Raw genomic sequence first — 72,089 nt, 5'->3', positions numbered from 1 at the left:
TCATGACCATAATTGAAGAAAATTAATCCCAAATAACCAATTTGTAAAACTAATACGGCTGTGAAAATTGAAGTAAGCGCCGTCAGAATTGGGAAAGACCTCTCAAATGAGGTTTACGACAGGGTGACTCGCAGAACTTAATCGCTCAGGCACAATTTACTATAAGAGAGAGAGAGGAAGATCCTGCGGAAGATTTTTGGAACTTTGCACGTTGGTGTCGGAGAGTGTTGCAGGCGATGGAACAATGAGTTGTATGAGCGTTACGACGGCATAGACAACAGACATAGCTCAGCGAATAAAGATCCAGCGCCTCGGTTGGATGGGTCATGTCGTTCAATTCAATACGAAAGTATTCGATGCGGTACCAGCTGTTGGTAGTAAAGGAAGAGAAAGGCCTCATATTTTTAAGGGAAACTAACTGGTCAGGTTTTCGCTGGACTTATAAAATAAATTTTGGATCGATCGCCGATGAAGTTTTCAAAATCATATTTGAAGAGGCTTCTGAGTTCTGAGCAAATGCCTCTAATGAAAGTACCATGCCGAGAGTAGTGGAAAAAAAAAACGAAAAAAGGGGAGCTGTTGCTTCTACAGCTGTAAGAGTATAATATTAACCAGCTTTACTTGGATTGCTTAAGGGGACAGATACCTGTAAACGGCCATATTTTCCCTCATTTTCATTAAAATTATTTAAAACGATGAAGAGAGATGAAAGATATACTTACTTTTTCAAAATTGGCATACAGTTTATTTATACATTAAAAAAATACATAATTTTTTTTTATTTCAATCATTTGAAATGGCGGATGTACATACACTCAATTCTTTCATGAAGGTCGCAGCGGGGCTTCTCAATCGACGGGCATTGTAGCATCGGCGTCAGTGACCTGAATACAAAAAACCAAATTTTTTTTGTTTATTAATGTCATAATTTCTATATGGATTAAACAAAAATGAAAAAAAAGGTTGCGGAATAAAATGCTTCAAAAAAAAAAAAATAATAATAATTTTAGGGCGAATTTTCCTACAATTTTTGCTTCGAAAAAACTATTTTTTCGAAAAATTTTCTCAAACTTTAAACACATAGAAAGTAATATCATAAACAAGATGTGTGTAAAATTTCAGGGATATCGGTCAATAACTTTTCGAGTTGTTGTGTACGCCAATTCGAAAAATATAGTTTTGAGAAAAATGCGTCTAAAGTTTGAATACAATGTAACTATACCTCTCCCAGCGCTCGAACGCAAAGATTAGAGTCCTCGCGGTTGACGATCTATAATATAAGAAATACTTAAATTTACGTTCTAAAATTTTTTTTGACATATTCTTAAAGGATTATATTAATATTTTATGAAAAAAAATCGAAATTGTACAGGTATCTGTCCTCTTAAACAAAAACAAGCAATCAAGTTACGAAAATGGTAATCTGGTTTTACTGAAAAGCAATTGCACCAGAGTGATGTTATGAAAATCAGCTGCTCATGTTAAATTCGCTGAGAGAAAAGTAACGGTACCACGATAGACGCCACCTCATTATTCTCTCCATTGAGGCTTTAACATACTCGTACTTATATTTGAAGTAGGCAAAAAAAAATTGTGTTGAGTTAAAATATCTTCTAACATTTGGTTGGCATGGAAATTCGGAGAACAGCGGATCGCTGGAGCTTCCTAATGAAAACTGGTGTGAAATAATTAAAAAAAAATTTACGCAACTAAAGTCAACTGTTTGTCAATAGATGGCACCAGCAGTGTGGGCTAGTCGATGTTAATATAACCTAAACGTCATAAACCAAGCTTAGACATATGGTAAACCAACTGCTTCGACACATTAGTGATTTTGGTTTGGTATCAGAGACTTTTGGTTTTGTGAAAATGTCTGATTTTTTGCCGAATAATCGTCATTTGCCAGAGGAGTTGATTTTCCTCTTTCATTCAAAAAAACGGCGGCTGAAGCGCATCGAGAGCTATAAAAAGTTTATGGAGATGCTGCTTTAAGTGAAGCAACGTGCCGAGATTGGTTCCGTTGCTTCAAATACGATGATTTTAATGTTGACGACCGTGCACTCAATGAGGATCCGTGTCAAATGCAAGAAGCGCTTGCTGCAGTATTAGGAGTTACCCACCAATCCATGCTTTGGCGATTGCATGCTTTGGGTATGATTCAGAAACAGGGGACTTGGGTTCCTTATGAGTATGTTGAGTGTCGTTTTTTCGCCTGTGAACAACTGCTCCAGCGGCAAAAAACGAAGGGTTTTCTTCATCGCATCGTGACGGGTGATGAAAAATGGATTCATTACAGCAATCCAAAGAAACGAAAGTCATGAGGACTGCCCGGTCATGCTTCTACGTCATCGCCTCGGCCGAATATTCACGCCGCGAAGGTTATGCTATGTATTTGGTGGCACCAAGTTGGTGTTATTTATTATGAACTGTTAAAACCAATCGAAACCATCACTGGGGATCGGTATCGACTTCAAGTGATGCGATTGAGGCGAGCACTGCCCAAGAAACGGCCGCAATACGCGGAGAGGCATGAAAAAGTGATTCTACAGCGTTACAACGCTCAGCCTCACGTTGCCAAACCCGTTAAAACTCACCTGGGAGCACTGAAATGGGAAATCCTACCCTACCCGCCGTATTCTCCAGATATTGCGCTGTCCGATTATCACCTGTTCCGATCGATGACACATGGTCTAGCTGATCAGCAGTTCCATTCATATGAAGACATCAAAAACTGGCTTGATTCGTGGATAGCCTCAAAAGATGAACAGTTTTACCGCGACGGTATACGAAATCTACCAGAAAGATGGGAAAAAGTAGTAGCCAGCGATGGGCAATACTTTCAATGATTCACTTGTAACCATTTTTTCAGAATAGGGTTGTATTTTCATCAAAAAACAGCGAGAACTTAGTTGCGCACCTAATAATAAAGTTTAAATCCCTTCTGACAGATGAAATCCTCCTCTACGTCATGCGTTCGCTAGAAAATTATATTGGGCCTTACCAAGACTGTTAGACCTACTGGCGGCCAATGAAGAATACTAATATATATATTTTTTAATTATCACACTTTTTTTTAATTTACTTAATTGGCGATTGCCCTCAACGTTGTAGGCATCTGTCAATTTGCGGCTGCACATATACATTAAAATCTGAAGTGCACTAAATTGGGAAATGCACTAATTTTGGATAACTTCCACCACACACAAAGATGCATAATAAACGAAACTGTTTGAAAATTCCTACCCTCAAATGGAGTTGAACAAATTTGTGGCACTAAACTAGTAAGTTGTAGAAAAACAATGCAACAAACTGATTAGAGGTGGCAAATTGCCTGCTCATAGCCACTTATACTGCGATATATGTATGTATGTGTGTATGCGCATGCACACATCCAGATGCATACTTTGAAGTCCGCAATGTGAAGTGACATTTGATTTTTGCTTCTATTAAATTGTTATTGCAATAATGCATTTGTTGGCTGCAGAAAGAAATGAGCGAGTTGCAAGTTTCTCTCAAATTGGACCACGAAATATTGCGGCCGAATCACTAAAGCCGCCACACAAATAACAAATACCAAAGCAATAAACTTACCAGCAAAGTACGAAAAAAGAAAAAAATAATAATTTGGAAGTCATGGAAATAGTGGAACAAATATGCATATCCATGTATGGGTGTGTGTGTGTATCAGTGAGCGCATGGCTGATGCAACGTCTGGCGGAAAAAATCTAAAATTCCAGACATTTTGCAAATTTTCGGACAAAAATCACTTGGCTGCCTAAAAGCAACGCAAACAAACACAAAACAGCAACAAAAATCGTGAACAAGAATGCAACATTGCCGCCAGCTGCCATTCAAATGTTCAACTGACATTTAACAACATCGCGTGGCGTGCACTTGTGTAGTAGTAGTTGTTGTTGTTGTTGCTACTGGACGGCATTCGAACTTGCAATTTTCGCACATAAAGTGTCAGTGGCGCGCAATCACGCGCACGCATACAAAGACAGACTCGCACACACACACACACATGCGGCGTTGCAAATGTGTGCTGCAATGTCTGACGACTATCCGCCGCAGTTGCCTGCCCACTCGCACGCCATGAACGCCGGAACCACCACCCTCGACGCCAGCCGCATGGCCGCAACTTAAGTTGTGTGTGACACCACCAACACCGCCATAAAGTGCCACATGTCGCTTCGTGTTCGTTGCGACATTTATACTTTGACTGTTGGTTGGTTGTTGTTAATTGTTGTTGATTGTTGTTGGCTGTCTGTTGTGCTCCATGCCGTTGCAGCGGAAAGTTCTGTCTTTCTTTTCGGCCGCCATCAATTTGTTGCATTTTTTCGGTTTGATTTTTACAGTCCGTTAGTTTTTGTTGTGGTAGTTGTAGTTGATATGCGCGTGTTGTTGTTGTTGCCACTATTGTTGGCCACTGCATTGATTGACAGTGAAGTTGGCCGCAGAAGTGCATTAGCTTTTTATGCAAACTTGCAACACAAGTGGCAGCAACAGCATTTCGAGGCATGCAACTAGCTTTGCGACATGTCCACTTGCCGTCATTTGTTCCCGCTGTCACTTAACAATGTTGCATGGTCGCCGCCAACTATTTAGTTGCACTTGATTTCTTCAACTCACTCCTCTACAAAATTCGCTACCCCCTTGCCCGCCGGGGCATGGTCACACATGTCATTCTAAATTTTGTAAACTTTTGTGTGTGCATGTTTTTTAGGTCTTTTGGATCAATTTCGGACACATACAATGGCCATGTGTCATGCCATCAGCATTTTAAGCACACACACACACACACACACACCATCATACGAGTATACAGTTTTACTGGAACCGCCATTTAGTTGTCGGTTGTTAGTGGTTGCCTTTCAGATGTTGTTATCAAAACTTTTATAGTTTCCGTTACTTCGTGGTTGCTATTGTTTTTTTTTTTTTGTTTTTTCTTTTGGCGTTCATTCGATATTTTAAAATACATCCAGCCTGCCACTAACGCCTCACCTTCATGTGAAACTTCAGTTGCCCATCATTCGAAATGCGTCAGTCACAAAAGAGGCAACACAAGCCAAACGTGCAACATTTGGTGGCAACAACATTGAGCTATCGACCATTTTAATAGCGTTTTTGTATAGATTTTATCCACCGATGCGCTAACGAAATGGACTCTTCTTTGTTTAAGGCGAGTATCACTAACAAATAGAAGCATACTTTTGAGGGCAACAAACAATTTTTTATGGAATAGGTTGAAGGTGTTTACATGATTTTTTAATTGGCTATAAGTTATTGAAATTATGGCAAAATCAGTATTTTCAGTTGATGGATAGACAGGAAGTTGATTCTGCGACAAAAAAAGGCACATAACAGGGTTAAGGGGTACTCTAGTGTAAAGGCATAAATTTCGCCCAGTTTTTGAAGCGCTGTACTTAGGAAAAAAATTGCCATTAATTTTTTTTATTTAGTTTATTGATTATCGTTTATTGGCTATTAATTATTACATTAAAAACTAACCTTACTCACTTAACAAAAAATTGTAAAGGATCAGGTCAAGATTTTCATCACTCAAAATCATTTATTTTTATTTAGTAAAAAAGTTATTCAACAACCAAATTGGGTGATTAACTTTGCATTGCTGGACTTACCTCTCTTAAAATAAATTTGATTATATTTTGATATGGATGATCAACTCTCGTAACCTCAAAATTTTGGTCTGAAGATAAAAGTTTTAAGATAAAAAAATTAGTGAGGTTTTCCTAAATAAATTTTCCTTAAAGATTATATATTAAATTTTCCTTAAAGATTATATTATCTTATTAAATTAAAAATATTGAAAATTTTTTTTTCCAAATTTTTTAAGAAAAATGTTGTTTTCATAAATAAATTTTTCTAAAAAATTATATTATTTTAATAACCTAAAAATGTTAAAAAGGACGGAAGCTTCAAATTTCACTTTTAACAAAGGAAAAAAAAAATTTACCAAAAACTTGAAAAAAAAAAAATTTTTTTCCAAATGTTTTAAGAAAAAAAAAAATTTGTTTTTCTAAACAAATTTTTCTAAAAACTAAAAAACAAATTCTAATTTCTAAAAATTTTAACGAATTTTTTTTACTTACAAATTTTAACGAAAAAAAATTTTTTTTCCAAAAGCTTTTTAGATAATAAAATTAATGCGGTTTTCCTAAATATATTTTTCTAAAAATTATATTATTTTATTAAATTAAAAATGTTAAAAAGAACGGAAGCTACAAATTTCATTTTAAAGATTTTTAACAAAGAAAAAAAAATTGTTTACCAAAAAATTTTATCGAAAAAGAAAAATTTTTTTTTCCAAAAAGTTTTAACAAAAAAATAATGATTTTTTCTAAACAAATTTTCCTAAAAAAAATTCTAATTTCTAAAAATTTTAATGAAGTTTTTTTACATAAAAGTTTAACGAATTTTTTTTTACCTCAAAATTTTAACAAAAAAAAAACTTTTTTCCAAAAGTTTTAAGAAAAAAAAATTAATGAGCTTTTCCTAAATAAATTTTTCTAAAAAATTATATTATTTTAATAAATTAAAAATGTTAAAAAGAACCAAAAAATTTTATCGAAAAAAAAAATTTTTTTTCCAAAAATTTTTAACAAAAAAATAATGATTTTTTGTTTCTAGTATGCAAATCGTTTGCTTGACTTTTATTACAACATAATTCATAATTAGATTGACTTAATGCGGATAAGAAGCCACTTAGCGTCCTTGAAAACGATTCTATCATGGAAAATAAAAATTACCAGAATATATATAAAGGGTTTTCCAATAAGAGGTGTTATTGCCGTAAAAGATTAATGGTTTCGTTGCTTGTGTGGCACGTAGCGCAGTCTTGTTGAAAATAAACGTTGTCCAGATAAATACCATCCAATTCCGGTCATAAAAAATCGTTAATCATCTCTAGACAGCGCAGTCCATTCACCGTAACTGTTGCTCCAGCTTCATTTTCGAAAAAGTGAGGTCCAATGACTCCGCCGGACTATAAACCGCACCAAACAGTCACACGTTGAGGATAGAGAGGCTTTCCAACAATAACTCTTGGATTTCTGAGCCCCAGATCCGACAATTTTGTTTGTTGACGAAGCCACTGAGGTGGAAATGGGCCTCTTCGCTTAAGATGATTTTTCGACGGAATTCCGGATCATTTGCGTGCATTTTAACGACCCAATCAGCAAAGACACGACGTTGTTGATGATCGGCCGGCTTGAGTTCTTGTGTTAACTGGACTTTATAAGCCTTAAGACCCAAATTTTTATGCAAAATACGGTGTAATGACGTTTGAGGAATGCCCAAATTCAAAGAACGTCGAGGAATGGACAAACCTGAGTTTTCTTCAACACTTTCGGCTACAACAGCAATATTTTCGGCTGTTCTTGAGCGACGTGCACATCACTAACTTGTCCCAACAGCTCCAACTTTTTCACCAATTTTTGTATTGCGGTCCGACAAGGTGCTTCACGATGACCCAAAATGTTCGAGTTTCATGAATCGTCTCTGCCAATTCTCACCCTTTCATAGTGAATATTAATAATTTCAATTATTAATGGTGTAGTTTCTACTTGTCAAATATCAAAAAATGTCAGCTTCAAAAGTAAATTATATGTTTCATGTAAAACGACAGTTAGTAGGACTTACACTTTCTCTGAATATGACATAAAAAAAATCAAAAAAAAAAGAAAACGGGAAGAAAAATGTGTTATTCTTTGAATTCCGAAGTCTACTTAATCAACAATGAAATCATTTGAAAGCTAATTTCGGTCTATCTCGCCCCCACCAGTTACATCAGAACTGATGGAAATGCTTTTAGCCAAACGCCTCCAACATACCTATTGAGCAAAGTACATATATCAATTTGGTTTTTGCACAGAAAACTCTACCTCTGATCAAGTGCAGAGAGTTACTCGCATCATTGAAAACGCCTTTAAAGAAAAAAAAGGTGTACGCTGTTGTCTTTCTGAACATGTCTAAAGCCTTTGTCAAAGTGACCTTCTCAACAAAATAAATGCGCACCTACCAATATAAAATTATGATATTCTAAAATCGTACCTATCGAATCGTTTTTTCGAATAAAACACGAAGACACATATTCCGAACTTAAAGATTTAGAAGGGCAGTGTGCTGGCGCTCACTCTCTATTATTTTCACATGTGACTCGCCGAATGACACAAATTGCTCCACAGCAACTTTTGCTGATGACACAGTTGTTTTGTCAGTTGGAAAAACTCAGATTGATTCAATCGAAAAACTTGGTCTGGGTGGACCACTAAATGGCACATAAAACTAAACGAAACAAAATCGGTTCATGTAGACTTCATACAGAAGAAGATCAAATATCTATCACTACACATAAACGGCGAGCAAATTCCATACAACAACACTGCCAAATATGATACTTAGGTAAGCTTTTTCTTTTTAACGCAGAGTTAGAAATGAGATTTAGAAATATCTACTGGCTTGTGGGCAACTAAGCAACTTTACCTGTGTATAATAAAATTATCTTCTATAAGCAGGTGCTTAAACCAATTTACACCCCTAGGATCCACCTATGGGGATTTTTTACCAAAAAATTTTATCGAAAAAGAAAAATTTTTTTTTCCAAAAAGTTTTAACAAAAAAATAATGATTTTTTCTAAACAAATTTTCCTAAAAAAAATTCTAATTTCTAAAAATTTTAATGAAGTTTTTTTACATAAAAGTTTAACGAATTTTTTTTTACCTCAAAATTTTAACAAAAAAAAAACTTTTTTCCAAAAGTTTTAAGAAAAAAAAATTAATGAGCTTTTCCTAAATAAATTTTTCTAAAAAATTATATTATTTTAATAAATTAAAAATGTTAAAAAGAACCAAAAAATTTTATCGAAAAAAAAAATTTTTTTTCCAAAAAGTTTTAACAAAAAAATAATGATTTTTTCTAAACAAATTTTCCTAAAAAAAATTCTAATGTCTAAAAATTTTAATGAAGTTTTTTTACATAAAAGTTTTAACGAATTTTTTTTACCTCAAAATTTTAACGAAAAAAAAAAACTTTTTTCCAAAAGTTTTAAGATAAAAGAATTAATAAGGTTTTCCTAAATAAATTTTTCTTAAAGATTATATAATCTCATTAATTTCAAATTTCACTTTCAAGATTTTTAACAAAGAAAAAAGTTTTTTTTTACCAAAATATTTTATTGGAAAAAAAAAAAATTTAACAAAAAAAAAAAATATGCTTTTTTCTAAACAAATTTTTCTAAAAAAATTTTCACTCTAAAGATTTTTAAGAAAATAAAATTTTTTTTTGAAAAAAGTTCAAGTTTATAAACTTGATTTCAAAAGTTTTTTCGGTTCACTTCATATGTATTAAGTAAACTTAATTGATTTTCAGAGAAACTTATAAAAAAGTCCAAAATTCTTTGATCGCTCGATAAGGACTCGCTCAGGTGAAAATTCCTAAAATTTTAAAGGGCCATAACTCACACTCCAGTGCGCGAAATAGTAAACAAAAAAGTTGAGTCTCTAGTCTCGAAGCTGACTCAAATGGAAAGTGTAGGCGAAAACTCAAAGCACTAACTTGAACTGATAGTTCATTCGTGTTCATAACATGCGAAAACCGGTCGTAAAAAAAAAGTTAGAAATTTGATAGGTGATGCACCTATAAATACTCAAACTTACTGTTGTAATGCAGATTAAGTAAAATCGCGCTAGAGTTGGACAGTAGATGACTGGAGCAAGGCCTGCTTTCATAAAAGCCACTCAATAACTTATGTTTTTTACATGGAAATTGTGCTGCAACCAGGTTTGTTGCACGAATGAGTCATTCACACAAATTCATATAGCGATTGAGTTTATGCACTGAGACCGTTTGAAGAATTTAACAATGATTGTGCCATACAACGGGTACTAAATAAATGATATGGCTGGTACAGGTACTGGAGGGACGCATGCCGTTAAAGGTACTAAGCCTCGGCAGGCAATAGCAAACCTGCGAGTGTATTTCTGCCATGAGAAAGTTCCTCATAAAAACCATTTGCCTCTCTCTATCTCTCTCTTAGCTTCACAGTCTGTGGTGGACCATAGCTTCATCAACAATCCTCCTCCAATTCAGTTTCTCTCTTGCCTCATTTCTCCAATTACGAACGTTCATCGCGTTTAAGTCTGCTTCTACGTCATCAAGCCATCTCTTTCTTGGTCGGCCTCTTTTTCTTCCTCCAATTGGACGCAAAGTAAACATCCTTTTTTGGATTCTTTCGATGCACATTCTTATGATGTGGCCAAACCATTTGACATTCGGCTTAAAATTGTAGGTCCCTCTATGTGTGGGACAACATTAAGAACACCAAAAATGGGAGGAGGAGCTCGGCCAAACATCTAACTGAAGCGTACGCACCAAGTATTTATTTATTTATTTATAAAACAAAATTTCACAAAATACCCTTTGAAAATACTAATCCTAGTATTTCAGCTTGAGTTTAAAAATTTTGCTATACATAGCCAAATCACATTTAATAAAAAAAAAATTTGTTTAACTTTCAATGAACCGAAATTGCTGCAAAAAACCAGATAATTAATATTAAAAAAAAAAAAAATCGCATAAATCTGTGTCAGATATTTACTTAAACGTATAAGGGAGCTTCATTTGGGGCTCCATCTCCGCCGTAAGTGTGTCGTTGACTTCAGTGGCTGCCACGCCAACCCAACCTAAACTCTGTTTTGCGTTTTTTTTTATGTAATTGTTGTTTTTTCATCATGGCCACATTTGTGCAACATATTTGATGGTTGACATTTAACAGTTAAACTTTTGACATCTCTCAAGTGTCCACTGAACCGGCGCATTGCCGAAACGTTGGCTACGCACACAAATGCATCCACACACCCAAAAAAAAAAAACTGACAGCCGTCTATCGGCTGAGCGCTTTGCGAACTATCTGCGGCTTCCGTACAATTTCGGATGATGCTTCCTTCGTTATAGCAGGGCTAGTCCCCGTGGACATCTTGGCGAAAGAAATGCAGAGAGTGTACATAAGGCTATCTGAACACGACAGTAGAGCAAGTCGTAAAACTATTGCAGAGGAAGAAAGACGTCGTTCGATCGCCCACTGGCAAGACCGGTGGAACAGATCACCGAAAGGTAGATGGACGCATGGGCTAATACCCATCCTTACGACGTGGTTAGAAAGGAAGCATGGGGAAACAAACTTCCACCTAACCCAATTTCTCTCAGGGCACGGAGTATTTCGAAAATACCTCCATAGATTCGGCCATGACAGTTCCCCAAACTGCCCAATCTGCACGGATAGGGAAGAAGACGCTGATCACGTCTTGTTCCAATGCCCACGCTATGCTCCCGAAACTTGTGGTATTTTAAACGGAGAAAATATTATAGATTTTATGCTAAAATCGAGCGATAACTGGAAGCGAATCTGCGCGCATGCAAAATATATCCACAATGATCTAAGACGCGCGGAGGTTCGTAGACGAAGTAACTAGCAGCCTATGAGCTAACCAGCCCCGTGAGGTAATTCCTTCCTGGTCAGTTCCGCGGGGAGAGTGGTAGAGTGGAGAGGTGTTTAGTACGTAGGTGTAGCTGTGAGGCTACAAGTCGTGCATACTGCTATGCCGGTATAGCAGTACTCATGAGAGTTTCCTCTTCATGGGCGTCATCCCGAAAAAAAAAAAAAAAACCCACACAGCCACACCCCCACATTCACACTAAGTAAACAGCAGAATAATATTTTTCTTTTTTAATCATCATTTGTTGCAGCGACGCTCTCGCCTAGCAATTGTTGTCGCATAGCAATTGTGCCATCAACTTCCACCAACCGTCACGTTCTAGTAGCACACCGCTCTGCCCGCTCGCACATCCAACTGGCTCGTCGCAATCGGTTGTCGTTGTGATGCGCGTAAAGCTCCTCAATTTGGGGTATTAAAAATATTTGCTCACTGAAATATTTCGGTGGTCTGACATGGCTGTCGTCATCGCTTCACTTGTGGTTGTTGCTATATTTATTATTGTGCATATAGTTGTTGTCTGTCCTATTATTGTTGTTGTTCGGTTTTTGCATTGGTGATGCTGAGTTGGTTTTAGCACTCAATTGCAGTGCTTTTTATTGCAACAGCCGCTTTTTCGGCCATCCATTGTTGGTCTATGTAAAATTGTCTTCTTGCGCTGGCAGCGGTTGGAGGGGCTGGATGGTAGTCTGTCGCTTCATTACTGCAACCATGCAACCAGTCAACCGCCTGGACATTATTACAGTGCAGCGCCATTGTTTGTGAGCTTAAGCGTGTGCGTGTGCGTGTGTGTGTGTGAATGTGATTGTCGGCGCGTCTGGCGGGTATTTGTCGCGCGAACGCATTGCGGTCGCCATATTGCATGGCATTTTGTGTTTGCACAGCGTTTCGCTCTGTTGTCAGATTTCGTGGTGCATTTTGCATTGGTTTTGGATTTTTCTCACTTTTTTCACGTCTGCAGTTTTTTGTGAGTATGCAAAGGTGTGTGCGGTTTTTATTTCTTTTTTATATAGAATTGGTTGGTAGGAAAAGGCTGTTAGGACTTGTATGTGACAGAAAGTTCGTTTTATTTCTAGTATGGAAAGCGCTTGCTTGAATTTTATTATAACATAATTCATAATTAGATTGACTGAATGCGGGTTGGAAGCCACTTAATGTATTTGAAAAATGGAAAATAAAAATTATAGTTTCATATATAGTTTACATTATTTTTATATATTTTTTTGTTCTGTGAGTTCTTCTTTGAAATCCAAAGTCTACCTTACCAATTGAGAAATCAATTTTAAAATCATTAAGACTAATTGAAAGTTTTAGATACGTTTCGAGGAGGCGAAACACGAACTAGCATTTTGTGGGTGATGTGTGAGAGCAAAAAGTATAATAAAAGTTTAAAGTAATTTAGTTCTGCAGCCAATTATGATGTACCTTTCGTGAGTAGATAAGCCAGTTTCGCTAAAATGAGCTTCTGACATACTGCATCTATTTCGTCATATAGATTAAGCAGCGATTTATTTCTTCTTCTTCATAGGTGATATAACCGTTTAAGCTATTTTGCCGGGTTTACAAAGCACGACAATTTAACTAATGATAAATTAATAAATTCTTAACAATTTTTTTTTATTTTCATGTCCAGAAATATTAATAGTTTCCTTTCTTAATTATAAAAAAGTTTAGAATAAAATTAAATTGTATAGGAAATAATAAACAAAATTATAAAAAATCTCTTTCAAGGGGTTAGGAGTAGTCAGAGCCCAAAAAAAAATGATGATTTTCAATTTTTTTCTTTTGCTAGTCAGTTGCTTTATTTTACAAAAATAAAACCATAGCATTAATACATCATGTTTCGACTTAACTTTAAAAAACTAAAAAAAAAAAATTAAAAAAAAACTTAAAAAAAAATTTTTTCTTGTAAAAGTTATCGCTGTGTGGGTGAAGCCCGTTTCTCCCGAAGTCCCTTGCGGTGATTATCACAAGTCCTTGGAGATTCATCGAAAATCAATCGGACAAGAGAAATTAGTTTTATAAATAGATAATCTTATGCCTGACCGAAGCTTTTTTCAAAATTAACAATATGGCGGCCTCAGGAAATATTTTTCAGACTTTGAGAAAAAAACCGACAATTAATTGTTAAAAAAAAATCGAAATTTTGAAAAAAAAAAAATCCTTCGATCAAGCACGAGTTTTCCGTGTTTTTCAAAAGCAGTCTAAATTTTATTGAAACCTACCAAGCGGTTTTTAAGTTACAGTTATCACCAGTTCAAAAAAGTTTTGAGAAAAACGCATTTAAAATTTTGCTATCGGCTCCGAACCGCCCGAGCGCCCTTTGTTAATTATTGAATAACTCGAAACATATTTGTCGGATTCTCTTCAAAATTTTATTTTAAAGATATTATACTTTAGGAAAAGTGGAGAAAAATCCAATTGTTTGAAAATTCTGACTACCGCTAACCCTTTAATAAATCTGAGGTTTCCTGCCTTTACAGATGCCGTTGTTATACTTGGTACACTAGTCTATTATGTGAATAATGGACATCCTATTGGAAGATATATAATTTTTGCAAATAGCGTCGTGCGTTAATCATATTTGGCATTTCTGAACTAGACAGCTTCAATATATAAGTATAAAGAGGCAAGCAACGGAACGGTTAAGGCCAAAATAAAGATTTCCATCACTCAAAATAATTTTATTTTATTTCAAAAATAAATCGAATAAGCGAGCATTATTTGAAAGCAGGTCTAGAATTTTTCTAGCATTTGTTTTATTTGTGCTCTTAATTACGAAAGTGGTCTAAGTCAAAAATTAAAGAAAAGAATTATATAAGAGTACCTTAAAAAAAAAATTTAAAAATCAGAGTATGCATTAGGCCGGGTCGATTTGTGGGGAGGCAAAAAAACTGCCCATTGCTCTGTGAAAATCATATTCTAGGGATCAAAATAAGAAACTTTGCTGAAGGAACCATACCTCTAAAACGAACTCTGATGTCCCCCAATTTGGGTCGAACTTTTTAGTTTCTTTTCTCATGTAAAGGCCAAAAATGGTGATATTTTGAAATGATTGTATGGGGAACCACCCACGGGAATTCTAGGGGGTGTACCACTGGCATGGGTGGATCGGCCGTCTAAAGTTAGTGGCGGTCGGTCATACATTTGGACTCGATTGGAGCACTCTAAATGGCTCAAAGTGGGATTTTTCGTTCGATCCAAATTGGGGGACATCAGAATTCATTTTAGAGGAATGGTTCCTTCAGCAAAGTTTCTTATTTTGATCCCTAGAGTACGATTTTTACAGAGCAATAAGCGAGTTTAAATCTACCCGCCCTAGTATGCATGTATAATGAGGAAGAGAAATGAAATGTTAGAGAAAGTCATGATGCATAAGTATAATATAAGATGTCCCGAAAAAGCAAAAGAAAATTTCAGGAAATATTACAGATTCTCATTTGATTTGCAAGGAAAACCTGAGTATCCAAAACTTTCCGGTTTGTTAGTTCCGAACTTCATAACGCCCACACAATGGCTCCCAAATTCACCAGACGCGAGTCCGATGAATTTTTCTCTTTGGGCAATTTGGAAAGCAAAGTCTGAACTAAAAGATTCACCAGTCTCGAGGTGCTGAAAAAAGCCATTGTCCTTGAGTGGGCCAAAATACCTACAATTCACAATCGCACAGCTTGCGATTCGTTTCTCGACCGTCTCAAGGCCCTAGTCAAGGCAAAAGGTGGTCATATCGAGCAAAGGTAAATTGATCCTTAAATTTGTATTATTTTCACAAACTTTTTACTTTGAATTGAATAAAAGTATTTTTTTAAGCTAAATTTATGGCATTTTTAATTGGTTACACTTCGCGTACGTGACAACTTGGGTTTCCACAATTTCTTTGATGACAATATCAAGATGTCAGTATGGGATGAAAAGACAGCTTCAAGAAGGGCACAGGGAGTAGCATCTTGCATTTTTGTGCAAAGGGAGAATATAACTACTCAAAAACATGAAATACCTTACAGTGATGCTTATTCAGGCCAAAATCGTAGCATTCAAGTAGCATTGGCATGGTCCAAAAATTACGCTTTCATCAAATAATAATATTGCAACAATAGATAGAATGACAGAATGGTGATTTTGGATTGATAGAAATGAAAATAAAAAATCAAATTACTTATACAGACCTGAGCATTATTATGAATTCATAGAAAAGTATAGAAAGATTTTATTTCAACGAAATCACTAGAAGAGTCAACCGCAATACCGCGGGCGAATCTGTCTTGTCTGAAATTATTGAAGAATTAAGCTTATCAAATGACAAACAATGGAAGAAAAACATAAACATATTATATGCGGTATCTTCTACCATAAATTTCTCCAGTTTCTCGGAAACATTTAAAGAATCTTAAAAATCGAAAGGAGACAAATATATAACTTTTTTAAAATAATAAATAAATATATTTGGCAAAATCAGTTTGTCATGTCTACCGTCCCATTCCGGCCGCCTTTCTTTGAGAGCTCGATTCAAACGCATTACCTGCAGTCGGTAACGATCGCCAGTGATGGTTTGAGGAGTTCATAATAGATTACACCCTTCTGATCCCACCATATGCCTAACATAACCTTTGAAGCATGAATTTTTTTTTTTCGCTGTCGATGGACCTGGTTCACTTGGCAGGCTCCAACATTTTCGACGCTTAAGGTGATCCTAATATATCCAGTTTTCATCGCCAGTGACGATGCGATGCAAAAAACTTTTTCTTTTCTGCCATTCACGAAACATTCACGTCTCTCGATATCCTTCACCTTCAATTGATGTGGCACCCAGTTACCTGATTTCTGCTTTCTGGACCATTCCCATCGCGTGCAAGCGTTTACCGATGGTTAATCTGTCAACATCCAACTCTTTAGGCATATCATCAAAGGTTCGACATGCGTCTTCAGTTGAGTATCTTTGAATTTTTTCCGTGCCCCTTAGCGATCTTTATCCCTCACGTCGAAATTGCCACTTTGGAAGCGTCGACACCACTATTTACAAGTTGTATTTGATGGACCGTGATTACCGTAAATATTGATCAATGTACGACGTCTCAGTTGCACTTTTCTTTAAAAGGTAATAATGAGCATGACTTCCCGCAAATTCTGTTTTTTCGGGACGAACGTAGACATTTTTGACATCAGCTAAAAAAGGATCTTTACGCTTCAAATGAATGTCAACTACTGCGATTGAGATCTCTCATATACGCCTTCAAATCACCAATATATTACTAGAGTGAACGCAAAAATAGTATCAGCAGCGACATCTTTTTTATGGGGGCGGAAACTTATTCTCATAGGTAGGTAGGTAACACAATGTCACACTTAGACCTTTCATAGGTCCATTGTGATACCACTTGAACTTATCTTTACCCTATGGGTTCCTTTTGAAACCATCCGGTAGCTTTAATAAATGAGCAAAGCTTCGTTAGTTTTAGATGCGCTTAGCCCGCTACATCAGTTAAAAATGCTGTATCAAGAGTGCGCAGCCTCCTCATAGCTAAGCTTGCACACTCACATAAAAGAAGTCTTACTGTTTCCTCTTCTTCTGTATTAAGACAGCTTCTATAGAAATCGAAGTACGGGAGTCCTAAAATTCTAGCGTGGCTGCCTATCAGGCAATGACCAGTTAATACCCCTCTCATTTTTCTTATAGCTTCTCTGTTAAATCTTAACAAGATTTTCGATCGACCACTGTTCCATTTCGGCCATGTCTGTCTGCTAAGCTTACAAGTGGCTATAGGCATGGGTATCAGTGTCTTATCCACTTGGAGGTCGAGCCTTGTACCGGTTCTTGCAAATTCATCTGCCTTGCAGTTCCCTGCTATATTTCTGAACTTATTCCCATACCCAATACATGAATTATTTCGTTAAAGTTATTGTTTCAAATAAAACTCGTTGTACTTTATTGCTTATTTATAGGACAATCAGCTAATTTTAAAATTTTAACATTTTCGTATGAAATTTACACAAAATTTCATATTCATACTAAATTTGGGTTAATCAAGACTTATTTAATTCTAAATAGAAAGGTCGTAGTGTAAAAATATTTTTTAATTTTTTCAAATGCAATTCCTGGTCACTGGGTGATCGGTACTCATGCTGAGAAGATTTGACTTCCGTACAACCCACATTGCAGAAGCTGTGGGGGTCCTGCAGAGAAAGAGACGGTTGAACACTTTCTCTGCAAATGTCCTGGCTCTGGCGGCTAGGCGCTTGAGATTCCTTAGCGTGTCCTTTGGGGGCAGAAATTCTCCAGCCTAGATCCCTTTTCTCTCCTCCACTACATCAACACCACTGGATGGCTGTAGACAGTTTTCTCTTCCCTAAATTTTTCTTTTCACAGGTAGTTGTCCACATTTTGGTATCAAAACGGCGCGTAAGTGCTACTTGTAGTGTGCCAGGGGTACTATCGCCATCTAACCTACCCACCTAAATGCAATTCATTAAATGTCTCGAAACAAGAAATATACTCGTATGACTTAGACCACTTTCATAACTATGAGCTCCTATCATATTTTGTCATTGTCCGAAGCGTAAAGTTGCAAAATTCTTCGCCATTTTTCCGGCATGGTCTTGGAGTAATTTTTTTCCAACTCACCACAGCATTTGAGGTTCATTGCGTGGGCTTTATTTTTTTACTGCATGCAATTTTTTCTTCCTTAATTCGTAGCCATGTTTTGCTTCAAGTATTGCTGTTGTTGTAATACATATTTCGCGGTTGTTATTTTTTAATGCCATCGTGTTTTTTTCTTTTTTCTTTTTTCTTTTTTGTGTGTTTTATTATCATCAACGACAACTCACACTTTGCTCAACGCGACTGTGAGTTTGTATGCTTTTTTGTGGCACAAACAAGCGCTTCCGACCACTCACAGCCACAAAGAAGCGATGACAAACGAAGGCGTGGCGGCCACAGCTTCCCAATTGCCTGACGGCTGTTGCAAAGTAGAAAAAGTATTTATAAAAATAAAGGAGAAAATTAAAATCACGATTTAAGCAAAGTAAAAATCACAATAATATGTCAGCTGGCAATAAAGCGATTAATGGTGGAATTATAAAATGATTAATGCGAGTGGAGCAGCGATGAAGCGCATACAGGTCAGTTGCTTGTCAATACAACGAGTGACGAACAATAAATGGCGGCGGGCTGTGAGTAGCAAATGTCCGCATTTGATTCTTGTTTTCGCGTCGTTCGCGAACTGAGGGCATGCAGCAGTTCCTTCCGTTGCAGCAGCGGCGGCGGTGGCGGCCATATTGATTGTTAAGCTCTTTATTGTTGCTATTGTCGGTTATCAGACGGATTTGTGCAGAATTTTCTGTTAAAAATGCGGTTGCATTGCTGAGGCGTTTACGAGGGCAGCGAGCACAGTTGTCGCGTGGGCAGCAACAGTGGCGAGGAAAGTGCGATGGGGTAGAATTTCGACAAAGGCGTCATTGAAGCGCTTGAGGGCGCGGAAGCTGTGTGCACCTGTTTAAAACTATTTAAATGGACAGTTTGACTAGGCGTGCACGTAAGTAGCTGCATTTGCTGCTGCAAGATATAATTGGTTTTTGTTGGTGTTGTTTTTGTATCTGCTATTGACAACCGAATGCGGTTACCTCCTTTGCTAATGGCAGTTGATTGCCCACCAATGGTGCTGATGTGGCGGCCAACAATAGCTGCGGAGCGTAAAAATGAAGATCAAACCAATTAACGAAAAAAAAAACAAAAACACCAATAAACACTTTAAAACTATGATAGAGCAAAATATGTAAATAAAAGTGGCAAAAAAAAACACGAATACATACCAACAACAATGGCGGTAAACCAGCTATAGATAATAACAACAGTTACAGCAACAACTATAATAGTGTAAAAATAACGCTCGCCAACCAACACCGACAAAATCAACCACAACAATAACAACAAGGCATGGCAAAATTTTTTAACCGCACTCAATGCGGTATTTGCGGTTTACAAAAGGATTAAAGTGACAACAATGTGGCTACACGTAAGCCAGCAACAGTAACAACAACACCAACAACAACAACAGCCACATTGCCAGTGACAAAGTAGACAAACAATATGCCACACATTTACACGCATCCACACACAAATATAAGCACACAAACATGTAAACATACATAAGTCAGCGGCAACAATACCTTTACAGCTCGCCAACAATAAAAACTTAGCGCATTGCAACGCTTTGAAAAGTATCGACAGCTTTTTAATCACTTAATAAATACAATCAAATTGAATGCGGTCGAAAGGACTTTGGTCGTAATACTCCGCGTCCTGGTTGCTGCTACTCTGAGTGGACTCATTCACCTGCTGGCTGGTTGGAGCGTTTCTGTCCGGAATTGCGACCCGCACTGTGGCAGCTGTGTGCGTGTGCGTGTGTGTGTGTTGTTTGCGGAATTTTGCCCAAAATCAAATTAATGGCATTTAATTAACGCTACATAAGTACAGTTACAATTTAAGAAAGAAGTTTTAATCAGCTCTGTGCTTCTGTGGCGAATAGAGGCGGCGGCATGGCTTTGATGTTGTTAATTTAAATGCCATTTCATACAGCTGTGGAGAGAACTTTTTTGAAGAGCAGATTTTTTACTCCGACAAACGGTAACCTTGGCAGACTGGGGCTCTTTATTAATCCCCATTTAATTAACTCCCAGTTACTTTAGGAATTAGTTTCCGAAATTCTGCATCCAATTTGTGGAGTTATTTTATATTACTGTTACATAACTGCTTGCATAAAATATTTCTGTTTACTGTACGAGTATTCGTGCCTCTGGGTTGGAATGCGCCGCGTCTATTAGAGGCCATTCCACAAAGTTTTTATTGACAGGATCGAAAAAATAATGGACAAGAAAAATATTGGTCGGCCTAAAATCATTATAATATCAAATTTGTAAAAGTTTTTTATTTTATTTTCTTCTTTATTAAGCGTACAATGTTAAACAAAAAACTCATGTCAATTCTCTTTGTTAAAAAACAAATGGTGCCATTTAGATTAGGCTACTCTCATTGGGCGGTGGACATTAGTTTTTATTACGGTATCTGCCGCTCTCTGCTCATTCATTTTTAATTTCTTTTTTTTCTGGTTTTTGCAAATTTTCTTTAAAAATTACTCAATATTTTTTAATGCGTCGCAATTATGGACAGTTTGGTGAGTTGTGGTTCATTGGAACAATATATACCCGGGAGTTTTCATACCAGTTCATGACAAGATCGCCATAATGATATAATGATAAATCGAACCAGAATAGAATTGAGTCTTCTTCTTCTTCTTAATTGGTGCGATAACCGCTTACGCGACTTTGGCCGAGTTTAACAAAGCGCGCCAATTGTTTCTTTCTCGTGCTAACCGGCACCAGTTGGACACACCAAGTGAAGCCACGTCCTTCTCCACCTGATCTTTCCAACGCAAAGGAGGCCTTTCTCTTCCTCTGCTACCACCAGCTGTTACCGGAGCGTTTGTATCCATTCGGACGACATGACCCAGTCAACGTAGCCGCTGGATCTTTATTCCTTGCACTATGTCGTCGTAAAGCTCATACAGCTCATCGTTCCATCGCCTGCGATATTCGTAGTTGCCAACGTGCAACGGTCCAAAAAGCTTGCGCAGACTCTTTCTCTCGAACACTCCAAGGCTCGCTTCATCGGACGTTAGGACGGGCATGATGAGAGCCTTGTCTGTATGAATTGTGTGTGTATGTTGTTTTATGAATGGCAGCAAACGTTTGTGTAGACACTCCTGCACATAAATTTCTTAATTTATATTGCCTGTGGTAATGAACGTTTTGCTTTTCATACCACACTGGCAGGTGTCTTGGCATACAAAACATTTTTTAAGGAACTTCATCAACAATTCTAGTTTAAATGCACCTGAGACTCCTCCTCTCTTCGTTGCAGTATAAAACTCAGCGCCCTGAATCAGCTTCAAGTCTGTTTTGACGTATGTTTCATCGTCCATAACCTCCCTGTCATATTATGGATGTTTTCACGCACGTGCTTTAGCACTCTTATTAGGTTTATCATTCGGATTGGGTGCTTCAATATTTTTATATGATCGTAAGATTCCGATTTTGCGCACTTTTAGGTCGTAACATTTCGACATTTGGACCTATTTCGTAGCATCGCGAAATGAAAGGTCAACTGTTTTTCGAAATAATGACACCACTCCTTTGACATGCGATTGCGACACAAAATCATTTTCGGGCAATTTAAAGTTTTTGCTTTGGCATTGTACGCTAAATGACCAGTTTCTTGCTTTTATTTGAGAAAATATTTGCATTTCAAATTTCAATATTCATTTATTTCTAAAATTTAAGTGACATATATGGCTCAAAATCACCATTGGCTTTGCTAGCAATTTAATGTCTTAAATCTTGACTTATTTGAGAAAAAAAAATTAATAAATTACTTCATCTAACCTGTTTTGTGTGTACATCAAACAATATAACTAATTAATAAAGCAAATTTTAAATAAAATCAATATACATGCATGGATAATCATTCCGGGAACTCGTCCTAATGTACAATCTTCAGCAACAAGTCCAAAATTTAATAATTAAATTTGAGGTAAGTTACACATTTCACTATTTAATACACTGTATTTTTTATACAAAATTTAGTTTTAGAAAGTATACTAAAAGATTATTTATTTTTAACTATAAAAATGTCCAATATAGTTTGTCCGATACCGCACAAGTCATTTCAGTGAACGTATTGATAATAGATCAAAAATAATTTTAAGTGAATGCAGCCATTCGGTGTCTAACGTCAGTCGAGGAAGAAAACAATAACAAAGCGGGCTGTCAGAGTATTTATCGTCAAATAAAATAAATCTAAATGGTAAGTACCTTTCAATTCAGTATTCGAAGAGCGTACATCAATAGTCCGTCAATTCGTGAACGAAATTACACTTACATTAAACTTAAATAATTACATTTAATTATTGATGAAATTCTTTTTTACGACACGAAATAACAAAGTAAACTCACATATTTTCCTCTTGGCAAACCCAGATCGCATTAAAGATGGCCGCCGTCTAATCAAAGCGCGCGCTTATTTGAAATCGTCATTTCGGAAACGTTCCCGGACATGATGACACGTTCCCGAAATGACTGTTGCGTTCGCGGAATGATGATTATTATTTCTAAAGGCGAATCACTTACAATTTTTTAATAAATTTATTTTAAAATTTTGTTTCTTTATAATTACAGCATAATGGAAACTCCTGATAAAGAAAAAAATAAAAACAAAATCTCAAAAAAAGCTTAAAAAGGATAGTGCAGCTTATTTGCGCCAATGATAAAAGGCGAATGCTAGAAGAAGAAAGTTTTTGGATAAGATGACTGAAGAGCAGAAAGAAATTAAACGGGCTAAGGACAGAGAATATTATAGAAAAAAAGGCGAGGCTGGTCATGGTAAAGGCCCAATGGATGGTGTAGGAGGATACCTAAAAACAACAGCTGACAGACATGCCTTGTTGATGTTAGAACAGCCTCAGAATTCCCCGATTTGTTCAAAAATGCTGCTATCGAAGTAAAAGTAATCCCAGAAGACAACGTGATTGAGGAGAAAAACCGCGTTCCAAAGTCTCTGGATGCTATTCCAGGTATAATGGACATAACAAATGTGTACTGGCAAAAAGGATTAGACGTTTTAATACAATTATATCGATACGAACATTTTCATAAAGAGCTAAAACTGTCGAGGCTTTCTAGCCTATGTAATATGAGTGCAGTTGAACCTGAGGAAGTTTTTATGCCTGCAATTGAGTCTCGTGTTGACGAAGAGCCCATGATCACAGATAACGATTTGAGATTTAAAAATAGAGTAAGCATTTATAAATCTGAATACTGGTCATCTTCCACGGACAATGAAGATTTAGAGACAATATCTCGTCGTCAGCAGATTAAAGTTAAACAGATTGATGTTGAAGCAATACATACAAATTGATGTTGAAGCAATACAAGCAAATATACATCCAAACCTCGTATCCCCTGGGACATTCTTGCTTGTTAAAGTTCCTACTGAGAAGCCAAATATTTGCTTCAGGTATGTTGCTACCTGCCAGACATGTGTCGATGACGATGATGAAGAAATCTTAGTACCCTTTTTGAGATCTGTGCGTAACAATATTAGAAAATTTAAGCTGGAATCTAAGGATATATAATATCATATAATGATTTTGAGCAAATAATCAGTATTATTCCAACACCGATGCTAAAAAAAGAAAACAATCAAGAATATTATTATTTTGATAATGATATTGATGTTGATATTGAAAAGTGATAAGTTTTGTAAAAAATTAAACGGTTGTTTATAATTTAAATATTTTCTTATTTCTCCCTAATTATATCAATATCATCATTTCGAGAACATTTTTGTCATTCCGGGAACGGTTGATCATTTTCGGGAACATTACAATATTTCAATAAAATACTCATAAATGGAGATATTTAATATTATATATATAGATACATACCCATGTTTTTAAACAAAGCTCAAATTATGCGCTTTGCTTGGTTTTTGCGGATTTTATGAAACTTAGGAAAACGTTCCCGAATTGATGGTTTTCTGCAAGATATTTACTACTAAGCAATATTACTAAAAAAATAAAGAATTCTGTACGCTGCCCTGTGAAGGTTTAAAAATATACAAATTAAGCAACAGTATAAACTAATAGTCATCATTATAGCTTGCAATTTTTTTTGTCATAAAACCGATTTTGAAATTCGCAACCTTGGTGATTTTGAGCCATATAGCCGATAGGTGTACTAAACTACTAATATTCGGCTCTAGCGTGAAGTCCGTATTGTTGTGCGAAAGCGAAGCAAGGCTGGTCTCTAACACCATCGCACAGAGGCTACAATCCTTCATTAACAAATGCCTCCGCATAATCTGCTGAATATTCTGGCCAAACACCATCAGTATCGACGTACTGTGGAGATTAACGAATGAGGAGCCCGTCCTTAGGCAAATCAAACACAGAAGGTGGGGATAGATAGTTCACACGTTAAGAAAACCACCAGACAGCATCACAAGAATGGCACTGGACTGGAACCCGCAAAGGAGCAGAGGTCGCGGTCGGTCAAAAGCCACTTGGAGAAGGTCAATGTTCCGCGAACTAGCAGATGCCGATATCTCATAGGACGGTGCAAAAACAATAGCACAGAACCGATGGAAGAGTCTTGTCGATGTCCTATGCTCCCGAGAGGAATGCACAAGGAAAAAAAAATGTTACCGACAGACCAAAAGCCAATTATGACTGCCGGGAATCTCCAGCATTAAATTTGACCTTTGTTTGTGGTTGTAAATGGGCCATAACATTTTGCTAATTTTGCATGTCGTTTGGTCTTTCCATCTACAATCTGCGAATCGGAGGTTGGTTGGTTGGTTAAAGTGGTGATTCTTCCAGAATCCAACTAGCGCTTCCGCACCATTTTGTTGCCACATCCTCGTTACCAACTTGTTTAACAGTTATTTACAGCAAATCTATATCCAGTCTGTGCGGTTTAAGAACCTTATTAGGTTGTTGACGTCTAAGCCAGATAGTTTTTCGAGACTCTCGAATAGCGGTTGGCCCAGGGTTCACATTCTCTGCTTCCAAGGGCAGGGCATTCACAGATGAAATGGAAGATTGTTTTCTTTTTCTCCGGATGTTTACAGCTGTGGCAGTATGTGCTGTATGGGATACCTATTTTGGCTGGTTGTTCTCCTATAGACCAAAAGTAAGTTATGACTGCCGTTGTGCCGACTGTTGTGAGGAAATTGCATTCTTGGTTGCACCCAGTGCACTATGGGCTGGCATCAAGGAAAAGCGGCCATAAATCGAAATCAAAACATTTTTTCGTGAAACTTGGTATATAAATGTTTTTGGGGTCGCTGATGTCGAATCTGAAATCAGATTTTAGAAATTCAATATGGCGGATCCAATATGGCGACCGAAAATTTAAAAAATCCATATTTTTATACAAATATTTGCATACATGGGTTTTCGAGGTCGCTGATTTCGAATCTGGACTCAGGATTTAAAAATTCAATATGGCGGATCCAATATGGCGACCGAAATTTTAAAAAATCAATTTTTTTATACAAATATTTGCATACAGGGGTTTTCGAGGTCGCTGATTTCGAATCTGGACTCAGAATTTAAAAATTCAATATGGCGGATCCAATATGGCGGCCGAAATTAAAAAAAATCAATTTTTTATACAAATATTTGCATAAAGGGGTTTTCGAGGTCGCTGATTTCGAATCTGGACTCAGAATTTGAAAAATCTTTATACCAAGCGCCTAAGTTGAAAATTCCAGCACTTTCATAAGCCTGTTATTAGCCTGCAAAGTTTGGTGAACATTTGCAGTTTCCAGAGCCTACCACGAGGAGGTTACAGGTTTAGAAGACTCCACTTTTATTTTTTTTTTATTTTTTTTAATTTTTTTTTTATTTTTTTTTATTTTTTCTTTATTTTTTAAATTTTTTTTTACGGTTTTTTGGTTTTTTTTTATTAAAACGATTTTTTTTAAGATTTTTTTATTTTATATTTTTCTTAATTTGAAAATTAAAGATATTTTAGGAAAATAAAATTGATTTCAACTGAAAATATTTTTTTTTGCTTTTTTAAGATTTTTTTTTTTTAATTTTTTTATATTTTTATATTTTTTTTATGATTTACTTTTTTTTTATCTCTTTTGAGGAGTGGCCGTTACTCTTCACTTTGCGGAACCTCTGGTAATGCGAGTAATGCAATTACTGCAGATGGAAGAGGCAATTTTTTTCGTTTTTGTAGTCGTGAACTCAAGCTATGAGACGCTATTAGTGGATCTGAGGAATCCATAGAACGCAAGAACATATCTTGCATTGTAGCTTCTCGACTACATTTCCGACTGTGCCGCTCACGGTAACACTTATAATTTTTATTGCGGGCTTCAGAAGCTTCTTCTGCAAACATTCCTACAGGTAAAATACTATTTTCTATAATCGCAGAGCCGTAAATTAATATTTTATGAACCGTCGCAGGCATAAAATACCAATTGTAGTTCGCAACATAAATTCTTGCAGTCTGATGGCACAGTATATTGAATTTATTAGGATCTATCGGCAGATGGCAGGATAAAGCCATTAATATTATTGAAAAGTTGGTTACTAATTCTGTATTCAACTCTAAACAATTTGCAAAGACTTCTGAATTTTGAAAAGCCCGACGAGCTGAATTGCCATCATTACTGTTTCCGCAACCTCTATCCTTGGGCATGTCCACTTTCAATCCCAATTTCTTCCACAAAATATCTTGTATTTCTGCTTTTCTGCGCGAATATTCTTTTATATCAACTTCGTTTGAGACTCTCCACTTTCTTATATTTTTCCTGTATGAAATATTTAAACAGCATTCCAAAATTTTAATCCAAGCGTGCAATGGACTTATGCCATGCTGCAGGGAGCCAGTAATTGGTAAGAAAACATCTGTCGCAATATTGGAAAGATCATTGAATTGTTTTGGTGTCGCGTGGCAAATTGGACATGACTGTGATGATGTTGTGTCAGTAAGTGCATTTAAAACTTTACCATCTATTAGAGTCATATGCAAAGAAAAATGTAAACGTATACGAAAATGTTGTACCTCAATTTCCAAGCACTCGAGCTTATTAATTTGTTCGTCCATTATTTGCTTTTGTGATTTAATAATTTCAGTAGTTTCTTTTATCCATTTAAGTAGTGAAATTGGGCGACAAAATTTTTCAGATTGAGAAATAGCGTTGTTCCACAAAATGGTCCCATTTGACGTTACTAATCTTAAAGGAATGCATGTACAAGCAAGTAAATTTGTATCAACTTTTTCTACACTTGATTCAGAATAAGGTTGTTTGAATGATGGAAATCCACTGGTTCCATCAAACCCCCAAGAAAAAATAAAAACAGCTTCAATGTCGCAAAAATTAGACTTCTGTGCATATAAAAGTACTACTTCTTGCTGCAACTCGGCAATTCTTCTGGCAGTATGATTTAAAAGCGCTTGAAGATCGCACTTAGCTTCATTCTCATTTATTTGAATGAATTCTTTTAGAGGTCTACATTGCTCTTTAGCTTCCTTTAATCGATCGTAAGGAGGCCAAACATCAGCTCCGCTTAATTTTGTTGCTAACCTTATATTTGTATAAACTGATTTTGAAAGCCCATTATCGATCAAAAAAGCCAGAGCTTCTTCAGGAGATTTCACAATAAGTGAAAGCGTGGCTTTACTGGATTGCTTTATTTTCACGCAATACTCTGGGTTTTCTATGATTTTCTTCAAAACCGAACTTAATTCGCACTCCTGAGACTTTATTGCAGCTTGTCGTGCCGCCAATAATATTTTTAGAGGATCGTTTTCACATTGCTGGCTTATTTTTGCAATTGCCCGCCGCTTCGATCGATCTGACATTTTTTCAAATTCAACACATGGGCGACCACGTTTCAAGGAAGAAGAATCGGAACTAGACTTTATTCTTAATTCTGGAATGAGAAACTGTGAATTAATCCATTCGACATTTTTCTCTGTAAATGATTTATTATTTTTTTTGGTTTTTTTGTATTTAACCTTTCTTTTAGAAATAAGAGACGCAACCATCTTAACTAAACGCTTAAGATCCTCAGAATGTACCTTATTTTCTTCAATTAGTAATTTATTTAAAATATATTTTACACCGCTTCCTTTTTCAGCATCATTGGCATCTAAAATTTCCTTCTTCGTGAATGTCGCCATTATAATGAAACAGCTTTGATTAAATTGCATTTAACAATGAGCCGACCAACTAAGTTTCGAATTTTCTGAAATTTATTTTTGATTTAATGCCTACTATGTTGTTAGAAGCAAAATTCTAGACATTTAAAAAAACCTTCCCCCAATCAGATTTTTTTAATTTATCATGGCTACTTTGTTACTTTTGTAATGTAAACAAAAAAAACATTTCTATTGGCTGTGTAACGATTTTTTAAAAATATTTTTAATATATCAAAAATGACTCAAATCTGTCAATTCAGTAAAACGTTATGGGCATTTGAACATAGACACAGTACAAAAGCTGTTCAGAGCGCACATACGTTTTTACCGTTATCTCTGAAAATACTAAAAAGCGCACATTTGCGCATTAATAGGTAATAATAGATACTTCAAAGAATATTTTCATATTGAAATTTTGTTAATATCATGGAGTGCCAAAAGTTGCCAGCATTCGACGGCTAAAACTTTTTGGTAAAAAACAACATTTTAAGAATAAAATTAATTTTTTTTCGTCAAGTTCCTTTATTTCAAAGCTTTTTCAGTATAATCTGTGTTGGAATATTCTAACTGAATACAAAAACGTAAAATTTACCAAAAATATTTTGAGCGATATTCGAATTTCGCACTGTTTTTAACAATATGACCAAGTGCAAAAAAAGCCGAAGTATGAATGGTTATCGCCCTTTAATGGCAAAACTACTAAACGAAATTCTCTGAAATTTTGCTCATAGCTGCGCTAAAGTGTATAGATATCAAAAATATACTCCATTGGTCCCAGTTCCAAAACCGACTTTTGGCCACCTTTCTTGATGCCAGCCCATAGTGCAGTGGTGGGAGTACCGATTCTGCAAGAATGTTATTCATGGCAGATTCCCCAGCCAGTGCGTCTACTCTTTCATTTCCTTCAATGATCCGATGTCCTGGGACCTAGACTTAGTTAACTTTAAGGTCGACGCTCAAGTTGGCAAGGCTATTTCTGCTTTATTCCACCAGTTTGGAGGTTGTCGTAACTGAAGTCAGTGCCTGGATCTCAGCTTGGCTATCCGAAAGAACAACGATAATGCCGTTAAAAGAGAAATGTGCGATTAGTAGCCTACAGGGTTCCTCTATTGCCAATACTCCCGTCTGGATAGCTGTGCTTGCCGGACGTACTATAAAGACGTGCAGTTTTTTTCAATTCCAAGTCTATAAAAATATATACATAGCTGCTCCAACATCGCAATCCATTTGAGAGCCATCTGTATAGACTCTTAGACTCGAATTATAGTGTCGAAGTTGTTTAGTAAGAATACCTTACTGTTGTACATTCCTTCTGAGATGAAAAGAGAGTTGCAAAATTCCTATTCAATGTTACCGTCGGGATGATATAATCAGTCCACCCCGACGTGAGCTGAGTTTGCCACAATAATAGACTGGCACCACCATAAGTTTCATGGTTGCCTTTTTCTTGATATGCAGATCTGTCGGAATAACGTAATACAGTGCACTAAGAGCTTCCCTAGGACACGATCTAATTGCACCGACCGTTATTACACAGTCTGATCTTTCTATTCTGTCAAGGAATTTGATTGTGAGAGGTTACACTCTAGAGCTTTCCACCAAACTACCGATACATACTATACAATTGGTCGTATAACCGTCGTATACAGCCTTAAAGTATAATTAGGTTGAATACTCCATCTTCATCAAAGCATACGTTTACAGGCATATAAAGCAATTACTGCTTTCCTTACTCCTTCTTTAACGTTTAATTTCGAAGCTTGGAGTCCAAAATTACTCCTAAGTACTTTGCACTGGGTGAAAGTGAAAGAGTTTGTCCATAACTGACCATTACAAACTGCTACTCTTTGTTGATAAATTTTGCTATTCTAGGAACCAAAAGCAAAAATAAGATACAATGTTTTTATGTTTTTTTTGCTTTACTTCTACTATCTGTTCAATGCGCTTCGAATTCATTTCATGGTGAAATTACACAGGTGAAATACTCGTAATAAGATCAGTACGCATGATTTGACACTGCCCTTATATAGGGTATCCGGGAGTCAGGCATTTTTAATTTAAAGTTTCTGCCTATCTGCTGTGCCTATTGGGGGGAGCGATGACCACATTAACTTCGTTATTCTTGCGGGGTGTCTATTCAAGATGTAGCAGTGGACGGGTGAACAACGTGCGTTCCCAATCTCAACGTATTTCGAGGCCAATTGCTGGTGCGACGTTTGCGTGATACGCCAAGTGAAATTTGATTCGTATATGGGTGCGAAGATTCCGCGCAACAAGTTCCGTGGCAAACAACCCACAGCCCAACCGGAGTTTGCACGATACCCCAGGACTTCTAAGAACTATTGTGCATGAAATATTAAGGGAGAATCTTATGCTTTACTACTTTAAAATTGAAATCATGTAATTTCAGTAAAACTTTCTGCGAGACAATTTTCGAGCGATTTCGTATGGTAAAGACTATATTTTGGTTATTGGTTACCTAACCGATAGAACCCACTATTAAACTACTTCATCATTCACAGTCCCAAAGTAATGGTTTGGTGTGCAATGTGAAGGAGTGGAATAATTGGAGCATATTTTTTTAAATTGTCAAGGGCAAGAAATTTCTGTGGACGGAGTCTTGTTTTAGCTCAGGCTGTACGATTGTTTTTGTTAATAATCAGAGGACATCCTTCCTTCCTTCAAAACACGCACATCGTTTCGGCAAGATGCCGCTACTCCGCATATGGCACGAGAGACCATGGCGATACTGCGTGATTTCTGCCCTATTAAATTTATCAACTGTTTCGCTGACATTTCCTAGCCACCCAAGTCGTCCGATTTTACATCAATGGGCTTGTTTCTATGGGGTTACCTCAAAAGTAAAGCCTGTGAACCAAACTCAGCGACTATCTGAACACTAATCTGAATTCGGAAGCAAGATTCCAGGAGTTTATCCAACGTAGCGGTTAGCATTTAAAGAAAATAAGTAAAGAAAATATAAAATCCGTACGAATGAGTCAACTACAGCGCCAGCTCGCTAGTCGAGAGTTTCTTATTTAGGACGGCTGAAAAATTTGTTGGGGAAATATTTTTCATCAATGCGCTTATTTCGTGCTTTGCCACGTTTGCCAGTTGAGTGATAGCCGCTTAACAGCGGCCGCCTATGTATGCGGATTAATTATGCTGTTATAACAACAACAACAAGAATACAAGTACGGAAGAGTTATCAGTATCTTAAATCAATTTCACTACATTTTACACTTGAAGTACATTTGAACTTTTTTATTTACTGGCAAAAATAGCCACGTTTGAACAGTTTACCAAAGGCTTTCCCAAAACTGACTAATTAAAAGCATTTTCAATCACAACCAGGGCTTAAAAAACAAAATTTTCACTATTTTCTCATTATCCTTTCTGAAAACTGCAATCTGTAACTGCTTCAAGAAAAATCTGACGAATTAAACAACAGTGGGACAACAGTTAATAGAAAGGGTTGTATGAGAGCACAAATATGCCTGCACCACCTATAGTAGGAGTTGTCGCCTCCTCGAGCACAGCGTTGATAAATTTTTGGCCAATTCGTTAAAACATTTTGCCATTGTTTAACAAACCAATTAGCAATCAGAAGTGAACTAACACTGCAAATGAACAAGCGCCAGGCGACAGACAACAGGCAGCAAGCCGGCAAGCACCAGGCCAAAGTCGACAGAAAGACTGCCAGTCAGACAGGCAGTTAGACAGAAAGCTCACTGATACCAAAATGCCAACTAGCAGTGCACACAGAAGTCGGCAGAGCCCAATGTCAGGCGGCAAAGCCAGTCGAGTTTGTAAAGTCAAAATTCACAATTCAAGAGACAACATGTTAACAACCCAAAAAATTACAACAACAATTGCTCGAACGCTCCCACTGAACCAGTAGCAGCAGCAATAACACCAGTTTGCAAGCAGCAACAGCTATGACACCAACAAAATGCAAAAATCAACTGGTAAGGGAAAAGCTGCACACACCCACACACACACACACATAGCTGAGGCTGTAACTGCAGCGCTGAAGGGTACATATTGGAGAGTTCATTAGGAGCTCCGCAGTGGCAGTCCATTTGGTTGGGTTAAGCTGCTTCAGTTGCCTTAATGTAAGCGTAAATATACTCGTGCACACACACACACACGTAGATGTGTAGGTATGAATGCACGGGAGAGTATGTGCATTGTGGGCGACACTTATTAACTAGTCAGAACGTTGAATACAACAACAGAATTATTCGTTCAATCATCAGCAGTTCTCAGCATTCTTCATCCTTCAACAACAGTTTGAACAGTTCAACAGCAATGTTCATGGAGCGGAGCAGCACCTTCCTCTATCCTCAATCTGCATTCGTACTTGTTATTGCTGTTGTTGCACTGTTGTTGGTGGTCGTATTTTTGGCACAAAAATTTTTAATTTAAAGGATCAACAGAATAAACGAATCGAATGAATCGGCAAACATTTCGCATGGTTGACAAATGAGCAACCCAACCAAAGGGGTAAGAGATTTTTGCGAAGAGGTACTCAATTATGGTAAAGGGAATTGTGAGAAGAGTGGTATGTTCGCGGAGCATGTCGGGAGGAATGCAAATTTAAAATGAAATAATTTAAAAGTGAGGCACTTCATTGTCGTATATAGGTACATGCTCCCATTTCACGAGTAATATTTTGATATTTACTGTCCTTGGCAAAAGTGTGCTTGAAGGTGCTTTAGAGCGGATAGTTGCTACTTTTTTAACAACATAAAACTTTTACTCTAAACTCTTAATAAATTTTCCTCAAGTGTACGTCCTTGGCTGCTTGTAAATCCGAGTCGAGCGGCTAACGCTGGCTGTGCTTGCAAATACACAGTTGCTGCTGATTGTGATCCACACTGAGGACAACAAAAACCTAATAATGAACACAATATTTTCTAATAAGTAGCAGTCGCCCGTCAGCAGATATTTTTGCCAGTGAAACGTGTCTATTAAAAGATCTCTATGACTCGCCTACTATGACTAGAGCGCTCCATTTGTGAGATAAAGCAGAAGTTCTTGATTATTGGTGGTTGTGGAGGAGATGTTGTCCGAGTGACATAGCCCAGACCCAATTAGCACAAAAGCTGTCATTTGGCTATATCACTTGTAGAACCACTGCTTTTTATCGTAGTCGAACCATCTTGATTTGACTATGAATGTACCTACTTCGCCTATTTCCTTTTCTGCAATTATTTTCAAGTTAACCATCGAGAAATCCTCCAGCATTCTATGTCGTAGAGCATCCAGACTTGAGCGTTCACACAGACAGTGAAAGACTGTTTCCCTAGATTCTTCTTGATTGCAATTTCTACACCTTCAAAGGCTTCTAGATCTCTCATGGTCTCCCAAAGCCCAATGGTCGGTTACTGTTGACGTAATTCTGAATATGTCGGCGCGTGGCTTAACAACTCGTCATTTCCGGATCGGTTGAAATTGGACCGAGTTTGCTTAGCTGTTTTGCAGGTTTCCGTATTGGTCCATCTGTGAACGGCCTGTTCATGGAATAGCGAGAAGATATCTCCCTTTTGCGCATGCCTATTTCTACTGCTTCAGATTTTATCTTCTTCAAAGTAGTCCTCTCAGATATAATACACTTGTGCCAGCGTTTTTTCCAATTCTCGCAGCAATGGTGATATGCACTTTTTGGTATGCCCTTGAGTTCTCTCAGCGATTCGGTTTTTATATCCTCAATCGTCGCAACACGCCGTCCTTTCATGGGTGTCTCTAATCTTGGGAACAGGAAAAAATCGTTAAATCTGTTGAATACGGTGATAACCGTGTTTTCGTTGACCAAGTAATATCTCACAAGCAATGAAGAGTGAGCAGGTGCATTACCATGATGCAAACCCCTTGATTTTTTCCACAATTCCTGGCATTTTTTCGTATTGCTGCACGCAAACGGCGCATCACATCAAGGTAATATTCCTTATTTACTCTACGACCTTGTGGTAAGAACTCCTGATGCACTACGTTCCATGGCGTGAAGAAAACTGTGAGCAAAACCTTGACATTTGGTCAAACTTGGCGTGCTTTGCTTCGTCTTGGCTCTCCTGAACACTTCCATTGGGACGATTGGTTTGGATGTCATTACCATATATCCATGATTCGTCACTAGTTATGACCCTTTTAAGCCAATCTGTATCATCGTTGACGTCATTCAACAATTCCTGAGCGATGCTCATGCGACGTTGTTTTTGGTCAAAATTGAGCAATTTCGGAACGAACTTCGCTGCCACATGCTTCTTGCCCAAAATTTCCGAAAAGATTGCATGGAATGAGCCAACCAATATGCCGACATTCTCAGCAACTTTTCTAACTGTGGCTCGACGATTCTTGATAACAATTTTCGTCGATAGCAAAAAATCGCCGAACACGCAAAACACTTGTCTTATTTATGCCTCTCACAAACAAACTAAACTGCTATATTGCTAAAACCGTGAACATATCTTCGAGACGAGTGTACATACCAACATAAAAAATAATAATAATCGGAAGTCGAATGTGCGGAGCCGCGAAATTTGAAAATTCGTCCTTAAGCATTAAGTTCCTCTTTGCATTGGCTGACAATTAGTACCCTTCTCCTATTTGTGGTGTGCGTCTTGATGTTATTCCACAAATGGAGGGACCTACAGTTTCAAGCCGACTCCGAACGGCAAATATTTTTTTATTATTTTATAGCTTTTTCACGGCAGAAATACACTAGGAGGTTTGCCATTGCCTGCCGAGGGGCGACCGCTATTATAAAAATTTTTTTTTTTCTTAGTTTTGGTGTTTCACCGAGATTCGAACCTACGTTATCTCTGTGAATTGCGAATGGTAGACACGCACCAACCCATTCGGCTACGGCGGCCACCATATTTTGTTTACCAACCAAAAAATAAACACATTTTATCGAGTTAATTTTCATGGCATACTGCTAAATCTAATGTTATTTTATTAGGATTTGATATGAAATAGCTGATAAACTAGACTTTTAAAATTTTTGACTTATACCACTTTCAAAATCAAGGGCTCATATTGACAATAGAAAACGCACCTTGAATTTTTTATTTTTATTTTTATTTTTCGGTATAATTAATTGATAACATAAAGCAGTCCATTAAAATTTTACAACATAACTGTAACGCATTGGCCACTAAGTTTCGAGGCTTGGTTCTTCGTAATCTCTGTGTGTTTGGCTTCGGTAAGTGTGAAGCTTCCGGGTTTCTAGTACTGAAGATCACCTTGAATTATGTTAGTTTTAAATTGATTCAGTAAAGTTATACTAATTATAAAATCAGAAAAATTAAAAGGGAACTCGGGTACATTTATCGAGAGCCACAAATAATCCTTCTAAGAGCCGCATGTGGCTCACGTTATAGTTTTCACTTATAGCAAATAGTTATATCATATAATAAATGGCTAAAATATGACCTTCTCGCTGCCGGGATTAAGTACAAGGAGTTTGTGAATTCTAAGAACGTATATTTATTACACAAACAAAGAAAAAGAGAGAGTGAGATATTTATGAGGCAATAACTATTAAAATAAATATGTGGTATGTGCATATGCAAATATATATAAGTACAGTAGCGAGCACAACTGAGTACATGTATTTAATTTTTACGATTTTTTTGAGAAAAGTTTTTTTTTAATATTTTTTTTAATACGAATATTTAAAATTATTTTCAAAACTTATACAAAAGGCAGAAAAATTTAACAAATTTTTATATAATTTTTTGACTTTTAAATGTGAAATTTTAGATAAATTTGGAAGTTTAAGCAGCTAAAAACTCGTGTTGAATAAGAAAAAAAAAATATTTTGATGACCCTTCAACAGAGCGATTTTTTTCATATATATATGTGAACCATCATATATGTGAACCACACCTAAACGTCAAATACACCGTTGGACTTCTTTCTTTGCAGTTATTTGAAAGAAAAGGTGTACGTCGCCAGCGTCGTAAGCCAGCAACAATTCAAGAGCTAAAGGAGGAGATGATTCGGCAGATTAATGGCATAGAACCTCAATTATGCCTCAGCGTCATCGAAAATTTGGACCATGGGATGGAGGTGTGCCACGGCGGCCATTTGGCCAATATTTTGCTCCATACGTAATTGAGCCAATATTATCATAATGAAGAGAAATGACAATAATTTCTTAAAAAAATTGTATTTTATTCAAAGTCAATACCGGCCCTTGAAACTTAACCACCCTTTATAAGTAAAATAAAAATAAAAAATAATAGATTGGTGCTTACACTTCTGTTAGGTGTTTGGCCTAGCTCCTCCTCCTATTTATGTAGTGCGGCTTGATGTTGTTCCGCAAATGGAGGGACCTACAGTTTTAAAGAAACTCCGAACGGCAGATATTTTTTATGAGTAGCTTTTGCATGGCAGAAATACACTCGGAGGTTTGCTATTGCCTGCCGGTGGGGTGATCGCTATAAGAAAAAATGCACCAATCGATTCAGCTAATTGATTTTCGTATCACAATAAAAACTGGAGTTTATTCGTTTAATTTTTTTTTTGTTTTAAAAACGGTCTTACGCATTTTTTTCACAAGCTATTCATTTTTACATGAAATAAAGTGCAAAAATCCATCAGAAAAAATTATTAAATTATTATTGCATTTTGACAGGCTATAAAACTGCAGAAACTTATTTTTTTTTTTTAATTTAGAATAGAATTAAAAAAATTAATTAAGAATTAAAAATTTTAACTAAAAAATTGTTGCATTTTTTCAATTTTGTACCATTTTTTATTTTTGATTTTTGTTTTCTATTAAAAATTTCAATGAAATTAAAAAAAGTAACACAATTTTAGCTCGAAAAACATAGTAAAGGTTAGAAAAATCATCATTTCTAAATTTTTTATAATAATAATACTATTTTTCTAAATATTAGTATAATTTTCTATTTTTGATTTATTTGGTTTTTATTCAAAAAATTTACAAAGTTAAAAAAAAAATTTAAGAAAAAATTTTATCTCAAAAGCATGGTGAATATTAACACAAAAAAAATCACCATGCACTCAGTTATGCTCTCTACTGTGCGTACTATTTATCATACATATAAATACTTATCATTTCTCGCAACCCTTCTCCTTGAAACACAATTTCTCTGAAACTTTCTACGCTGCAGTACAAACAAATTTTCGACTGACTTCTTGCATCAATTCACACCTCGGCATGCGCACCTAGCGTAATGTTACAATTTTCCATAATTTCTTTTTGTTTTCGCTTGGCCCATTATGTAGATTGCTCTAATTTTGAGCTGCATAGAAAATCATAAATTTTACGTAGCTGCGCAATCCAATAAAATTTCCAATATTTTCGCATCCTTTTCTCGACGAAGAGTTTCAGCTGAATTTTAACACTTCGACAGTCAACCAAAATAACATAAAATAAAACAAATAATTGTCTACAAAATTTTGAGGTTTGCTTATGTATTTGTTTGCTTAACTTCACTCCCACCAACGAAGGATTTAGCGAGTGACTTGACGCCGTGGCTGCCGTGCGGGCCCTGCCCAGGCCGCAGCATACAAATATCAACTCACATGACAATTAAGTCGTAAAGGTAGGTGGCTAACGTTAACTGCTTGCCTTTGCATTTGCTTTTCCTTGCTATGCCTTGCCTTTCTTGGCCGTGTCGTCTATCTACCACAGCTCACACGCACTGCCTGTCATCATGGCCTTTGCCAATATTTGTGCATTTCGTTTTATTTTAGGTTGTTTAGTGTGTGGGCTGTGTGTTAGTGCCTGCTCGCCGTGTCTCGACCTTGAATTAATTGCCACCGAAATGCAATTATTTCCGTTGTTTAGCTACGCGCTTGCCGACATGCTGAAGTATGCGCTGCACTCTAGTAGAGCTCGATTTTGCTTGGTCGAAGTGCTAGCTGCGATGTCTTTACTGAGTGCTGAGCGCTAAGGATGCTTTCACTGCTGCTCTGCCGCTGCGTGCAGTCTGCAGTTTGTGACCGATATGCCACGCAGTCATTGTTGTCGATTCGGCGAGATTTTTTCTACGTCGGAGTAGTTGAGTTTTTTGCTGAGCTAAATTTGCTGTGACATAGTGTGACAAAATTGATTAAAATGTGAGAAAATAAAAAAAGGCTATATATAAATTATTGTATGAGATAAAGAGAGCCACGAGGTCGGTAAAATTTTGCAGTAAAATAGGTTTTTAACGACTTAACTATTCCTATTTATTGTCTATAATTTTTTTGAGGATTAAAGCATATATAGTATTTGTTATGGAGGTTCACAATTTTGTATGAAGAAGTCAATGGAATAGCAATATTTTCTAATTATTTTCTAATATTTTTATGAGTTATAATTTTTAAATTATAATTAATTATAATAAATAAATAAAAAGAGTTATATTTGAAAATGCATTCTGTAAAACAACTACCAATAATTGGTCAATCTCAAAGAATATCACGTTTATGCAAATTTAATCTACCGCCTGCAAAGTGGGCTCCTTTCGAAATATTATAATACGAGTTATTCCAACGAATATTCCAGGAATGAAAGTATTTTTCGAATGCATTTTCCAGAATATATTTTAAGTTCTCGCTGCAGATCCTATTTATATTTCCTGCAGACTGAAAATTGTGGAAAAAAAACTTAGCCGAAGCCATGTCAAAATTCAGCGGTTGCTCGTTCTCGTAGTTCTTGGTTAGAAAGTCATCCACAATGATAGTCTTGTGAGATAGTGCGTTATCGTGGTGCTCAATCTATTGATTTTTTTTCACATATCTACAGGCTCAAGCACTCGAAGCCAATTAAAAAGGTTATAAATGTAGTTAGAAAAATTACTTTTATTCAATTCAAAGTAAAAAATGTGTGAAAATAATACAAAATTAAGAATCAATTTACTTTTGGTCGATATGACCACCTTTTGCCTTGACTATGGCCTTGAGACAGTCCAGAAACGAATCGCAATCTGCCCGAATGTGACTTGCAGGTATTTTGAAGTTCGGAACGTTATTTTTTAGCCATTCTTAGTTCACTCGAGCTTTGTAAGACGGTGCCGAGTCCTGTTCCCATGGTTTGCCACCGAAATGTTTGTCTGCCCATGACTTCAAAGCAACCTCCATAATATTTTCTCGATAATATTTCGCATTTACCTTTACGCAAGGCTCGATGAAATCATTTGGAGAGCGCTCATCTGCGATTACAGCGGCCCAAACCATTACCTGTGGTCGGTCAAATAAACCCTATCATTTTAGGAGTTTTCGAATTGTTCAATTTGAAAAATTGTCTCGTCAGAAAACACAGTATGCGCCAGATGCTAGGGTAAGATATTTTCTTTAGTTTAGTTCTTTCGCCATTTGATTGGCACTTCGTCGGGGATTTCGCTCAAGTCGCTTCTTCAATTTTTGAACCATTTCACGTGATGTTGCAGTCTTTTGATGACCCCCTCCATGACGTTTCGCGATACTACCACGACAACAAGTCATCTTGTATGAAAACTCGTTTGGTATCAAACGGCTCGGAGAGTTCCTTTGACATTCTAATGGGCTACTGGTATTGAGCAACGTCATCTTGTATAGCTGCATGTCTGTCGAATGGGCTCGTAATTGTCGAAAAGGGAGTGTGGCGATTCTCCTTTCCTGGGGTTTTTCCAAGAATTGGCGCATTGTGAATTTCTGGTCGATTGTGGATTTTTCAGGTCTAGAGTCACAGTGATTGGACCTTCAGTTGGTTGACAATCAGCCTTTCACACAATGCCCCGCTAGAACTTTGTAGGCGATATTTAGAAAACTAATCTTGGTGTAATTGGCACAGATTGCAGGATCGCCCTTCTTATGGAATGGGCATAGCGCACTTAATTTCCTATCGGCAGGCATGCTTTCATCCGACCATACAAAAGCTTATGCATGCACCTTACCAGCTCCACGACGCCATGTTTTAATAGCTCAGCCGGCATTCCGTCAGCGCCCGCGGCTTTGTTGTTATTTAGCCGCATTATCGCTATTCTCACCTCGTCATGATCGGGTGGCGAAACGACGGTCCCGTCGTCAACGATTGGGGCATCGGGATCTTCACATTCCCTGTGACATGCGCAGCTGTCACTATTTAACAAGTTCGCGAAGTGTTCCCTCCATAATTTAAGGATGTCAGTCACCAGATCGCCGTCTTTGTTCTTACAAGAAAACGCCCCGGTCTTAAAACCTTTTGTAAGGCGCCGAACTTTATGGTAGAATTTTCGGGCGTTGCTCCTATTGGCCAGCATCTCAATCTCCTCGCACTTAGGTATTTCACGGAAATTTGTAGAATTTTTCTAATTTTTCATATTTTTTTAAATTGCATTTATATATTAATTCGGAAAACAATAAGAAAGAAAAATGTTCAAAACTGAACAAAAGGGTAATGAGTTTTTTTTGTCGGGAGGTGCATTGATCAATAAGTAAAATTTTAGTTTTAATTTTCAGAACGAATCATTTGAAAAGCAGACAGCTTCCTTATGCGAAAAAAATTACATAAAAAAATTACGGCCTATCATATCCTTCGAAATCATCCACCTGTTGACAGACGAGAACCCATTTCAAATTCTAGTTAACGCTAAACTCAGCTCACAACACCGTGAAAATTCGACCCGCATTGGAGATGTTGGTATTAATTGTCGGCAAGTCATTGATGCTTCACCTTTGGGTCGTGTAATCAGGCGATTTGGTTGTTGTGCGCTGGTGCACTTGAAGCTGCCTTCCGAAACAGCAAGACAATTGCGCAATGCTTAGCACATGAATTATTTAATCCTGCTAAGCGATCCTCTAACTCCTTGGCTACCAAGAAAAATGATGGTTGGAATGCGCTGCCAAGTCCAACCGATAAGCCCCTCAATTCCACGCCCATTTTTGCGTACATTTTATTAACTTAGGATTGCAAAGAAATTAAAAAAAAACACAAATGGTTAAATGCAGATCTTGGCATCGTTCACAGTGCAGGCGCAGTTAGTTCCCTACAAACTCACTTATGCCACTACTCATTTTGTAAACTGCACACTGTGCCGTTTAATTTAGCACAATATGCATGCCACGCTGACCAGCGTCTTCGCTTTTACATGCAGCCGTATAATTTCGAATTCTCTCCTATCCCAGTCAATGAGGCCGTACAGCGGCTAACAATTGTTTTCTAGATATTCAGTAGCTACAAGAAATTTACAATCAATGCAATTCCATGAATGCGACCCAGGAAGGGAATGTGAAATGTTTTGGTGAAATGGTGAACTCCTAGTGCGACGAAGTGTGCCCAGGATATGAGGGAAAGCAGAGGAGATACTCGTACATATTAGCTAAAAATAAATAGTTTTATAAATAAGTTGCTATGAAATGTAAATGTAATAAATCTTTCAAGAAGTCTGTTGTGCCTGCCAATTTCCAAAGAAAAATCCAGTTTAACCTTTTAAAAAGCTGCACGCACCAACATCAACTAAGGAGAATGTGTCGCCAATCACTCTTTATAGCTGAGTTTACCAGAAAATCAACATGGATCTGCGAATTGTTGACGAACAGCGATCACCTGTGTGTATGCATGTAAATTTACTTTTTTGTTGACCAAAATCGTTCGTTGGGCTAAACTGTTTCTCCTGTGGAGATAATTAAGTAGACAGGAAAATTAAAAAATTGAATTATTTTAACCTAATTATGCATATATATTGGGTTGGGGAATAAGTTCACAGCGTTTTTATATTTTCTTTTATTTTACAGCGATTTGGTTGCTTTTTGGCAAAGGCTAGGTATTCATTCAATAGAACTCTTTCTGCTCTACAAAACTATGTTAATTATGTTTTTGGGTTAATTAATTTTTTATTAGTTTTGAGGCTTAGAAATGGAATAGCCAGGAGGCAATAATCAATATTTTCGACACCTACTCTTCTTTGCTTTTCTTCGAGGTGAAAAAGCTACGGAAGCAGCGCGGGAGATTAGCGACGTGTATGGAGAAGGTTTCATAGGCGAATCTACAGCACGAAAATGGTTGGGAAAGTTCAAAACTGGCGACTTTGACGTCGATGACACGTCCGCAGCGGAAGGCCTTCTAAATACGATGAAGAACGTCTCAAATCACTTTTGAAGGAGAATGGTCCTCAAAACAGTAGTGAATTGGCGGGAAAAATTAACTGCGATCATAAAACGTTTCTCAATCACCTTCATTCAATGAGATTTACCGAAAAAATTGGAGCCTGGGTGCCTCTTGAGCTCAACAAAAAACGAAAGAACGAAGAAAGTCGCCTTCAAATTGCTTCTCAGCATCTCACCCGCCATCGAGCAACACGCGGTCATTAACAGCGCTTTTTGTACCGAATCATCACGGGAATGAGAAATGGTGCTTATACATCAATATGAAGCGAAGAAAGGAGTGGGTGGCTCCTAGAGATACGTCAAAGCCGAGAGTCAAGGCGGATCTTCGTCCAAAAAAGATCATGAAATGTGTGTGGCGGGGCTGGAAGGGCATGGTGCAGTGGGAAATTCTATGCTCTAAAAGAATGCCACGGAGCTCTACATTGCCCAGCTATGCCGCGAGAATGAGTTTAGGTATTTTGTTCTGATTGCCTTCAGTACTGGACATTAGAGTGGGCCGAAAAAAAAATTTTTTTTAGGACAGAATTCTAATAGTACGGAAAAGTGGCACTGTTAGACTAATAAAGTGTGTGCCAAATTTCAGCCCAATTGAACTATATCTTCTGTCGTCAGTATCAAATATTGAAATTTCAGTTGATATTCTGAGAAATTTTATTTTTTCAAGATATTTTTTTTTCTCTGTGCATACTTTCCGGAGCACATTTCATACCAAAAATAAGGACTATAAACTAATTAGACATAAATTTATCCAAGATTAAGCACCTGTACGCTATAAAATAATAACCTGTAAAACGTTATTGATTGTGAAGCTTTCTGCCTACTTTTTATTACGAAAATACGAGTACATAAATATTTTTGTAGTCCAGAACCCACCACTTGGAGGTTGCTGCACTCTGGGTTCCTATTTTTGTTTTTTTTTTTCTTTTGTTTAGTTTTTTTTTAATTTTTTTTTTTACATTTATTTATTTTTAATTTTTATTATTTTTTATTTTCTTTATTTATTTTTAACTGGTTTTGTTCTTTTTTTCATTTTTCGTAATATTGTAATAAGATAATAAAATAAAAGGTATTTCAAGAAAACCCTGCGGTTTTTAAACATAAAGCAATAGTTCATTTCATATTTATCAAATCAGAGGGAGTATTGTGCTTTGTTGTCAAACTGAGGCATAGTTTGACGGGATGCTAAAGTATACCGAATGAATCCATCCCGAGAGTCACTTCCGCATACTTGAAGCGATGCTTCAGTAACGAGTTTCGCCATTCGCTCCACCGCAAGTGTGTGACATGGATAGTTAGAGAACGCCCAATTCTCATACACATTGTTGGATGATAAAATCTCCGTACGAATTTCATTTGTTACGTTCTTTAGAACAGGGGAAGAAATTATATCTACCGAAGACCAGTTTATCGTTTTGCTGTAATCATCAGTATCAACATCGAGATTGGGTGTAAACTATTTCGCGCTTGCAAAATATATAGTTAGTTAGTTAGGATAGTTTTCTGGACCACAGAATTTTTATTAATAATTTGCTTGGTCATCTCATCGCGGTGTCGTTGTCTTTCTATAAGTTTCATTGTTTCAGTTATGCCCACTATTCCGATACGGCCTATAGGAGCACTTCTTTCGTCTTACAGAAAAGCTTGCTTTTTTTGAGGAACTTTTTTTTCTCTTGGACATCGGCAAGTTGTAAAATATTGATACTTACAAGCTGAAATATCAAAAAGTCGGGAAGCATTCGCCTTAAAGTCATCAGCACGTTTTTTCAAAGCGGGACTTCTATGTGCCGAATACAAACCCTTTTTAATTCTTCCGTACTTCTTATGATACTCATTTATCATGTATATATATTATGCGTGAATGTGAAACTGTGGGAATAGAAGCCTTGTAATAAATACAAATAATTTTCTTGGCAACTTGTCTATTTCCTCCTGACTCTACTCCCAGTTCCCGTCTTTGAAAAAACTAACATCTCATTACATCTTCATAACTTGGTAGTTGATGATCTGGCAAATCTTTAGGACTTCCAAACAGTGGGCAATTAAACGTTTGTCCTACGGAAAATTTAGTTAATGCCATTGTCGTCATATAAACAATATCTTTCGAATAAAGCGAAAGAAAAAATAGACAAAGTAATTGCTGTAACTTCAATTCAACTCGCAGTAGAAGGACGTGCTACTGGCAGCTCCATAAACGTATTGCTTGATCAAACAAATTGATTGGAGTGTAGTGAAATGAATTGTTTCGGTGGGTCTTCTCATATAAAATTTGTATTTAACATATACCGGTATGATAATAAATAGTATTTTCAAAAAAGTTAAAATTGTTCAGAATTTAAGCTGAAATTTCAAAATTTGAGACCACTGCTGGCGACAGAAGATATCGTTCGATTGGACTGAAATTTGGCACACACTTTATTAGTCTCACAGTGCAACTTTTCCGCACTATTAGAATTCGATCCTAAAAAAAATTTTTTTTCGGCCCACGCTACTGGACATCTTCCTAAGAATTCTTCTTCGAAAAATTTTACAATGGGTCATATGAAGCGAAGTCTTCATTTCATCAACGTAAAAACTGTAAAATAATTAAAAGTTCAATTCTGTGCCAATAAGAGATATAATAAAATAAATATAAAAAATGGACTCTGGACCTTTCTCTATAAACGACATCTTTTTTGAGTACCATGAATACGGGTTTTCTAGTTTTTGGAATTATAATACGTATGTATGTATGTATGTATGTATGTGTGCATGTATGTAGTTAGTTGTCAACTATTTTTGGCTAATTTTTGTCTGTAAAAATGCAATTCATAGGTTAAATTAGTGCAGACACAGATAAAGACTTTCCACTGAAGTAAACAGGCCAGATTGTGACAAAAAGTATTCACTTTTAAGGTTTTTCCGAAATGGGAATTACGGAAGCGTAACAAGATGTTGAATAGTACGCATTCTTTTGTTACCCAGTCGCACAAAACCAGGCGGTAGTATAGCGAATCACGTTTTATGTTAAGCAACAGCACAAACTCAACCACAAAAGCGACCGCAAAGGTGACCATGCCAAGGTGGTGCAAGGTAAAAAAGAAAACAAAAACAAACAAAACAAACAAAACAATCAAAAAAAAAATGAAAGCAAAAAAAACTCTTCGTTTTTGTGAATGGACTCCGATGGACTCTGGGAAAGTACTTGTGGAAATTTACCTAAATCTAAATTTACTGCCTTATCTCATTTTTTATATCTATAAAATTAAAAAAAAAGTACATACTTACCAAAAATTCAATTCAATACTCATTATTTGATGGGCTTCCTTTTTTAATTTTTTCAAAAATTCAATGTCGAAACTTAGTATTTTATGGGCTTCGTTTGTTTTTCCAATTAAATCACATATTTTATGGCAGATATTACCTGCGCTATTTCTGTAACTAAAGGAAATTCTAGCTGAGTTGCAGAGTTGCAGCGTTCTTTTGTTACTTAATCAGTTGGTTACGAAAGAACGCGAATATATTCATTTGGTTTAACCTCCTTTGGACACAATGTGTTTTCAAACAAAATTAGGCGCGGTGTAACCAATTGATTTAAACAAAGGCAAAGCTTTGTTTAAAAAAAAAAAAGAACAATTAGTGCTATTATTTATAAATAATCTTAAAGTGAAATTTTTTCCGACAGACGTTAATATTTAATATGAATGGATTAGAGCATTTGTAAAAACACATTTTCTTTCCGAGATCCGGTTTTTCTTTTATAACTCTGCTTTTGTTAATAAAAGTTCTGAGAATCGAACATTTAGTAAGCCAGTTTGAAGAAATAAAAAAAAAGTATGCCAAACAGAATTCGTCGAAAAAGTCCAGATTTGCGGAACAAATTTATTGATGTGACACTCCGATTAGGCATCACTTCGTAAGGTTGTCAAAATTGTCAAGTACGTAGATTTGCGGGAAGGTCGAGGACTTTTGAAATGTACTCCACATTGGTAATGAGTGCTTTAAACAATAATTAATTTTGTCTTTGAATAAATTTTCAAAAGTTTTTGATACGTTGTCTCACTCTATCTTAACTAGTAAATTACTTCGAAGAAATGCCTCACATACCAGACTCAAACTTCCACCATCTACTTAAATAGTTTATTATCTTGAAGAATTTTGGAAGGGCCAGTACAGCCAAAGCGTGCAGAGGCGCACTCTTAGGCCCAACACGTGGGACGACACGTGAATGTGCTCTAATTGCTTTTAGTTTGAATCCCCTATGTGGTAGAATAAAAATTGAAAAAAACGCTAAAGATTCTGAATCTCTACATGGGTATTCAAAAAAAAAAATTCTTCTTAAGGTAGGGATTTTCTTTTTATTCCATTTGCATTTTTAACTTTAAATTAAATTTTTTTTAAATTCTGCTAATTCTGCTGACTCTGCAATAGCTTTACTTTCTTCACAGCATTTTATCAAAATCTCCTTTTTGCCAATACTCGTTTTAACATAATTTCGCCTGTGGTTTTTGCAACGAGGAATAGGTAAGTTCTCTTCATTTTCTAAATTGCTTTCATCACAATCTTCTGTGACCTGCATTATTCGCCGACAATGACGTGTACGAGGGGTACCTTTTATATTTCGGGATTAGAGAACAAAAACAAATTCTAATCATCGAAAATCACTTTATTGTTTTTCAAAATATTCTCCATGAAGATCTATACACTTTTGCATGCGTTTGAACCAATTGTCGAAGCACTTTTGCCACTCTGAGTGAGGTACCTACAAAACATGCATTCTGAATGCCACAACCGCTTCTTCAGGTGTCGAAAAACGTTGACCTCTCAGTTTGTTTTTTACATACGGGAATAAAAAGAAGTCATTCGTTGCCAAGTCAGGACTATACGGAGGATGACCCATTAATTCGATGTTTTGGGTGCTTATAAATGCAGTTGTTTGAGCCGATGTGTGAGAGCTCGCATTGTCCTGGTGAAGAGTGATCCGTCTTTGGCGATTTGTTTTCCTAATTTCTTGGAAGACAACTGGCAAACAAATGGTTGGGTACCTCTCAGAATTTACTGTTCTGCGTTGTTCTAGTGGTACGGTTGCGACATGTCCAGTTTTTCCGAAAAAACAGGTGACCATTTGCTTGGAAGTGCTTCGTGCGCGAACAACTTTTGTTGGATTTGGCTCATCTTGAAACACCCATACAGTCGACTGCTGTTTACTTTCGGGCTCATACGCGTAAATCCATGATTTATCACCTGTCACGATGTCATAGACGTGTTTCGAAGCCCCGCGATCGTATTTTTTGAGCATTTCCTTCGACCAATCGACACGAGCCTTTTTTTGAGTGATTGGCAAATTGGCCCCGCGAACAAATTTTTTTGACAGTCAAATGTCCCACTAATGCCTAAGATTGTCTCAATCTCACGATAGGTCACATGACGATCTTGCAATATCAGTTCGCGCACAGCATCAATGGTTTTCGGAACAATAACTGATTTTGGACGACCTTCACGAAATTCGTCTTGGAGTGAACTACGACCACGATTGAATTCACCATACCATCGATAAACACTGGTCCTTGATGGAGCTTCAGCGCCAAGCAATGAATTAAGTTCATCCATGCAATGTTGCTGAGTTAATCCACGTCGAAAGTTGTAAAAAATAATCGCACGAAAATGTTCACGTTTTAATTCCATTTTTGAACCGAGATGAATCTTTTAAGTTACTGTAAACAACACAAATAGCGCTGGTATTTCAAAACGTTCCGAGTACGTAAAAGCCAAAAAATGTCAAACTTTGCGATACAGCTGTCAGTTGCCAGATTGCAACACCAGGGTTGCCAGGTCCCGAAATATAAAAGGCACCCCTCGTATTTACCTGTATTATCTTCAACAGTCACTTCTTCAGGTGATGTATTGGTGTTCGTTATCATAAACTTGCCTTTACTGCGATTGCAAAAAAAGGTTTATTTTGTGATTACTGAAATTGCTAAACTTTTACAAGTGTTTAAACTTAATATATTATCAGCAAAATAAACATATTTGGAAATTAATAATTAATTATCATATCATATTTCATAAACTTTAATTAGAAATGAAAAATCTTAAATTTAAATTTAAAAAAATTAGTTTCAAATAAAAAATTTTTAAGGCGACAGATACCTGTAAACGGAAATATTTTCCCTGATTTTCATTAAAATTATTTAAAATCAAGAAGTCATAATATTTTTTTCAAAATTGGCATACAGTTTCTTTATACATTAAAATAATATAATTTTTTTTTTTTAATCATTTAAATGGCGGAGGTACACTAAATTCTTCTAGGAAGTTCGCAGCGGGGCTTCTAAACCGGCGGGCATTGTAGCATCTGCGCCAGTAACCTGAATACAAAAAACCAAACATTTTTTTGTTGGATAATGTCAACAAAAATGAAAAAAAAAGTCGCGGAATAAAATGCTTAGAAAAAAAAATTAATTTTGGCGCGAAATTTCCTACTATTTTTGCTTCGAAAAAATTATTTTTTTCAAAAATTTTCGAATTGTAGATTCACATAGAAAGTAATATCATAAAAAAGATGTGTGCAAAATTTCAGGGAGATCGGTCAATAACTTTTCGAGTTATCATGTACGCCAATTCGAAAAATATAGTTTTGAGAAAAAAACGTCTAAAGTTTGAATACAACGTAACTATACCTCTCCCAGCGCTCGAACACAAAGAATAGTCACCACGGTTGACGATCTATAGTATAATATAAGATATACTTACATTTACGTTCTAAATTTTTTTTGACATATTCTTAAAGGATTATATTAATTACGACCCAGTTGCCGTCTATGCCGAGATCGCGTTCACAGTCATTGATACGTACCTGCTGGGGCTCGTTATAGGGTCCGGCACTCTTAGTGTAACCAATTTGTTTTATTTTTCTGACAAAATGGCGTTTTATATTTTGTCAGAAAAATAAAACAAAGATGGCGCATTTAAAAAAAAATAATAATAATAAAAATTATAATAAAATTTCGAATAATGAAATACGTGTAATATTATATTAAAATATCTGCCTTTGTGACCTATGTAGCAATCAGACGAACAGTTTTTCATTACTCAAAATCCTTTTTTCATTTAGTAAAAATTTGATTCAAAAACTAAATTGGATGATTAATTTTGCGCCACCAACGAGTGTACGTATGCTTCGTTCAATATATAGTGTCGATTCAGAAATTCAATGGATACTTCAATATAAATGGATACTTCACCTTTTAGGTCACTTTACATTACAATTTTTTCGCAGCCATTTCGAAAGTTTACCCCACCTGCTATTAAAGTGTTGTTATCGTGTGGATTTTCGTTTGGTAAAAGTGATCAAAAGAGTGAAAAAATAAAAGCAAATAAACTTCAAAATGCCTGATTAAAAGCAACTAATTCATTGCATTCAAGTGTTCAAACGAGCTCGCGGCCAAAACACTCACCCACACACACACACATACACACAAATGATCACTTGAATGTGTGCTTACACATACATACACACATATGCATAAGTGCGCACATTCATCATTTGGCTGAGTGCAATCAATCGTCGATCTGGCAACGCCGGCCGAATGCATTTAATTAATGAAAATTTACATTCGCGCTTTTGTGCTGCGCGGTTTTTTCGTTTTTCTTCTTTGCCCGGAAAATTACTGCGAAAACAGCGGGAAAAAATCCAAAGCCAAATGCCGAAAACCAACGAATCAAACAAAACAAAAGAAAGAATCCGCCAAATACGCACAAAAAGCAACAACTATAACTACAACATCAGCAGAGTGCTTTGAAGCAGCAGCAGCAGGAGCAACAACACAAAAGAAATGCCAGCAAATGCGCGGAAATGCTAATTGCAAACGCGCAAAACGGTAGCCGGAGCGCCTCTGTGGCACGAATTGCACTACTAAAAATGTCTGTGCAACAAATTACACACTGAATGTGCAACAACAATAAGTAAAGTGAACTGCTGTATAACTACGAAAGTTGAAATTAACAACAGATAAAAGTCAATCAATGCAAATACAGCCAAAATAGAGAATTTGAGGAGCGTTGGGGGCATGAGGTAAGCGCGGGGGGGTTGCAAGCGTGTGAGGTGCAGTGGAGGCTGCGCGCATTAACTGAGGTTTTTAAACGTTGCTTATTTAAACAAAAAAAAACATGCTTGAATTCCTAATATGAACTCACAGGTGAAGAGGGGGACTCACGAAAGTTCCTTTGCTTGGTCGTATTTTATTAATTTAAAAAAAAAACGGAGGGAAGAAAGTTACACCCTAGTAATGCAACAATATATAACTTTTTTATTTATTTATTTAATTATATAAAATTAGCTTACAACACAAATCTTCTAACTTATTTGTATTAGGAGCTTTATCAGCTGCGTCTCAGGGTCACTTTACTCTTCCGGGCAGATCGGCGAAATTTTTAATCCTTACCAACCTAAACTTACCTGTTATCATTGACAGAAGCTCCCTAAGATTGATATTTCTATGGAGCACAAATTTCAATGTGACAACCTCTATGGCTTCAGTGCTTCTTCTTTCCTCTTTCCATAAGTTTCAAGTTCCATCTGGAGCATCTCAAACTCGTTCGGAAAACTTCTGCTGAGTATCTTTTGTACGTGAGTCAGAAAAATTTACCATATTTTCAAAAAAAATTTCCAACTTTTTTGAGTCTGCATTCATAGCCAATTCATTTGTAGTAAAGGGTGATCAGACTGGATGTACTTTTCCAATAGGGTTCTTCGACAGATCGCGCGTGACTACTGCGAAACTAATAGGACTATGAATAAGTTCGTGCGGTTTTTTTCGAAATTTGAAACTTTATTGACGTAAAATGGTTACAAATTTAATATTCATAGTATTGTCCGTCGCTTGCTACTACTTTTTCCCATCTTTCTGGCAATTCACGGATTCCCTTTGTGAAAAATTCGGTCGGTTTTGCCGCAATCCACGAATCGATCCATTTTTTGACTTCATCGTAATTACGGAAGTGCTGGTCAGCCAGGCCATGTTGCATCGATCGGAAGAGATAGTAATCGGATGGCGCAAGGTCTGGACTATACGGCGGGTGGGGTAGGACATCCCATTTGAGCGTTTCTAAGTATGTTTTGACCACTTGTGCAACATGTGGCCGAGCATTGTCATGTTGCAAAATAACTTTGTCGTGTCTATCGGCGTATTGCGGCCGTTTTTCTCGCAGTGCTCGGCTCAAACGCATCAATTGTCGTCGGTAGACATCCCCCGTAATCGTTTCATTCGGTTTCAGTAGCTCATAATACACAACACCCAGCTGGTCCCACCAGATACACAGCATAACCTTCAGGCCATGAATATTCTGCGCCGACGTCGATGTTGAAGCATGGCCAGGGTATCCATACGTTGCCCGACGTTTTGGATTGTCGTAATGGACCTACTTTTCATCGCCAGTCACAATTCGATGCAAAAAACCCTTTCTTTTGTGCCGTTGAAGCAGTTGTTCGCATGCCATAAAACGGCGTTCAACGTCTCTTGGCTTCAATTCATACGGCACCCAATGGCCTACCTTTCGGATCATTCCCATGGCTTTTAAACGTTTGGAAATGGTTGATTGATCAACTCCCAAAGTTTTTGCAACCTCTTCTTGCGTTTGAGCCGGATCTTGATCGAGCAATTCCTCCAATTCGGTATCCATGAACTTTGGCGGCGCACCCTCGCGTTCTTCGTCTTCCAAGCCAAAATCACCACTTTTAAAGCGTGCAAACCACTTCTGGCACGTTCGCTCAGCTAGAGCATGCTCACCATAAACTTCCACCAAGATACGATGACTTTCGGCTGCTTTTTTCTTCATATTAAAAAATTCCCCGCAAAAACACATTATTTGGCACGAAATTCGACATTTTCAAGTGTGGTAAAAATATTGTTGTTTACGCTTCAAATAAAAAACTTATACTGACGTTTGTGCCTTACGACAGTAGCTCTCCAATGAATGTTTGGAAATGTGGATCGATGGAATAATAATCAAGTTACGCCATCTGTTGTAAAACCGCACGAACTTATTCATAGTCCTATTAAATAAATACTTTTTTTAGTTTTCATTGACTTTTCATCATGAAAAAACTTACGCCTCAACAACGTTTACTAATCGTTCATTGTATGACGAAAATCGACGCTCTGTGAAAAGTGTTCATCGTGCGATCAGGTGTTAAGCCCATTCCCGGCTTAATGGCTACGTCAATAAGTAAAATTGTCACATTTGGGCTGAAGAGCAACCCGAAACCATTCAAGAATAGCCACTACATCCATTGAAAACAATCGTTTGGTGCGTCCTATGGGCTGGAGGCCTCATTGGCCCATATTTCTTCAAAGACGAGACTGGTGCCAATGTAACAGTGAATGGCGAACGCTATCGCGAAACGACTTTTTGATGCTGGAAATTGAAGCCCGGGATCTCCACAACATTTGGATCCAACAAGATTATTGGATTGGATTATATTTGCCATACAGCTCTTGGAACAATGGATTTACTATGTCGTCGTTTCGGTGACCAACTTACCTCTCGACTCGGACTCTTTATCTCTCTCTCTCGAGAAGATTCGCCACCAAGATCGTGTGATATCACACCCTTGCACAGTTATTTGTAGGCGTATGTAAAGTCTGAAAGCTTTGTGAATAAGCCGCTTTGGCATTGGTAGCCAACATTACTAAAGTTATTCACGAGATACCGACCAAAGTCTTCCAGCGAGTTATTCAAAATTGGTATTAGGGATGGCGGAATTACGGCGCAGTTGCGGCCAACATTTGAAAGGGATTGTCTTAAAAAATAAATGTCATGAATGGTTCTACATACTACATTCTAAATTATAAAAATTGCCGAATCAATTTGAGTTTCCCTTGCTTTATTTCAATTTAAAATCCGATACCTCTAAATTGATCACTCTTTGTAATAAAGAGAATATTTTGAGTGGCTCGAAAATTGCGTTTGTGTTGGAAGTAGAATTTTAAAAAATTTCCATTTCAAATTTAATTCGCAACAAAGCTTCACTCTCAAAAATGTTCGAAAAATTCTGATAAAAAGTTGAAGATTTTGATTGAAATTGATGTTGAATTTTTCGGAATTTCAGACAATGTTTGGAACTTTGATTCATTTGGCGTTTGCTAGAAAATTATCTATGTTTATATTGAAAATAAATTAGAAATTAAATTAAAGAAATTTAGTGGTAAAATTTATAATCACAAAAGGGGCGCGGGGTTTTTTTTTCAACGGGTGCAGAACTGTTTTTTTTTTTGGTGTGAGGTGGGGCTCAAAATGTCTTCGCTCTTACAGCGACCGTCTACCGTCTACTGCGTTGAGTGGTGTGGCCATTAAAGCAATCCCTCCTCTCCTTCTGAGAAGTCACACCTCCCGGCACTACTTTCCTCCCGATGTAGGACCCAGAACGACATCCATAAAGGACTAATTCCATTCACCCACGTCTGCGTACACCTTATTTGTAACCAGCTTTCATGTTATAGGCGCATCTTCTTTTGTCTCTGTCTAAGAGGCTTCGCTTTGTTGTACTGTATCGAGGTCTATATATTTTCCGTGGTACTTCCTCGTTGTATCTCTTTACCGCGTTCGAGCGGTCCTCGTATTCGCATTTTGCTGCTTATGTTGCTTGGCGTTATGTTCCCAATCTGCTTCCTCAGAGCATCTCTTTCCGCGAGCCTTCTGTCACAACTAAAAACCGTTGCCTATACGCCATAGGTACCTCCGGAAGTATCCGTGAACAGAGAGGAACTCAGTTAAAAAGTAATTTACGTCTCCGAAGTTCCATTTGTCTTTTTATGGAATGAGTTTCGCCGTCCATCTGCCACTCGATTCAGTGACCCATCGGCTTTGCCACAACAGCATGGTTTAGCATCTCCGTGTAAGGTGTAGAATTGTAGCATATGAACGCGAGAAATTAAAGAGCTCTCCTCTTGGTATGATTTTGGAGCAGTAGATGGGATGAGTTGGTGTGGGCTCGTTAGAAAACCGAAGATAGAGATCTCGCAAGGCAAGGCATTGGTATAAGTTGGGATCAATACCTTGTATTTTTCTCCTTCTCGTTATTACCTCTCTGGGAGGGCAAAGGGAATAAGAGATAGAATGTTATTTTTTATTTTTATTTTCTTTTTGTTTTAAATAATAATTGCTTTTTTATTTCCTCTGCGTCACATTGCAAATATGTATTCATATTTCCATTCTAGACATCGTTTGTTGGGTAAATATTTGATCAAGCTACTCCATTTTGTAGTACACGACTTGATATTGTTCTAAAAATGAAGCGACTTACGCGGCTGGTTTTTATTTGAAGCTTTTTCATGGCATGACATAGGCTTGTCGCTGCGTACCTAGGAGGGACCACATGTAAAATTTACTTTTTGAATCGGCTATAAAAAAAGAAACTAATCAATATATTTTTCAAACTTTTTTTATTTTGAAGATTGAACATTGTCATTTATGAATGAAAAATAATATCGTTCAAATGATTGCCACGACTGGCTTTACAGTAGGCCATTCGTTCAACCCAATTTTTAAGCACATTTTCGATTGTTTGGGCTCGAATTTTATGAATGGCAACTTCGATTTCGTGTTTTAAAGCATCAAGCGTCTCTGGATTATTCGCATAGCATTTGTCCTTAACGGCTCCCCACCAAAAATAGTCCAACGGGCTTAAATCACAGCTCCGAGGCGGCCAATTGATATCGGAATTTCGGCTGATTATTCGGTTTTCAAAAACGGTAGCCAAAAGTTCGAGTGTAACTTTGGCAGTGTGACAAGTTGCACCTCTTCAATTTTTGGAAACAAAAACTGGTTAAGCATGTCACGGTATCGCTCGCCATTTACTGTAACCGCGGAAGAAGAAGAAGACTCCCCACTTTGGAAATAGGTTTTCAATATTCCCCAATTTTGTTGAAGCGTATAGCGTCCCATTTCGTAAATGTCAAACCTTTAAGTAAATTATGAACACATTTGACATGTCATTTGTGTTACCATTCTCAAAAAATAGGTGGTTCAAAAAGCAAACGCTATATGGCCCACCCTGTATAAGATATAGAACGTGCTTAGTTGGTTAGAATGGTTCGATTTCCCTAAATCGAATCACGCACCATTTCTTTCGATAACTTATTGCTGTATTGAAGATAATTGAACTACGCCTCTCTCATAGAAATTCTTATCGGTTGGAAACTGGGACATTTAAGTTTCACTAGCTTTCATTTTTTGATATCAAAATCTTTCGCCATACAGTACAATTCCTCTTAACCGGTCACCTCGGGACTGCATACCTGGCCGGTTGCCGTTTTGACCAGTTTATCCGAAGTGTACTTGTATAATAAATTGTATACATACATATAAAAAAATGAAGAAGAATTTTTTACATATTTATGTATTTCATATTTACATACGTTAATGTGTTACATCAATAAAATATAAGTGTAATAATTATTTTTTGAAAAAGTCTGTGATTTTCTTCTGTTTTTTAACCTTCAGTGAATTTCTGAATGCGACATCCCTCCATTTTCTAATCACCAAAACGTCTAATGCTGTTAACTCATGTTGCTGCTCAATGTATTTCAATGCAATTTCCATCACATTTTTGGCTTCTTCATGAGAAACTGTTTTCTCCTCTTCAACGTCACTACTCTCATCATCTTCCTCTTGTTCTTTGTTTGCTAAATCTATGATTTCGTCATCATTCAAAAATTCATTTTCAAGGTGTTCGTCACAGTTTATCATTAAATTTTCCACATCTTCTGCCTGTAATGATTCGTTACCCGATAACTTTTGAAGGTCTTGTAAAGTAGATTTGTTTTCTTCTTCTTTAGTCCCTGTAATATTTGAGATCACAATTAGATTCTCAACATCTGGCCAAAGTTTTTTCCAAGACTTAACAAACGTTGAAGAGGGCATTTCTTGAAATACTGTAGCTAACATATAGATAACGTCCTTGATATTGATCTTTTTGATGACTTCTAAAAGACCTTTGTCTTCACTCTCCGAATGTTGCAGAATTTCAGAAACAAGTTTACGCCTGTATCGTCTTTTTAAGCTTTCGATCACTCCTTGGTCCATTGGTTGAACTAAGCTTGTCACATTAGGAGGAAGATAAACCAGATTTATGTCATCTACAGCGCAGTCATAAGGATGGGTTGGAGCATTATCTAACACAAGAATTGCTTTAATAGGCAAGTTTACACTTTTTAAATGTTTTTTAACTTTTGGAATAAACTCCAAATTAAACCACTCTTTTAACAAGTCTGAATTCATCCACGCTGATTTTTGTGACTTATAATAAACCGGAAGGGAAGATGGATTCAAGTTTTTGAATGCCCGTGGTTTAGCAGACTTGCCAATAACGAAAAGAGGAATTTTATGAGTCCCTGCTGCATTCGAACAAACGGCCACTGTAATACGTTCTTTGTTCTTTTTGAAGCCAGAGGCAGACTGTTCATGACTGCCTAGAAAAGTTGTTTCTGGTAACATTTTAATGTTTAGCCCGGTCTCGTCTATATTATAGACTTGTTCTGGAGATAATTCCTCTGTTTTAAACATTTCACCAAACTTAGTCTTGAATTCTGTCGCACCAGAAGTATCAGCAGACATTTTTTCTCCACTTACATGTGCGAAATGAATTCTGTGTCGCTTCTTCCATCGATTAAACCAACCATCACTTGCCACAAAGTCACCTCCAATATTAATCTTCTGGTGGATAGCCAAAGCTTTTTCTTTCAAAATCGGTGTACCTCTTCGACGTTCTTGAAGAAACCAGATCCACAAAGCTTCATCGATGACCTCGCAAATCGGTTTTTTTCTCGTACAACGGCTACCCAGATTTCTATCAGATTCCATTTTCGAGCAAGACTCCTCAATGGAACGCCTATCTCTTCTCCAGTCATTTACAGTGCTTTTTCCAACATTAAATTCTGCACATATTTTCGCTACGGATTCACCATAATCAATCCGCCTTAGCACTTTTAAACGTGTACCCATCGAAACCACAATTCGTTTGCGCTTTGCACTCATTGTTAAGGAAAGAACTATGTTATGTCCGTACCCATAGCAAAAACAAACCAAATTGATCAAAACGACAAACGACAAAATCCTATCTAACATCGTTTATATAATAGTTTACTTCGCTGCGACCGGTTAATCCGTCGACCGGTTAATGCGAAGCCGGTTAAGAGGAATTATACTGTAGTTAGTAATAGCGGTAATCATTTGGTCCAAACTGTAAGCTAGAACTACATTAAGAAACTTGGAGTGATTATAACAGCATAAACAATTATTAAACAAGAAGAAAATTTCTGAGTAGGTGCCTTTCAAAAATGGCAAACACACTTATTTTCCTGGAAATGTTCAACAAAGGGATCTATTTTTTTCAAATAATTTTTTTAAAAAGCATATTTTACTCTAAATCGTAGTACTTAAATCGCGTTTTATGTAAAATGGCTGATCCATACAAATTGCCATGAATTTCATATGTATCAGTAAACAAACGATTCCAAGTTGAGATGAGAAGTCTCCACATAATTCAATAAAACTGTGAGTTTTCAAGGAAACTGCTCGATATAGAGTGCTTGTAAATTGATAATATATTTTACTATGAGGAAAGTTTCATAAGACGTCATATTTGAAGCAACATTTTCCCGCTTTTATGCGCTAGTACCATAACTGTTTCGATGACAATATCCGATAAGGCGTCCATTGGACTGTTTGAGGTTTTTCACGTTGGGGACGGCGAGTATCACAGGCCATGGAACAATGAGCTGTATGAGCTTTATGACGACATAGACCTGGCGCGGCGAATAAAGATCAAACAGCTTCGTTCGCTAGTTCATGTCACACGAATGGATAGAGACGCTCCGACTCTGAAAGTATTCGATGTGGTACCAGTTGGTGGTAGCAGAGGAAGAGGAAGTACTTCTCTACGTTGGACAGGTCAGATGGAGAAGAACTTGACGTTACTTGATGGCATGAGAAAGAAACGACTGGCGCGCCTTTTTAAACTCGGCTAAAATCTCGTAAACGGCCAATCAGGATGAAGAAGGCACAACTGTTTCATAGTTTTTCCATTACGGAAAATGAAAAGCACATAAGGTAAATGTTTTGAAGCTTTTGATAACCTACTTGCACCGGTTCATTAAAGGCACTTTTTCTAGCAATTTTAATTCGTCCGGCTCGGTAGTGCAAGTTTTAACCAATTCAAGCTTCGCCTGCAGCTTGGGGACGAAGGGAATGTCAAGCGCGACGCTTGATTTATCTAAACATAGTTTCAAAACGGGCTTAAAACCCATAGAAAAATATGTCAGAACTAAAAATTGTTCAACAATTTGTGATTAAACAAAAATTATCTGTTTTTGTTTTAGGGATAGTGAGCCCATTTTTTGACAAAGTCGAACCAAATTTTTGTAGCGCAGTCCGTTCTTATCAAATTTATATTGAAATTGAGCTCGAATATTAAATCTGTGCGTATAGCCAAATTAATTCGTAAGCGGAAGTCCATTTTTCGAGCGCGCTGAGCGAACATTTCTTAACTTTCTGCGTTTGGGACTCATGCTGAGCTATGGCAGAGGTTGTAGTGTTAGCCTCTATATACATAGCTATTTTTGGTATCCTTTGTAGCGGCAGCGTAAAGCAAATGCAACCGGCTGTGATTGGCATGGCGGCCAAGGCGGTTTGTTGCCTGCATTTAGGGGGGCACACCGATTTTGGCGCCATTTTTACGTGGCTACCGTTGCACGCTCCAATTACTTTTATTTCGAATTTCGCAGCATTCCCCGACTGGTCGCTTTGGTTTTTCTGGTAGCGCTGCGTGTTTTTTGTTTAATTGCAGCGGGACAGCATAGTGCACTCCCCTTTTATCCGCCGCTTACAAACCAGTTTTTGTCTTTACCGCGCGATTGTGGCCGCTATTGCTGCTATGGAAGCTTTAAAGCCGCGCACGCACAAATACATTCATGCACTCACCTATACTTCATATATAAATGTAAATACTCGTACTTATTTATAGGAAAAGTCATTCGTGTGCTGTGTGTGTTGCAAGCTGTTTTTGGGTGTTGCGTACGAAAAAAATGCCAGCGAAAAATAAACTATCGGCATTGCAATGGCCCACTCGCTGTTCTCCGTTGGCTGTTGGCTGTTGGTGGCATGTTGCACCGCGCACATTGAATTGCATTGCATTAACATCCGAATACGCATTTTGCGTATTGGGCGCATTGTGGTCGCGAGCTGCTGATAAACACAGGCACATGGAAAGGAAGCTGGCATTTTGAAAGCTTGCTTTTGTGTGAATTTGCGAGCAGAATGCGCGCGTTGCAGTGAGCGTTGAGTTTACGCAATTCCTATTGCCACACACTGAATGAGTCGCCACAAAGAATTGTATAGCCTTCCAAAAGCGTTGCATCCAGCTTTCAACTTAATCGAATACTAAAAGTGCAATTGCACCTAGAGCTTCTCAAGAACGAAGAGAGCGTGCCACAAAGTGCTGCGGCTACTGCAATAAAATTACAGAGTATTATCACCGGAATTCGCGCCTTTGTTGCCAAGTTGCTTTGCAAAGTTGTCACGCGATCACAACCAATTGCCGTAACTCCTTCACCTATGCCGCGGTGTCTTAGCTTACCAGCTATGTGTTGTCTCAAAAGCAGCAGCTGCCACCATCCAATGACGTAATACACGCTCTCAACACAAAGCAATAATATTGAACTTAAGTCTGCAAGTACTTGCTGCCACGCCATGCAAATCGCTCTAATTACAAATCTAATCCTTGAGCCCACCAACCCTCACCAATGCCTCTACCCCTTCCAGTTAGTTGCCCCTATTGGCCCCTATTTTGTAATTACCATATTTGCCTACTTAGGTACGTATGGATGTGTGTGTGTGTCTATTGGCCACTGGTCGTTGGCCACAAATGCATTTTCCACATTTCCACACATCGATTCATCGGCGGTTTTCCACATTTAACCATTTGTGGTATGCTTAGTGCGTGCTTTTGTTGCCTATTTATTTATTTCTATTTTGTTTAACTAATTCGCTAGCCATCTGCTTCGCTATAAACGAGTAGTTGTTGTTCCTATTCAGCACTTAATACTATTGACGTTAGCAGCGGCTTAGTGGCAACATGCCACATATGCCATAATATGGCCAATAATCCGCAATGTTTCAATTTCTTTTTTTCTAATGACGATTGCAAAAATCAGTGCCCTAAGTCTGCGTATTGAATTACCTCTTAAAGAGCAGCTCGCGTAAGTAGGTGGATAGAGTAGATGGAGAACGGAAGAAAACTTAGTGTGAATTAGTGCGGGAATGAAATGGTCAAACGTGCAAGCATTCATTCTTCGCTATTTGAATAAATCTTTAGAATTCAGCTCAACAACCTTCGAAATGTTCGCCGCATGCAGTTAGCTTCCTTCTACCCTCTGCTCTTAGAAGTGAGCACTACGAAATTTCATCAAGAGTGAGAAAAATGTTAGATTTGGAAATTATGTAAATTATGCCTTAGTATCATTTTTGGCGGCTGTCGTAACCGAATGGGACTATAGGACTCTCCATTTGTGGAACAACATCAAGACGCACGTCAAAAATAAAAGGAGGAGGTCGGTCAAGGTAATAGACCAGTGTGACGGGTTCAAAAAATCGATTTTTTTTACATTTTTCGGAAGAAAAACATCTTAAAAATATACTATAAAAATTTCAGGCAGAAATTTTAATTATTTTTAAAGTTATAGCTAAAATAAGAGAGCGCGCCGTAGTGTGTATGAAAGCGTGTGACACGCCAGCAGCAGCTGCTCTGACGAAACTTTAAACGCGTTTTTCTCAAAACCATGTTTTCGAAATTTCGGGGAATCACTGACTCAAATCTATCCAACTGATTTGGCTAAGAATTTAACCCGTTATTCTAGACACACATATCTAGATCCCGGACCTTTAAAACATTTAATTTTTCAATAATAAACTATTTAATTTAAGCAATTTATGAAGAAAAAAAATTAGAATTTGAGAACTTTTTTCACAAGTTCGCCATTTTGTTTTTGTTCTTTTTTAATTTTATTTATATTTTAGGTTCAGGACCTAAAATAAAGTCTACAGAATAATAATCTCTTTGAATTTTCTATTTCAGATGACTTTGGAAGGCTGTGTGTTTCCCCGAACCAACTCATCTTTTTTTAAGGACTCTACTTTGACGTCAAAAATTTTAAACAAATTAATATAAAATTAACTTAAAAAAATGTTTTTATATACTTCAAAACACCAATAAAAACATGTAAAAGTTTTAAACGATCGCATTTTATTTTCTTTTTAAAAAAGATTCATGAAAAACTTTTTTAAAAAGATTCATGAAACTACTACCTCAAGCGCAGTCTGGGCCTCATCCTATGTTGCGATGCTAATGCCCAGCATACAATCTGGGGCAGCAGCAAGTGCAATGGACGGGGCTCTCGACTATTCGAATTTATCGCCTCCTCCTGCCTAGACATACACAACGAGGGCTCACAGCCAACGTTTGTAACGGCTAGAAGGCAGGAGGTGATTGATCTAACCCTATCAAACTCAAAACTTGGGTGGTCAATCAAGAACTGGAGGGTCCTTGCCGAAGATTCGTGCTCGGACCACAGGTACATTGAGTTTCAGTGTGGCGAGGAGGCACAAATGCCACTGCCCTCTTGAAACCCAAGAAAAACAGACTGGCAGAAGTTTAGGGAGGCGTTGCGGGACCTTGGCGTTGCGCCACCAAGACTTCGAAAAGAACAGGCCATTGAGGCGGCTGTTGAGAAACTCAATGCTGCCCTAACCGAATGTTTTGAGTCAGCCTGTCCAATTCGACCTCTCCCCAGCCGGACTCCCGTTCCTTGGTGGAATCGAGAGCTCCAGATGCTGAGGCGCGAGTCGAGAAAATTTCTAAACCGGGCCCTCAAGACTAACCTTGCAGAGGACTGGGAGCGATACCGTGATGTTCAGAAGAACTACAAGAGGCTTATTCGGGAATCGAAAAGAGCCTCATTTAGGGAATTCTGCAGCGGTATTGAATCTCTGAGTGACACGGCGAAATTGGTTAAGATCCTGAAAAGGGACCCAACGGCAAAGCTGGGGTCACTTAGGAAATCTGAGGGCTCCTTCACGGAGCGGAAAAGTGAGACACTCAGCTTGCTGATGGAGTCTCACTTTCCTGGTAATCAGATAAGCATCAGCCGGCAACAGCCCTTATTGATAGAGGCAGTTGTCAGAGCTGCTACACCTTCTCGGCATGACTGTGGTGAATGAGGCCGCCATTCGATTTGCCATCAAATCTTTTGGCGACTACAAGTGGCCCGGACCAGACAGCAGCCCTGAAGAAAATCTTCTCGGCATGCCTGGCACTGGCTCTTGGAGGATGGTGAGGGTCGCTTTCATCCGAAAGGTAGGAAAAGACGACTACACCAGCCCCAAAAGCTTTAGACCCATCAGCATGACCTCTTTCATGCTGAAAAGTCTCGAACGACTGGTGGAACTGCGCATACGTCAGAAGTCGCTGAAGGCTCACCCTCTGTCTCTATTTCAGCATGCCTATCAGAGTGGAAAATCCTGCGAGTCGGCACTGCAAAACCTTGTTGCTAAGGTAGAGCTGGCCATCGACAGGAGGGACTACGCTATGGGTATCTTTTTAGACATAGAGGGGGCGTTTGATAATGCCACTTTTGATAGTATGTGTAACTCTGCTAGTAGGAACGGCGTAGACCGGGTGCTAGTAAATTGAATTCGTTCGATGCTGGCCCAAAGAACCATTTCGGTGCGAGCAGAGGAAGATCTGCTGGTGCCATCTGGGGTTAACAGAGGCTGCCCCCAAGGCGGTGTGCTGTCTCCGTTGCTCTGGTGCATGGTAATCGATCCTCTACTCACCACCTTAAACGATTCGGGAGTCTACGCACAAGCATATGCGGACGATGTTGCTTGTTTGGTAACAGGCTCTTCGCTTATGAACATCTGCAGGAAAGTGCAGAAAACTCTGGGTCGGATTGACACTTGGTGCTGTGCGAACGGGCTGTCGGCAAATCCCGCCAAGACTGGTATAGTCCTCTTTACCAGAAGGAGGAAGCTTGATGGACTCGTTCTGCCAAAGCTAAAAGGAGTCACAATCCAGCTATCCAAGGAAATCAAATATCTTGGAGTAATCCTCGATAGTAAACTCCTTTGGAAATCACACGTTGAAACAAAGGCATCAAAAGGGCTGACAGCTTTCTGTCAGTGCAAAGGTGTCTTTGGGAAAACGTGGGGTCTCTCTCCTAGCAAGGTCCTATGGATCTACACGGCTATGATAAGACCCATTATCACCTATGCATCAGTGGTCTGGATGAGCAGACTCTCCCTAGTGGGAGTCAGGAGGACCTTATCGAGACTACAACGCACTGTGGCCATCTGTTGTACCGGAGCTTTTCCGACTACTTCAGGCCCGGCACTAGATGCTCTGATTGGTTTACCACCACTTGATGCTTTCATCCGAGGAGAGGCCTTGAAGGCCATCTGCAGACTGAAACACAGTGGGAACTGGTACGGCCCTTGTCCGGCATTGGAACACAGAGAAGGCATGGACATCGATCCAACGATTCTCTCCATGCCCCTTGACTCCATGCCATCAAGGGTCGTACTTGAAAAGAGATACAGTGTAGTGCTACCAGAGGCTCAGTTGTGGGGAGACTCAGAAAATGAGCCCGGCAAACACTGTTTTCGCATTTTTACGGATGGCTCCAGGACCGAGCATGGCTCCGGCTCTGGGGTCTACGTGGAATCCAGCGGGACAAAACTGCACTTTGCTCTTGGAATGCATGCATCTGTGTTTCAAGCGGAGGTGTATGCGGTTCAAGAAGCGATGAACTTTGTTGTGGAAAAACGATGGAGAGGCAGATCTATATGTGTCTGCAGCGACAGCCAGGCTGCGCTTATGGCCTTAGACAGCCCTCAAACCACATCAGGGGTAGTGAAGTCCTGTAAATCCAGGCTGTAAATCCAGGCGTCAATTATTTATTTTCGTCAGTTTTGGCTAATGCTTCCAGAGTCAGATGTGTAAAATTCTAAAGCGCCAACATCAAAAATTTACATCACCCTTCATAAAGGAAAAGACAATCAGAAATCCCATTGAGAGCAGAGCATAAATGTTAGGCCTGATAGTACAACCATCCGAGTCCAATATGTCTCAGTTCATGCCATAAACTGAATTGCGACACTCATATTCCTATTCTCTATTTAATCAGGTGGCGCAAAATTAATCATCCAAATTGGTTTTTGAATAACTTTTTTGCTACAAAATAAAAAGAGTTTGATGATGTAATTAATTCGATATACATTTCATTCTGCTTTCTGCTGCGAAATAGTTCCACTCAAGGGCTGCGACGCCAGTGCTAACTCAGGTTAGTGTCGTACGGAACTTTCCCGTAAACGCAACCAAAAAAAAATGAGTGAAAAGTACACGAAGCGTTTCGAGGCGGTATTTTTATGTACGCATTCGAGTTATCTTACGCCGCGGCTGCAAAAGTAGTTAAAAAATCAAAAACATTGGTTGTGATGTGGAATCAGCGGTATAAAGTGTACAAAAATGTTGATGACTTTTCCGAGCGCGGCTTGAAGTGAGGGACGACAAAAAAGCGGAAAAAAGTGATATTGCAACTTTTTAAGCGGGGCCCTTCTTTGTGACTACGCTAAGCACGATCAGCTCTTGTTAAAAAGAGAATAGATGTGAGTATGTGAGGCGAACATATCCTACTGTCTCACATCATCAAAACAACTACTCTCAGAAAAACACAAGAAAATGGCGTCACAGTATTGGACTGACCTACTACTACTGGCGTACTACGAAAATGAATCTTGCCAGAAGGCCAGTCCATGACTTAAAGCAACTCGTGTGTCAAGTTTACAAAATCTAGACCTGTTTGTCGACGAGCTACGCAGAAAAGCTGTTTCAAAGCATGAAGAAGATGCCAGGCTATACTCGACAACGATGAAGACTACACGGCTTATTGAGTAATTGCAACTCGTAGTTTTGTGCATGTAAAAATATGTTAAATAGATATCTTTTATACTTCATTAATAATCGCGGTTCCTTTTTTCTGACACAGACGGTAGGTTGTTCTATAGGTTTTGCGGTTCGATTAGAGAGAGCGTTGCTATCTGCCTTTTCTTGTTATGTTGGAACACTTTTTGTAAGAAGAAGTTTCATTTCAATCTGCCAATTCGTTCTTTGTTTGCAAGATATTTAGTAACGACGCGTCACAGTATTTTCTACAATGGAAAAATCAAGTATCGTGCGGTGATAGAAGTTTTATTTTTGGAAGGTTTAAAAGCAAACAAAATTTTTGAACGAATGTTGAAAGGGTATACAGACTATTCGCCATCAATTAGAGCAGTAGGAAGATGGGTTGCTAAATTTAAACGTGGTCGTACACACCTTAAAACCTTGAGCCACGTCAAGGACGTCCAAAAACAACGTCCAGCAACAACACCAGAAATCGTAGAATAAATACAGCAAATCGTATGGGAAAATCGTCGAGGGACTGAAAGAAGTTCAGTAGAAACTCAAATCATCTCATTGGGCAATATAAAGCATCTCATAAGCAATATTTCCACTGAAGTATTGGGTTTCAGAAAGCTGTGTGCATAAAGAGGGCCGCATTCGCTAACAATGGGACAAAAACACACTCGAGTGCGACTTTTTCCGCAGCATTTAGCGCATTTTCGAAGGGATAAAACGGATTTTGTGCGTCGATTCATGACTATGGATGAGACTAGGATGTATCACCATGATCCTCAATCAAAACAAGAGCCTCAGAGGAGTGTGAACCTGGTTCTTCTACTCCGAAAGGAGTTCGTGTCAAGAAATCGTCCAAGAAGACGTTAGAATCAGTTTTTTGTGATTGGATAGGAGTAGGATGTATCACAAAACAAACAAAAAAAAAAACGAAAAAAAATTAGCAATCCTTCCCTTCCTGAAAGCCATACATAAATCTAGAGGATAACCTATACTATCCAATGGGTTGGTTCATGACTACCATTCGGAGCTGCCGAGGCCCGTCCTCCACAGAAAAATGTTCAGTGTGGAATCGTTTGCGCCGTTTGGAATCATTGTAAAGCTCGATAGACTTAAGCTGGCATGTAAAATATCATCACTTTATCGAACTTGTGGCAGTCTCCTTTTGTTTGTTGGCCTTATTAACTTAACTTATGAAGACGGCCGCAGTAGTCCAATGAGCTGGTGCTTGGGCAAGAAACACCAAATGATAGAAAACGTTTTTTCTAACAGCGGTCGCCCCTCGGCAGGCAATGGCAAGCCTCCGAGTGTATCTCTGCCATGAAAAAGCTACTCATAAAATAAAAGACTATTTGCCGTTCGGAGTCTCTTTAAAACTGTAGGACTCTCTATTTGTGCAACAACATAAAGCCGTACGCCACAAATAGGAGGAGAAGCTCAACCATCGTTTAGTTGACAAACCCGGACATTTACAGACAAAGTGCTCAAGAGTCTCCTTATCTGAAAGCTCCCCACAACTTCTGCAATGGGGGTTAAATAGAAACTCTAGCTTTTCTACGTGTGTGCCGATCGTCCAGTGACCGGCAAACACAGCTACGCGTTTGGAAATTGAATGGCGAGGAGTCCGCAGGAGAACTCTCTACAAATTTCCTTGATAAAGTGTCTTAAAGAAAAAAGATTGGTTTTGTTTTTAGTAGAGCAACGCAGGTGCTAAGTAATGACTCTTTTACTTACATTCTAATTGTGTTGTATTGGGTTGGATATTAAGTAATTGCGGCTTTTTTTTAGAAAGTCAAAGAAAATTTTCTCATGGAACTAAAGAACTTTATTCTATAATGTATTGCCCATTCATTGATTAAACCTTTTGCCATATTTCAGGCAGCATGTGGATTATGTCCCACGTTCATAAAACTTCTGATTTTTATTAGCAAAGAACTGAATCAGGTACGATTTGACATCATCGTGGTTATTGAAATGTTTACCATTCAAGGAGTTTTGCAAAGATCGAAACAAAAAGTATTCAGATGGTGCAAAATCAGGACTTCATGGTGGATGTAGCAAAACATCCCAACCAAGCTCCAATAATTTTTGACGAGTGGTCAAAGATGTGTGTAGCCTTGCATTGTCATGATGGACTATAACACCTTTTCGACTTGTTAATTCGGGCCGCTTTTCTTCAACTGCATTGTTTAATTCCGTTAGTTGTTCAATGCGGACATCAGAATTGATTTTTCGGATGGGTGGTGAGAGTTCAAAGTAGACATTTCCTTTGTAATCCCACCAAACTCATAACAAAACTTTCTTTTGATGAATATCAGCTTTTGATGTTGTTTGAGTTGGTTCACCTGACCTTCTTTCAGTTCATGAGGAACCCACGTATCGAGTTTTTGAACTTAGCCAAGTTGTTTTAAATGATTTTCAATGCATGTCTGTGATACATGAAGCTTCTGTGTAATCTCACGTGTTGTAGTGTGACGATCCGAATCGTTTTTTGCTTTGATTAGGGCGTCATCAACTTCAACTGGACGACCAGAGCATTTTTCATCTTTGAGTGAAAAATCACCAGAACGAAATTTGGCAGACCAAATTTTGACTCTGCCGTTCTTTTAAGGCTTTGTCACCATAAACAGCACATAACTTTTTATGAGCTTGCGATGCGGTTTCCCTTTGCGGATATAAGAAAGCAAAATATGATGAAAATGCTGCTCTTGATTTTCCATTTTTCAACGAATGCCAAACAAAAACTACGCAGCCGATCAAAAAACTTTTTTACTGAATGACCGCTGAATTGTCAACTATCAAATAACAAAATGTGTTTTACATTTGTACTACGTCTGCCAACCTAAAAATTCGACTCAACCCATCCATGGGTGAAGTTCGCAATTACTAAGTTGCCAGCCCAATAGCGGCCGCCGTAGCCGAATGGGTTGGTGCGTGATCACCATTCGGAATTCACTGAGAGGTCGTTGGTTCGAATCTCGGTGAAAGCAAAATTAATAAAAACATTTTTCTAATAGCGGTCGCCCCTCGGCAGGCAATGGCAAACCTCCGAGTGTATTTCTGCCATGAAAAAGCTCCTCATAAAAATATCTGCCGTTCGGAGTCGGCTTGAAACTGTAGGTCCCTCCATTTGTGTAACAACATCAAGACATCAAGGCGCACACCACAAATAGGAGGAGGAGCTCGGCCAAACACCTAACAGAAGTGTACGTGCCAATTATTTATTTTTTTTTTTAACCCAATAGTTGTTATTATTGTTGCAGCTTAAACATTTCCCATGTACGGGGAGTGCTGCTGCGAGCGAGATTCCTTGGCAGGATATAAATCCGAATCGTTCGGGTAATGTAGAACCGGCCGCCGTGGAAACTTACTTACTTTAGTATTTAGTTTTGGTTTTGAGATTTCAAAACTTGAAAGGGTTTTCAAAATGCAGTTATTTTTTTGCCGTTGCGCTCAGAAGTGTTGAATAAAAAAAAAAGAAAAAAATATAAAAATGCATTGTTTGATTGTAGCCACTGATGTAGAAATACCAAACGATGGCAATATTTATCGACGATCAACTCGTCACAGCAAAACACAAGTACCGAAAAACAAAAAAAAAAAAGTATACATAAGTCACTGACAACACTTGTGCTTGCAACACGGGTGTATAATGAACGAGCGCAGCAAACAAACAAATAAGTTTTCAAAATAAAAACCAGGCAAAAAGTGAATAATATAGAAAAACAGCCAGCGAAAGTAACGAGCCAATCAAACAAACTCACCGCCACTTGGCTGCACTCCACTCGGTCACACTTCACTGCGTCCGCACTCGAATTCGCGCCAAACGCCCCCACACAGACAATCGCACCCGCACATCCGCATATTGCCGGGGTTTTGAAATTGACGATTTACGTTTGAATTTGAATGGACTTGAAGTGGAACTGCACTGCAACTCGAAACGGAAAATAAACTACGAACGACAAATAACTACTCGCTTTGGTTGTTGTTGGCACTCGTCCTAGATCAATGAGTTGCTCGCGCCGGTGATGCTACTGGAACTAGTATTCTGCTGTTGTTGCCATTGCCGCCGGACATTGGCAGGATTTTAGCCAAACGGAAAAATGCTTCAAGTGTTTGCGATAAAAAATATAAAAATATATAAAAAAATCAAAAAAAAAAAATTAAAAATCATGCAGAGTGCGAGGAGTGGAGCTAAACAAATACAATTAAAACAATCAAACAAAATGCAGCAACACAAATGTCGCAAATGGAAAACAAAAGTGCAAAATGGCGAACAAATAAAAATAAATAAAGAAAACAGGAAAATTGCAAGTGGTCTAACGACAAAAATAAATAGAAATAAAAAACTCGCGAGCAGTGAGCGGAGGCTAAAGCTGGAATTTGAAGTTGAAGCTGTTTGAGTGCCAGCAAAAAAGTGTAAAAAATCAAAAACTGATATCAAAATGTGGGCAGTAATTTACAAACAAGTGGCCGCGGAGAGGGCGGACAGAGAAGCGGGCAAGTTTGGAATATTCGCGGAACACCATTGTCCGCGGTTTGAAGGATTTGCTGAGCTGTTGATAAATGATACCGTAACGAAGCGAGTTCGGAGTGGAGAGGACACAGTGCAGGGGATTGCCAGTCGTAAAGTAGATTTGTTTTTACAGTTAAGGCAAGTTTTTTTCTTTTTCTTTTTTTCAATATTCCAGTCAGAGTGGGTTTGAGAGATGAAGGCCATGCTATTGGCAGCTTTAATCGAAAGCTTTCAGGTATTTAGCAGCCTCGTTGGCGCTGAAGTGTCTAGTATTTGCCTATAGTGCTTCAAATTGCCGACTTATTGAAGCATTTAATACAAAATTTAGTTAATAAACAGAAAATAATTGCATGCGAAAAAGAAAATGTAAAAAAATTGTATATGGAAATTTAGAATTTTTTATTTAACGCTTTTGCTGTTGGATGCCCAACTTGAAAATGAGCCATTCACAAGAGACGGCTTAGTTGTACTTGACAGCTTAGAACCGTGCAGAAAATACTTTCATAACATTTTTTCATTGTAGAGTAAATATTCTATTTTTTTTGGATTGAAACATGCCAGGAATTAATCTATGAAACACAAGCAAAAGAATGAAAGTACAGGCAAACTTTTATAATACCGCGATGCCATGTCAAGTGACTGTAGTATTTGGACGTTCTCATACATTTTTATAAAAGTTGAAAAATGAAAAAATTAAAAAAAAAATAAAAATATAAAAGCGAAAACATACATATATATAAAAAATTATAGAAAAATGAATAGCAAAAATTTTGAAAAGAATTTAATAATTTTGAGATTTATTCAATGTTGAAAATTTAAATGTGAAGTTTATCAAAGTCAAGTATTTACAGTTCTTTTTAACATTTTTATAAATTATTGTTTTTTTGAAAATCAACATCCTTTTTGAAAAAATCTTTCTTGTTCCAAAAAAATTATTATTTTAATTTAATTTGGTGGGAAAAAATAATTTTTTCGTTAAAATTAAAAGAAAAATAATAATTTTTTGTCAAAATTATTTTATTTTACTTCATTTCTTGTTAAAGAAATTTATTTAAAAATATATTATTTTTTTGTTAAAATTTAAAAATTATTAAAAAAATAGTGTTTTTGTTAAAACTCAGTTAAAAAAAAAGTTCTTTTGTTAAAATTTAAAAATTAAATTTTGTTTTGTTAAAAAAATTTTTTTTTGTTAAAATTATTTTATTTTACTTCATTTATTGTTCAAGAAATTTATTTAAAAATATATTATTTTTTTGTTAAAATTACTTTATTTTACTTCATTATTTTTTTGGTTAGGAAATTTATTTAAAAATATATAAAAAAATAGTTTTTTTGTTAAAATTTAAAAATTATCAAAAAAACAATTGTTTTGTTAAAAAAAATTTTTTTTGTTAAAAGTATTTTATTTTACTTCATTTTTTGTTAAAGAAAATTATTTAAAAATATAAGAATAGTTTTTTTGTTAAAATTCTGTTAAAAAAAATAGTTGTTTTGTTAAATTTACTTTATTTTACTTCATTATTTTTTTGTTAAAGAAATTTATTTAAAAATATAGAAATAATTTTTTTGTTTGAAATTGTTTTTTTGTTATAATTTAAAAATTATTAAAAAAAACTTTGTTTTGTTAAAATTTAGTTAAAAAAAATTTTTTTCTGAAAATTATTTTATTTTACTTAATTTTTTGTAAAAGAAATTTATTTGAAAAAAAAAATTTTTTTCATTTAATGAGTTTGCATTAATTCTTAAAGCTTAATAAGGTAAACAACTTTTGGTTTGTTCTTAAAATTTTATTTATTTATTTAAATTTTTTTGTTAAATTTCGAGAATTTATAAAAATTCCACTTTCAAATTTTCAGGGATTACCTGCGCAGTCTCAGCTCTTAACGAAAAAAACTCTGAAGTTGGCTGTAATTCGCAAAAAAAGTTTCCCAAACATTGTGAACAAAGAAAAAATTAAAAAAAAAATTAAAAATTAAAATTTTTTTATTTATAAAAAAATAATAATTTTTTTTAAACAAATATTCATTATTAAAGACATTGTTGAAAAAAGGTATTTTTGTATTAAAAACAATTTAAAATTTTGAAAAGTAAAACAAAGTTTACAAATAAAAAATTTATAATTGTAAAAAGTTAATACTTTTTTTTAAATAAATAATATAAACTTATAAAAAATTAATACATATTTTTTATTTATAAAAATGTAATAAATGTTTTTTT

The 72,089-nt window shown here is 37.1% G+C and overlaps 1 protein-coding gene and 1 pseudogene across 1 annotated transcript; one reads left to right on the top strand and one right to left on the bottom strand.

The window, feature by feature from the left end:
- The first annotated feature begins 23,254 nt into the window (after window positions 1-23,254).
- LOC129238069 (40S ribosomal protein S5-like) lies at window positions 23,255-41,125 on the top strand (annotated as a pseudogene).
- A 7,531-nt stretch (window positions 41,126-48,656) lies between these two features.
- LOC129238068 (jerky protein homolog-like) lies at window positions 48,657-57,384 on the bottom strand. The gene is made up of 2 exons (XM_054873107.1): window positions 55,891-57,384; window positions 48,657-48,716 (listed from the first exon to the last, which is right to left on the bottom strand). Exons 1-2 carry the CDS (start codon window positions 57,382-57,384, stop codon window positions 48,657-48,659), a joined length of 1,554 nt encoding a protein of 517 aa, XP_054729082.1.
- Between the last annotated feature and the right edge of the window lie 14,705 nt (window positions 57,385-72,089).

This window comes from Anastrepha obliqua, chromosome 2 (assembly GCF_027943255.1).
Source record: "Anastrepha obliqua isolate idAnaObli1 chromosome 2, idAnaObli1_1.0, whole genome shotgun sequence".
NCBI lineage: Eukaryota > Metazoa > Arthropoda > Insecta > Diptera > Tephritidae > Anastrepha > Anastrepha obliqua.
The sequence above is the reverse complement of the archived record's forward strand: the minus strand, read 5'-3'. Positions and strand labels throughout refer to the sequence as shown.

Bases quoted from the DNA above. Each gene is read 5' to 3' on its own strand.
- LOC129238068 (XM_054873107.1), bottom strand. From the start codon at position 57,384: ATGAGTGCAAAGCGCAAACGAATTGTGGTTTCGATGGGTACACGTTTA. The intron at 48,717-55,890 runs GTGATTAGAAAA...TTTTGTATTCAG, and splicing joins TAACAGCATTAGACGTTTTG to GTTACTGGCGCAGATGCTAC.